At 44.2% G+C, this 72089-nt stretch overlaps 3 protein-coding genes and 1 pseudogene across 3 annotated transcripts; all 4 read right to left on the bottom strand.

The window, feature by feature from the left end:
* Positions 1–7076: 7076 nt before the first annotated feature.
* On the bottom strand, positions 7077–12534 carry MAGEB1 (MAGE family member B1). The gene is made up of 2 exons (XM_061410499.1): positions 12371–12534; positions 7077–8626 (listed from the first exon to the last, which is right to left on the bottom strand). The coding sequence occupies exon 2, from the start codon at positions 8566–8568 to the stop codon at positions 7555–7557; it is 1014 nt and encodes a 337-aa protein (XP_061266483.1). The 5' UTR covers positions 8569–8626; positions 12371–12534; the 3' UTR covers positions 7077–7554.
* A 4526-nt stretch (positions 12535–17060) lies between these two features.
* On the bottom strand, positions 17061–19105 carry LOC133243519 (polyhomeotic-like protein 2). The gene has a single exon (XM_061410501.1). It carries the CDS (start codon positions 18958–18960, stop codon positions 18082–18084), a length of 879 nt encoding a protein of 292 aa, XP_061266485.1. The 5' UTR covers positions 18961–19105; the 3' UTR covers positions 17061–18081.
* Positions 19106–20533: 1428 nt separating this feature from the next.
* Positions 20534–21878, bottom strand: LOC133242876 (melanoma-associated antigen B3-like; annotated as a pseudogene).
* A 25383-nt stretch (positions 21879–47261) lies between these two features.
* LOC133243520 (melanoma-associated antigen B2-like) lies at positions 47262–51363 on the bottom strand. Its single transcript, XM_061410502.1, has 2 exons — positions 51265–51363; positions 47262–49016 (listed from the first exon to the last, which is right to left on the bottom strand). Exon 2 carries the CDS (start codon positions 48952–48954, stop codon positions 47749–47751), a length of 1206 nt encoding a protein of 401 aa, XP_061266486.1. The 5' UTR covers positions 48955–49016; positions 51265–51363; the 3' UTR covers positions 47262–47748.
* Between the last annotated feature and the right edge of the window lie 20726 nt (positions 51364–72089).

Below are 72089 nucleotides of genomic sequence, written 5' to 3' on the forward strand. Positions count from 1 at the left end.
AAATAAAAAAAAATAAAAAAAATAAAAAATATTGGCTGATCACTTAGAAAAGAAGGGCATTAGAAGCAGCAAACAGAAAGGAATGGATATAACTGTGAGAAACATAAAGCTAAACAACAAATGAGGGGACAAAGAAACTATGACTACCATGAAAATAATGAATAATTTCAAGATACTGTTGCTGGTTAATATCAGAGTTGTTAGCTCAGTTAATTAGGATGGAAATGGCAAGAGCTCCAAATAAGAGTATTGGCAATAGGTATGGACAGGATGAAGAAATATTTAGGAAGCATATTTGGTGGGACTTTTCCATTTGTGTATGGTGGTACATTTGAAAAGACCCTGATTCTGGGAAAGACTGAAGGTGGGAGGGGAAGGGGATGACAGAGGATGAGATGGTTGGGTGGCATCACCAATGTGATGGACATGAGTTTGAGTAGGCTTCAGAAGTTGGTGATGGACAGGGAAGCCTGGCATGCTGCAGTCCATGGGGTTGCAAAAAGTCGGACATGATTGAGTGACTGAACTGAACTGATGGTAGTATATTAGTTAGGGTTCTCCAAAGAAATAGACCAATAGACTATACACACACATGCACAGACACACACACATGTGTGTGTATAGTCAATTATACATACATATTTATATATATACAATTATATATAAACACAATTATACGTGTGTGTGTGTGTGTGTGTGTGTGTATATATATATATATATATATATATATATATGCATGTATAATTTTTATAAATTCCTTCAGGAAACTCAGTTCTTGTTCTTGGAGCCCTCAACTGATTGCATGGGGCCCAGTCACTATGGATGGTAATCTGCCTACAGATTTAACTATTAATCAGTCACATCTATGAAAGATCTTCACAGTGGATATCTAGACTGATACTTGACTAAACAACTGAGCACCGTAGCCTAGCTAAATGGCATACAAAATTAAAAGGTGGGAATGATAGGGAGGAATCTAGACTTGGAAATATGATGCTGCCACTAACTGGGACAAAGGAAACAGGAAGAGGAATGAGGTTTGGAAAACAATCATGTGTTTATACTTTTTCACATTGAGTTGGAAATACCCTTGAATCAATCAGAGCTGGATTTCTGTTTCAGGCTTTGTGGGTAGGTCAGAACTTGGGATAATAGATCTGGAAGTTAGCAGCAGATAGTTCATATAACTGGAGGAACAGAGGAAGTTACCTGGGGATAGTTGTAGGGAGAAAAAAAATAGTGGGCTAGATATGGTAACTTGGGGAACACTAGTTTCCCAAGAGGTGACATGGAAAAGGATAAGTCCATTGAGGAGTTGGAGAAAACAATAGATTGAGAGGTAGAAGAGCCAGGATAGGTCAGTGTCTTAAAAACTGTAGCAGAGACAGTGCTACGCTCACCAAACCCAATCCTATACTCTTTCTTCTTAGGCACATGGAAAGCCACAATTTTCAGACCCCTTGTTAACCAAGGATATATGACTAGCTTTAGCCAATGAAATGGGAGAAAAGTGATGGGTTTTGCTGAGTCAGAGAAAAGCCCTTTAAAGACTCCCTGGCCACTCTCCTCTGCTTCAATGAATAGGGAAGTCTCAGAGAAAATCTCCAAATGCCCCTCCCTACCCCATGCCCACTGAACATGTAGTGTTGTTGGGAAAGAAAGCTTTGTTGAGGTAAAACACTGAGATTTCAGGACTAATTTGACACTCCAACATAACCTTTTAATACTGTCCATGAGGTTCTTGAGGCAAGAATACTGAAGTGATTTGCCTTTCGCTTCTCCAATAAAAGCTGAAGCTCTAATACTTTGGACACCTAATGCAAAGAGCCAACTCATTGGAAAAGATCCTGATTCTGGGAAAGACTGAGAGGAGGAGGAGAAGCGGGTAACAGATGACAAAATGATTAGACAGAATCACTGACTCAATGGACACGAGTTTGAGCAAACTCCAGGAGATAGTGAAGGACAGGGAAGCCTGGCATCCTGCAGTCCATGGAGTTACAAAGAGTCAGACATGACTTAATGACTGAACAACAGCATAATCTAGCTTATCTTGACTAATGCAGAAGCCAAGGCTGTAGAATATTTTACAAAGGAGAGAATAGTCACAACAGTTTCGTATGCATCAGTGTTCTAAAAAGAGACCTTCCCACAGTTTCCCAAATGTGGAATTATTAAACCAGTAAATCCAAACAATTTAGGGGGTATATCAATCATAACTGTCAAACAGAAAATCTGCATTTTCTTTGGCTTTAGCTAACAAATGCGCTCATCAGATCAATAAAATGTACAATTAATTTAAATTGGAATTGGCATCACAACACATATATACATTACAGTGTACTATTCTTGTAGTCTGGCTTGATAGCTTGAGGTGATGTTATAAATTCTAATTATCCTTGCCTTAGTTCTCTATATTTTTCAAAAAGGGTTATCTTAATATCTCCCCTTAGTACAAGAGACCCCAACTTACAAACAACTTATTTTGTTTATATGTATATGGTTATGAAGTTGATTTTAGAGTTCTGGGTGCCCTTTCTCAAGTGGAAAGAAATGATAGAGGATATTTACCTTTCTAGGCTAGTTCTCATTGCCTATTTAACTTACAATATGGGCAGACTAGAAATACATATGATTCCAGGACATAATTATGACTTACATCATTGATTCTAATCAATGGGAAGCAAACTCAATGTCATTTTACATAATATACAACAATAGAGTCAAACAGGAAGCTGTGCCAGATATACATCATACTGGGTTGGCCAAAAATATTCATTTGGGTTTTTCCACACAGTTACAATATAATTATACAATTATGGAAAAACCTGAATGAAATTTTTGGCCAACCCAGTACTTGAAAAAAGATAATGCATATCCAAAAGTACCAAATTCCAAAACTATTTATTGATGTAAAATAGAGTAAGTCCATCTGGTTCAAGTGCACACATCTAATCATAAATTCTAAATATTTGTATAAATAAAAATTTAATTTGTTATGAAGCTAGTTATCATCACATAAAATGTTTCAGCTAGAAAAAATTGAGTTTAAAAACCACTTAAAGGAATTTCTCTGGTGGTCCAGTGGCTAAGACTCAGTGCTCCCAATGTAGAGGGCCCGGGTTTGATTCCTGATCAGGGAACTAGATCCCACATACTACAACTAAGAAGTGCAGTCAAATAAATAAATAAAGTAAATAAATAATTATTTCTAAAAATCACTTAAAAACTATTTCTAAAAATCACTTAAAAACTATCAAGTATACATGAAAACAATGCTATGATTATGCAGCATTTCCAATGTATTCCAGTCCTTCTTCCACATGTTACTCTCAAAAGAGGTCATCACAACCTCTTTTCTTCTCAAATTTATAAAAATTATATTAAGAGGTATCTTTTGATACCAAGGGCTTCCCTGATAGCTTAGTTGGTAAAGAATCTGCCCACAATGCAGGAGACCCCAGTTCGATTCCTGGGTTGGGAAGATCTGCTGGAGAAGGGATAGGCTACCCACTCCAGTGTTCTTGGGCTTCCCTTGTAGCTCAGCTGGTAAAGAATTCACCTGCAGTGTGGGAGACCTGGGCTCAATCCCTGGGTTGGGAAGATCCACTGGAGAAGGGAAAGGCTACCCATTCCAGTATTCTGGCCTGGAGAATTCCATGGACTGTATAGTCCATGGGGTCACAAAGAGTGGGGCACAACTGAGTGACTTTCACTTTTCGATACCAAACAATCCTTAAATTTCACTTAGTCCAAGATGTAGTCAAAGCTGAGTTCCTCAGTCCATCACAGCTTAGTTATTTTCTAATGACACAAAATAAAATCTGTTTAATTACCTCATTTATCCTATACAAGGTGCTTCTCAGGTGGCACCAGTGGTAAAGAATCCACCTGTCAGTGCAGGAGACATTAGAGACATGGGTTTGTTTGATCCCTGGGTCAGGAAGATCTCCTGGAGGAGGAAATGGCACTCCACTCCAATATTCTTGCCTGGGGAATCCCATAGACAGAGGAGCCTGGAGGGCTACAACTCATGGGGTTGCAGAGTTAGACACGACTGAGCATTTGAGCACATCCTATACAAATGGGGAATGAAGTGTTAAGGCTAATAAAGTTTTCTGATAACCATGGCTAATATTTAAACATTAACACTTTTTATTGACTTAATTAATATTAATCATCCTATAGTGCTTTAGGCACTACCAATGTGACAAATTCCCTCTCAGAAGGTTATTATTTCTACATTTTAAGTGTTAAGGTTATCTATAGGGCCCACATTCTTGCTGTATTAAATGTCAATTAATTCTTCAACATGCAAAATGAAATCTCAATGGAATGCTTTGATAATAAAATAATAGTTAACACATATATAAAATGTTTATGAATTCATGGGCACTACACTGACTACCTTACATGCAATTCTCAAAATATTTTGTAGTTAGGTATCATTCATGGAAATTTTACAGGTAAGAGGCACAAAGGGGTTAAGGAGGTTACCCAGGATCACACCACTAGTAAATGTTAGAGTTAGTTGCTCACTTGTGTCTGACTCTTTGTGACCCTATGGACTGGATCACGCCAGGCTCCTCTGTCCATGGAATTCTCCAGGCAAGAATACTGCAGTGGGTTGCCATTTCCTTCTCCAGGGAATCTTCCCAACCCAGGGATCGAACCAGGGTCTCCTGCATTGCAGGTGGATTCTTTACTATCTGAGCCACCTGGGTCTAAAAAAAAAAATAGTGATGTAATAATAGATGCACTTTCAGCTGAGCCACTGGGGAAGCCCAACAACCAGTAGTTTCTGTGCTAAATCAGACCCTAGTCACCAGCAGATTGGAAAACACCAAGAACGTGGTGGGGGCAGCCAGTGGGGATGAGGAAGTGTCCGAACCTCCCTGCCGGAAGTGACCCCTCATGGGGAAAGGGCAGCTGTGGTCCTGGTGTTTTGGGTGAGGAACCTGCAGAGAGTTGGGATGCTCTGAGTCAGGCAGGGTGGGGCATCTGACTGGTCCGTTCCTCTGCGAGCAGAGGCCACCGTCCAGAGGAGATTCAGAGAACAGCTGGCTGGAAGTCAGGTTCCAGTCTGGATACAAGGGCACAGGGCTCATCAGGGAAGACCCAGGGAAGGGCGCTGTCACTGGGAACAGACTGGGACTGGACACCCGTGCTGTGACCCAGGTGGTCAGTTCTCCAAGATCCCTGGGGTGAGGGGTGGAAGGATCCCAGGGAAACAAGCCCCCAGACAAGCCCTAAATGGGGTTTCATTCTCATTTTCACCTTCAGGCTGCTTTTAGTACTCTGGCTACAAGTTCTTCTTTCCTATTGCCTGAGAGACACCATGGAGCAGTGTGAAGAGAAATGAATAGACACAAAGTCAGCCTCAGACTGGGAGGACTGAAACAGTATGGACTCTAGAGCAATTCAGACCAGACTCTACACTCAGTTCTGTCACTTTATCAGCCTTGAGAATACTGCAAGTTGTGTCCTAAGGGAGTTTGATAAGCCTTGTCTTACAGAAGTATCGGGACATATGGAACATATAAAGCACGTCGCACTGCGGCTGGCAATGTTTAGGTATTTCATGCCTGGTAGTTATGATGATGATTATTTTCGTTGCATAAGAAACTACCCTCATCTATGGAAATTTTTCTTTATCCAGCAGAAGCTAGAGACTATGCAGTCTTCTAAACAAAGAAAGCTGAGTCAATCAAACTGCTGCTTAGCAAGTAATCATTGGGCTTCCCCGGGTGGCTCAGTGGTAAAGAATCCAGCTGCCAAGCAGGAGATGCGGGTTCAATCCCTGGGTTGTGAAGATCCCCTGGAGAAGGAAATGGCAACCCACTCTAGGATTCTTGCCTGGAAAGTTCCATGGACACAGGAGCCTGGTGGACTACAGACCATGGGGTGACAGAGAGTCAGACACAACTTAGCAACTAAACAAGTAATCCTAAGTAAATTTTCTCTATCTGAGAACATGTTATTGAATTTAGAGGCAAGTGTTTTACCAGGATGCAATGCAAAACCTTATAGAATTTGTGTCAAGGACCAGTAATTCCCCTACCTCCCAAAGCCCTCCCGACAAAACACCCCGATTTTCATGTATTTCACCACCACTAAAATCTAGCCCCGCTCAGGAGGTCTACTAGATTACACTCGAGATACCCTCATGTTTGGAGTGTGCTGGGGCTTCTTCCGTTCAGGGCCCAGAGTGCCAGTACGGTGACGTCTCAACATCCCATCACAAAGGAGAGAGTAATATGCATCAAACATCTGGTTTGTGGACCGTGTTCACCTGCACTGGGGCAGGAGCACTCGACACCTTCTGTTCTTTCCCCCAGGTGGCGATTCCCTCTGGTTGACTAACAATCTCAGGGTAACTGTTCAGGGAAGCTTCTCATTTCAGTCTCAGCCTCCCAAATCTGAGGCCCACCATCTGGGGATCTGGGCCCGGCTCACCATTATCACAGGTTCATCCAGCCCACCACGCAGCCAACTTAAAATGACCTCCCAGGAAGGAACAGGAAGACAACGAAGATGTATATTATGATTAGCTTTCCAGCCCCACCTTAGCCTCTCACAACTTAAAAGGTTGGGAGTGTTGGTCGAACGCAGTGAAATAGTTGCCTCAGACCTGACTAGGGGCTGGAGGGACTGCTAGACGTGACTTTGGAGCACACACTGGCCTTGGCAGGACTATAAACCCTGACTGCAGCTCGGGCTCTCTCGTCATCCTCTCTCAGAGCCTTTTCATAATCGGGTGGGAAGGCACTGGGGATGTTACCATTGACCTTGGCCAAAATACCAAACCTCAAAGTTTTGGTTTAAGAGAATAAAGGCTGAGAGAATTTATACCTCACTGCTCTCATCCCAACTCCCTCCCCAGCATCCTCCCTGATTTTTGTCACTTGTCTTAGATCATCACACCACCTTCCTTATGGAATCACTGCTCATATACACAAGACATCTACAGGCAGGTACAGGGTCCTTTATCTTTGCATCACCCCCACCAGCACAGAACCTTCTGAAGAGCAGATGCTCAAGTAAAGATGGGAATAAAGGAGCCACCAAGCAAGGAATGTATTCTTATTGTTTATTTTTATTGGCATTATTGAATACGCTAACAACATCTAAGTGTATTGCTAAGGGTACTACTGAATGTTATAGAGAGAGAGACAAAGGTGAATAACATAAATCAAAACTTGACTACAGCTTACTTCATTTTCATCTGTTTTAAAACCACAGCATTCTTTCACATTTCCAAGAAAATTCCTATTCCAAAGCTATGTTATCTTGTTGATGCAAGGATTTTTTGAATTACACTACAAACTCTTACTCTTAGATCTGACAGACAACAACAAAACTGTGATCCGTTTCATTCGTAAACTTGGATTCTGAATCTAAACAAACATTATAGGAAAACAAACATTTGAAAGGTAACAGGGTAAAACAGGAGCACAAAAAAGATGTATATTATGACCTTTCCAGCCACACTTTATCCTCTCACTACTAAAAAGGTTGGCAGTATTGGTCAAAGTGAAGAAGCTGCCTGAGACCTCACTGGGGGCTAGATGGATCGCTGAGTGGGACCGTGGAGTGGGCAGTGGCCTTGGCAGCACCACGAGCCTTGCTTGCAGATTTGGCTTTGGCTCTCTCTTCCTCTTCTCTCAAAGCCTCCTCATAATGGAACGGGAAAGCACTGGGGACGGTACTATTGATCTTGGCCACAAACTCCAGCACCTTCATCTTGCTGGTTTCAGCATGGGCTCTTGGGCCCCACAGGAACTCATAGCTCAGGGGATCGCTGTCAGGAATCTGACGATACACCAGGTACTTCTCCTGCACCAATTCTTCAGTGATGAACTTCCTGGGCTCCCCAAAGATTATGTGCATCTTTCCATCATAGATGCCCAGAGCATTCAGGAAGTCCCAGATCTCTGCCTCAGAGGCACAATTGCCATTCAGGAAGATCACACCCAGCAGAGGCATCAGAAGCCCATTCTTCAGCACCTCCAAGGTACTGCCCAGCACCCCATCTTTGGCGAGGCGCTCCTTGCTGACAAGGGTATAGGAGTAACCATTCGGCTTGATTTCCTTCAATTCAAGGCCAAACACCAGCTCTATGCGATCAGTGGCTTTCTTGAGGATTTCAGGGAACTGTGCCTTGAACGCTTTGTGGACAATCTTCAGCATATCTATCTTCTTAATGGGCTGTTTCAGCTTAAACTTCTGTAGCATGAAGTGAATCAACATTCCTGCCTTCTTGGCCAGAAGACCTAGAGGAGCAATCATGGCAGAGGTTGAGGCCTGGGAAGAATTTTTACGTTCCTTAACTTGGCGCCTGCCACGTGCTTTAGATCTTGGGCGTGAAGCCCCTGCAACAAGAGAGCTAGTGGCTGCAGCTCCCTGAGGCTTCTGGCCCGCACCGGCAGGGGGGGAGCCTGGGGGCGTACTCCCAGAAGTAGGGGTGGGGGTGGCAGCAGCCTGAGCATTCCCGAGATCCTTGGTCTCCATGCGTGCCTGGCGGCGTTTCTCACGTGCACGGCGCTTGCTCTTCTGCCCCCGAGGCATGACTATCAGCAGGCACAGCGGGCAGGGGAGCAGGCAGGAAAGTAGGTAATGCTGGAACCTGGAGAAGGGAAGATGAGTCGATGAGCTCCTTCAGCATGGAGGGAATAAGGCTGTTCTGCCTGTTTCCTTGAGAGCCCTACTCCAGGAACCACTGGCCTCTTGTTCTTGGTCAGCCTATCCCCTGAGAACCCCGTGTAAGAAGTGAGAGCGAGCCAGCCTCAGGCCACAGCCTGCCTGTGGCTGCCTCCAATGACAGAAGATCCTGGGAGTGGGGCCCTCTCTGGGTCCCTTCGTTCACACACACAACTGTCACATCAGCTCTTAGTGGGGCCGGGACCCCTGCCATGTGCCGCTTGAAAGGTGATGCCTCTAAGCTCCCTGGGACCCATGAGAAGGAACCAAGTCGTGGACACTGTAGGGGTGGAAGGCACTGGCAGTTCTGGGGGCCTGCTCTGTCCTGAACTCGGTTCTCCACCATTCAGGGTCCTCATCTTGTCAACACCAAGGGTGTGGGCCCTTCCCTCCTGCCTCTGGTGCTGCCCCTTCAGGTGAAGAACCTCATCTCCCTTAGAAATGACACAAAGAAATGAGGGGCCTCAGCGGAGGATCAGGCAAGACTCTAGTGTTCGTTTGATTAGCTGCAAGGGGGAGCGTGCTACCTTCAGTCCTCATTTGCAGTCCCCACTTTGACTCCTGGGAGGATCTGGGGGCTCCTTTCTCTCCTGGCTTGAGGACCTTTCCTCACAGCAAGGCCAACAGCTCCCTAAGATCGAATGGGGAAAGCCAGGGTGGCCTTACCTGGCCCTACCGCCCACGGTCTCTGGGGCCTGAAGAGCTGCAGCAGGAGATTGAGGCCCTGTAATGGGTGCTACTCATGCAAGGTCCCCAAATTTTACTCAGGGGAGAGTCTAAGACTCCTTCTTCTGCTGACTCATTAGACTAAGACGCTCACTTCCCTGTTAGCTGTGAGTGAGGCACACTTCTGCCTGCCATGTATGCCTGGGGGCACCAAGGAGTGACAGTGCGAGGAATTCTGGGAGTTTCCCACAGTCCTCAGCATCTTCTCTGTGAGTCCTAGCAAATGTTAGAAATTCTCCCTCTGCTGACCTGAGCACACTGAGGTTCCCAAGGTGAAATAAAGTGTGAGCCACCTCTAGTCACCCCTGTCCCTGACCTCCCTGGGATGGCAGCAGGGGCTGGACTCTGTGGGACTTCACTGTTCTGTCATCACTGGCCCCTTTCGTCCTCACTTGGATGTGATTTATGTTCCTCCCTTAGTCCACCCTGAGTTTTCTGGCCTCAGATCAAGGCCCACATCTCCCTGAGTTCCTGGGGCTGAAAGTGAGGAGTGACATCTGGCAATCTCTGCCTGAGGTGCCCCAGGGCAGACAGGGACTGGGACTTTGCAGGCCCCCACTGCTTTGGGTAGGTGCTCATCTAAGTCATCTCTCTGGGTCCTTACCGTGACTCTGTGACTCCTGGCAAGACCAGGAAATCTCTGTCTCTTCTTGAGATCTCTCTCCTCCTACTAAGGCCCCCATCTCCCTGAGACCCACTAGAAAGCAGTGACATTTTCCCGATCTCTAGCTACAGCTGTGTGTGGACTCCTCATGCGGACAGTCAGGAAGAGATTTTGCACTGCCCTCTGTTGTCGCGGGGTAGCTGGATGGTCCCTCAATTCTTAGGTCCTCTTCTGGGCTCCTGGTACTAGCTGCAAATGCTCCAGTGGCGGACCTGAACCCATACCCCCATCAACGAGGTTCCTCACCTCCCTGCGAGGCTCTGAGCAGAAGCAAGTGGGGGTCATCTGGTCCCCATGCCTGGGTCTCCCAGGTCTTAGAGGAGTAATGCGACTATATGGTTGACTTCCTTCTGGGTGGGGTTCTCGCATGTTCATTCAGTGTTACCACTGTGACTCCTTTTAGAAACTGGGCTTCCTCCCTATGTTGAATGAGGCTTCACCCATCAGACTCAAACCCTAATGTCCCTGAAACCATCCTTGGAGAAAATGAGAGGGCGTCTCTGCCTGAGAGCTCTAACCCGGCTTCCCAGGGTGACGGCAGAGGTGGCACTCTGTGTGGGCTCCTCTGTTCTGGGGGAGTCAGTTGTCTCCTTCCTCACATAGAATTGGTGCCTCAACATCTGTCATGGCCTAGAACTCCTCGTTTTCTGCTGACCCGGGCAAGCAGACCTGAAACCAAGGCCCTCATCTCCCTCAGACCCCACAGGCAGAAGTCAGGGGCACCAGAACTGGCCAGCTCTTCCCTGGGCCCCCTGGGGCTGACAGCTGAGGCGGCATCAGATGTGGCTCTCTCTACCATGTATGGATCTTCCCCTCGACTCCACATCCTTCCTGGGACTCTGCCTTCTGAAGACCTGAGCCCAAAACCCTGTGAAAGGTCTTCACCTTTCCCGGACCCAAGCTGACCGAGTGAGCCACATTCCACCAAAAATGATTTGGGGCTATGCTGCTAACCACAAGGGTAGCACTCTCGACCCCCACCCCCTGCCCCAGTTCTGGAGTCAGGGGCTCCCTCAGTCCTCACTCAGGATTATGGCCTCCAGTTTGGGTAGGGGTTGAGGTCTTCCCTCTGCTGACCCGAGTCTGCATGCCCCAGAGCAAAGCTCTCACCTCCCTGAGTGGCTAGAGGAGATGCTGGGGGCTCCATATCCAGCTACCTTGTTTGGGGATGCCCAGATCTGAGAGCGGGGCTGCTCCTTAGTGCAGCAATCCGCTTGGATGCCAGGCCTTCTGACTAGCTCTGAAGGTCCTAGCTTGACTCCTTCTAAGGCTGAGACTCCTCCCTATGCCTAATGGGGTTACCTTATCTATCATTCTATGTCTTTATTTATTTACCTTTCACACCCATTGCTTTTTATTATGTAACTGGTAGTTACATCTTAACCTTTCTCACCTATTTCTCTTCTCCCCCACACCCCTAACCCTAACCCCCATCAACCACCTGTTTTTTCTCTCTTGCTTCTACAATTGTTTCTGTGTTACAGATTCCTCACAGAAGTGAAATCATACAGTATTTCGTTTTTTCTGACTCATTTCACTTAACATACATAATACCCTCTAGGTCCATATCCTTTTATATAAAGGCCTTTCTCTACCTGAACGTCCCTTATCCACAACGCCCGCCAGCCCCCGCACACCATGCAAAAATGACGGGTTCTCTCAGCCTGAATTACTCTATGGTAATTTGGACCCCTATGGTAGGGGTCCAAACCTTCCCATTCTAATGCCCAATGAGCTGAGCAGGAGGGGATGTAATAATAACAGAAATAAAGTAAACAATGTAATGTGCTTGAAGCATCCTGAAACCATCCCTTTAGCCTACCCTACCCTACCCTCATGCCACCCCACCCTCCTTTGTCCACTGAATCACACCCCATCCCACACTGCACCCCACCCCATGCAAAAACTGTCTTCCAAGAAACCGGTACCCCGGTGCCAAAAAGATTGGGGGCCACTACTGCGCGGCACTGCAGCATTGGTGGCAGGAATGGCTTCTGTGCAGCCACCACTTTGGAAGGAGATAGCCCTGTGAGCACTGAAAGCCCCATCTTTTCACCTGTTGAGAGCAAATACCACTTCCAATGCATAAAGAGTCCATCCTCTTTCAACAAAGCCGCCCGAGCCGCCACCGACCCTCCACGTGGCAACAAGATGGCCCCTCGGCCCGCAACTCGGGAGAGGGCATGTTACACTGCAGATTGCAGGGATGGGATGCAGTTGGGTCACTTTTCTTACAGGGAGGGGTTGGAAAATTCACTTCAGCTACATTCAGGTCCTCACCTTGGCTCCGGACGAGTCCAGTACACAATCTCCGCTGAACAGACGCTGCAGCTACCAGTCGTGCTCCTCGCCTTGGAAGCGGAAAAGAGGGGCCTTGCATACGTTCATACGTGGGGTCTCCTAGGGGCGGGACAGGGGCAGGGGGCAGGGGCGGAGCGCTACGGAAACCCGGTAGCTCAATATTCATCCGTCCCTGGGTCCTCCTTGTGCAGTGTATCAGAGCCCAGGACACCTCCTTCTATGAACCCGAGTCCTCCAGCTCCCAAACGAAGCCCTCGCCTTCCCAAGTCCCTAGTGTCGGGAGTCAGGGTGCTGCTCTGAGCATCTCTGCTTGTCAGGAGGGGGCGCCACTCTGTGAGCCTCCCTCGTAGGGGGAGAGACCCTCTCACTAGCACTGATGGTCCTCACCTTAAGTCCGGTTATGGTCAAGATGCCCCCCTCTGCAGATCTGGGGTCTGATTCTGCTAGAGGAGGCCCTGTCCTCCTAAGATCACACAGGTTGAATGAGGGGACCACTCAGAAGTAGCTCTTCTGGGTCTCTCAGGGCTAAGAATTTACAGAAATCTGTTTGGCTCCCTCTCCAGGGGTCCTGTCTAACGCTCAGCATCGCATGTGAGGTCCTCCTTGGATTCAGGTCTGTCCCTCTGCGAAACAGGCTGATCCTATTAGACAAATGACTCACCTCGCTGAGACTTTCCAGACTGAAATCAACCTGACATCTGTGCCCAGTGCTTCCTGGGGACCACAGCATCAGCGATTTTCCAGGGCCTCCTTTTATAGTGTGTGCTACCATGCATTCACTTTCAGGTCCTCACATTGACTCATGACGAATCCTGTAACTCCACTCTCTGCTTTATGAAGCTGCTTGTCTTACATCAAGGTCCTAGTCTCCTGAGAATTCCAAGTGGGAAGTCAGTGTGATCCTCATGTGATCGTAGTCCATCAGGGCCTCTGAGAACAGACAGTGGGGATGCAACTCTAGTCCTTTCGGATTCCTTTTGCTCAACATACTACATCTACTACAACCTGGGTCTCTGCCTTCTACTGATCTAACATTCCTCTTCTTAGTCTTTGGATGACCACTATATTCAGCGGTGATTGTCTCCTCAGCCCTCCTTCATGGAGGTTCCCATATCAGCATCTGTCACTTGATTAAAGGCTTCCTGGGAAATGCATATTCCTACAGACATTGAACAGTTAACCTCTAGCAAATGTTGGAGAAAACAGGTCTTGGTCCCAAAAGTAATCTAAGATTAGGAACATGCAGCAGAAATCAAGGAACTCGGGAAAGATGTTATCCTGTCAGAGAAAAAGAGCTGATATATTCCTTCTCTTCAGCCAGATTAGGGTGTCTGCTTATTTGCTCAGTCATATCTGACACTTTACAACACCATGGACTGCAGCCTGCCAGGCTCCTGTGTTCATGGGGATTCTCCAGGCAAGAATACTGGAGTGGGTTGCCCTCCTTCAGGGGATCTCCCCAACCCAGTGATTGAACTCAGGTCTCCCGCATTGCAGGCAGATTCTTTACCATCTGAGCCACCAGATTTAGGGTAGTTTAAAAATCTTTACTTTCAGTACCCTCCTGTTGTTGGTCGAGTGGTTAAGACTCTGTGCTCCCAATACAGGGGGCCTGGGTTCAATCCCTGGTCAGGTAACTGGATCCCACATGTCACAACCAAGAGTTCATGTGCCACAACTAAAAATCTCTCATGCCACAACTAAAGAGCCTGCAGACATGTCAGCAAAGGTCCTGAGTGTCACAACTAAGACCCAGCACAGCCAAAGAATAAATTGAAAAAAATATTTTTAGTACAAATAATAAAATATTTACTTTCTACATAGAAGGATAGCACCAGATAATCTTGTAAGCCCTTGATCACTTGAGGGTGTCTGATTTTGCACATGCAGATTACCATATGGTTACTGAGCATTATCTATTTATCTCCTTTATTTATCACTCTTAATTATTTTGGTTATGTGTTATGTGGCAGTATTGATGGGAAAGGAGTTTGGGGGAGAGTGGATATGTGCATATGATGGCTGAGTACTTTCACTGTCCACCTGAAACTGTCACAATATTGTTAATTTACTATTCCTCAACACACACACACACACACACACACACACACACACACAAACTGTGTTTCCAGTGCAAGGGGTGTCAGTTCAAACCCTGGATAAGATCCCATGTGCCGCATAGCAAATCAATCGATCAACAAAAGATCATCAAAGAAAAAAGTGATGGGGATCCATGAAAGAAATAATTGATAAGCTAGATTCCATTCCCTTTAAACCTCTGCTCTGTAAAAATACACCATCAAGAGAACAAGATGAGCCATAGTCTGGGAGAAAATATTTTCAAAGGATACATCTGATGAAAGCTCTAATCTAAAATATACAATGAATTCTTAAAATTCATAAGAAGAAAACTAACATCTAATAAAAAATGGACGAAAGATATGAATAGATACCTCACCAAGGAAGATACAGAGATGGCAAACAAGCATATGGAAAGATGCTCCACATCATATACCATTATGGAACTGCAAATTAAGAAAACAAGCAGATACCATGACATGCCTTTCAGAATGGCCAGCATTCAAAGGACTGAAAACACCAAATGCTGGTAAGGATGTGAATCAACAAGAACTCTCATTCCTTGGTGGTGGTGATGCAAAATGGTAGAGCCACTTTGGAAGACTGTTTGCAAGTTTCTTAGTAAACTATACATATTCAACACTGCTGGTAGGAATGTAAATTGGTACAGCCAGTATGGAAAACAGTATAGGGGTTCGTCAAAAAATCAAAGATAACACATAATACTTTCCGCAATTCCACTACTATCCACAGGAACTGAAATCAGGACCTTGAAGAGAGCTCTGCACTCCCATGTTCACTGCAGCACTACTCACAATAGTCATGACAGGGAAGTTGCCTACCTGTCCAGTGACAGATGAATGGATAAATAAGTAAAATATACATACAATGGAATATCATTCAGCCTTAAAAAGAAGCTAACCTCTCTAGTCATGACAGCGTGGATAAATCTAGAGGACATTATGGTACAGTGAAATAAGCCAGACACAGAAGGACAAATACTGCATGTCCTTTACATGAGGAATCTAAAATGGTCTAAGTCAAAGAAACAGACAGTAGAGTGGTGGTTGCCAGGGGCTATGGGAGGGTGAATGAGAAGGAACTGTAGATTTAAAAAATATTCACAACCTAAAAGCTGACAGTTATGCCCAGAGAGGAAAGAGTGTACCATTCTATCGGATTCTGGGCGTCATCCCACCTCAGGGGAGTGTCACCCTGATTTTTTTTTTTTATATCAGGGTAGGTATTATTCTGTTTTGCTTCAGTTACATACATCTCAGTACATATGTGAGAGTGGGGAACAAACTGTCAGTCACGATCAAAAGTTTTGCAAAATTCTATGTAAGGCATGAATATCAGGAGCGAATATATGTTGAAGGAAGCACCCTTCAGACTGAGTCCTTCCACCCAGAGTGAAGAGACGGCAGGAGTGTGTTTACCTGTGTCAGTCAGCCCTGCAGATCCACCCTATCCTCTTTCAGGAGTTTCAGCTCCCTCTCCCACCTCACATACAAGGACAGACTCTGGCTGGGCCTGGCTTTGTCCTCCAGAAAGCGAAAGTCGAGGTCCAGCATGGACTCGCCAAGCTGCACGGGCCACAGTGGCCCACTCCCCTGCCCTGGAGTGGGGTGGGCAATATGGGGGTCTTCCTGGGGGACCCTCCCCACTCCCCCTCAGCCCAGGGTCCCATGATGGCCCCTGTCTGGCTAGCCATTCCCGACCTTCTGTAGACCAGACCTCCCAAGTCCTAGCTCCATCCTGTGGGTGGTCAACTAGTCAGTTGTTTGTTTCTCCTCTTCCTCCAGGAAGTAGTTACATCTTAAAGGTTTTCTGCAGTTGTCATCAAGATGTGGGTATTAGTTCTTAAAAGGTCCCTGCTAATCAGTCTCCCTGGGCCCCTCTGTTACAGACTAATTGAGTGTACAAGCAGCCTGTGTTTGGAAGGCCCCTTCTTTATTCGAGGCTCAGGCAATTGCCTCCTGAGGCAGAGACTCTCCTAACAGTTTGCTATTCCAGCATCCAAAGAATGCTCAGCTGTTGAGTGAGGCAGAGTTACCCCAAGGGCTGTGCTGGACATGGAGCCGCATGCACCACAGGTGCATGTGTGAGGGTGGGGAGCTCTGGGCTCTGCCTCCGGTGGGCCAGGTATTCCTGATGAACAGCGTCCTGTCTCCCCAACAGCAGTGTTTGGTTGAGGAGGCTCAGAGTTTAAGGGGCCCTGGACCCTTGCACTCCCAAGGAATACCCATGAAGAACAGGTGGGATCTGAACCGGGGCTGAGTGTGCCCTCAAATGATGCTGCAAAACGTGGAGGATATGCTGTCCAGTTAAGGTGGTCGTCCCCCTACCAGCCCAGGGACCTACCCTCTCCCTGCAGGTGAAAAGTAGCTCTTCAGGATCACAGAAAGGCATCCCGAGGGTAGAAAGGCACAGAAGGAATGGATTTTACAGATTTATTTTTAAAAAACCAAAAAGGTTAAAAAAGTCCTTCATTTCCAACCCTGCCTGGGGGTGTGAGTGGGGAATAGAACGAACTGAGAAGGGCACCTACCCTCCCCTGGGGTGAGTCCAACTCTTCCCTGGGAGCCTGCAGTGTGCAGGGCAGGTCAGTGGCCGGCCCTTGCCCTTCTTGCCCCACCTCCTCCATGGGCAGCTCACACTGCTGCCAGCAAGTTCCAGAGGCAAAGAAGTGTGGGAGCCGAGGCTGAAGGCTGCCTTCTTCACCTTGGCGGTCACTCCAGCTCTTCCGCCCTTGGACGTTCTCTGGGCCCCACCACTGGGCTCTCACGGTGGGTGGACAGGCAAGACCAGGAGGCACAGCTTGGCCCAGCCCACTGGCAGCTTCCTTAATGCCGTCTGTGACACAGCAGGGCAGTCGGGGCGGGGGGTGTCACAGTGCAAGAAAGGGCTGCAGAGACACCACGACAATCTGGAAAGGAAAATCTCCTGCTAACCTGCATCGCTTTCTGATCCTGCCTCTGCACCGAGGCAGCGCTTTTTCCTATTCCCCATCCTGAGGCTGAGTGGAGTCCAGGACGAAGCACTAAGTGGCTGTTTGTTACAAAACACCTGGAGATGCCGGGGGGGATCTCGGCCCGTCAGTCAGTCCAGGCTCCCACACAGTCACACACATAGCGTTAAGGTGGCTGTACTAGCAGGTGTGGCCAAAGCAGGCCCAGCTTCTCTCCCTCCACCTGCAGGGGTAAGGGGGGAGAACCCTTCTGGCGGCTTCAGTAACAGGCTGAAGTGGGAGAAGCTGGCAACGGAAGAGTGAGCTGGGCCCCGAGAAAGAAGAGGACGAAGGCAGGCGAGGGCTTCCGAAGCCTCTCTCCAGGCCCGACGGCTGCCCTGGGAAGTGACCCAACTCAGGTTGGAAGCCCTGACCACATACCCCCTGGAAAATGGGGGATAGAAAGAGAGGAAGAGAAGCGGGGCTAGAGTCGTGGGACTTTGGAAGAAGCCAGTGCATTCAAATATTTACAAGCATAAAGCCCCAACTTCTGTGCCACCTACCTCTCTGCCCCTCCCACAGAAAGAAAGGCCCCTGAGAGTCACCAAGGAGGTCCCGAGACCTCCTCCCCAGCCACGCCCCACAGCGAGGGCCCTTCCCTCTACCGGCCCTGTTCCTTGAGCATGCTGATGCTCGCGTAGATCTTGAGGGGGGGCCCCAGCTTGATGTTTATGGCACTCATCAGGTGGTCCTCCTTGAGCAGCAGTAGAGCTTGCCCATCGATCTCCTGGCCACAAAACTCCTCTGTGATTTCCTGGCAGCCTGGCAGAGAGCGGATGAATTCATAGACATCGTCCACGTTCCACTTGGTGGGCCCGCTTGACAGGAAGCGGTGTCCCATGCCCGCCAGGTCCTGCATGTGCATGTCAGGGAGCTCCAGGTCCCATGGGCCTTGTCGCCGGTGGGAGGTGGACGAGCTGGCTGAGATGGGGGACAAGGGTTCCTCATAGCTTGAGTTATCTGAGCAACGGCTGGAGTCTTCCTGGCTGTGTGTTAGCTGCAGGGCAGCGGTAACTGAAAGGGGTACAGTGCCTGTTGGCTGCTTCTTGGTATCCTTGGTAAGTGTCGGCAGATTGGCTTTGCTGGCCTGACAGCGGTTGTGGGTCATGGCTCCCACCTTCTGCAGCTTGCTCCGGTCTGAGTGGAAAAGCCCCACTCGTTTGGTGCACCCCACGTTGTACCTTTTTACACAAGCCATGGAACAGAAGTGATTGGGATGGTTGAACTTGGAGGCAAAGTCCACACAGCCACAGAGCTCGCACTTGAGTTTGAGTGGAGTACCCTCCTCTTTGGATTCTTGCAGATAGGGCTCCTCCATCTCTAAGTCAGTGGTGGTGTTATCGTCCTGCTGCGGAAGTTTCTCAGGCAAGAACCCGTGTGCATACTTCTTGAGATTCCCCACCAGCAGAGACAAGCGTCCCACCATTCTTGGGGCAGTGCCAGTGATGCTGGAGGCAGAGTTTCCGTTCCCTGAGGTCATGCCAGGGGTGCTAAGGTCGGTCAGTGCATGAACAATGCCCTGCCCTGTCTCTGTCCAGGGCCCGGCTGGGCCTGGCCGGGCGGGGACTACGCAACCCCTAGGCCAGCCGCCGCCTTGCGTGGGGTCCCTGGCCGGGCGGGCCGCCTCCTCTCCGCCGGGAGCCTCCGAGCCCGGGCCCAGGGCTGCCGCAGCGCGTTCGACCGCACCAGCCGAGCTGGCGTCCACAAAGTGTGGCAGGGGCGCGAGGCCAGGGTAGAAGTGCGAGTGGAGGCGGATTGCACGCGTGCGCATCGGGCGCTCTAGGGCTGCAGCCGCCACGGAGACCTCACCCTGATTTCTCAGAAACTCTGTGAATAGAAGGCAACATGCATAAAACATCTAATCTGCACATTGCTTGCCTGCACCGGAACAAGAGCTATAGGATACATTCCACGCCAGGTTCACCTGATTTCTGTCTGATTTACTCACAATCCCAAAGCACAGGGAGACCCAGAAAATCCTGCAAGTTTGGTTCCCAACCCCTGAAGGACAGTCAATATCACAATTGAGTCACAAGAAATTTTTGGTTTCCCAGTACTTTCATAAAACTTATGTTTACACTATATTGTAGGCTATTAAGTGGGCAATAGCATTATGCCTCAGAACAATATAGATATCTTAAATAGAAACACCTCTTTGCTAAAAGAAAAAAGATGCTAACCATTATCTGAGCCTTCACTGAGTCCATTATTTTTGCTGCTGAGGGTGTGAACATTGCAAGAGGTATCAAAACGTGACACACAGACATGAAGTGAGCAAACGATGTTGGAAACATGGAGCCGAAAGACTTGCTGGAAGCAAGGTTGACTAACACAAACTTTCAATTTGGTAAAGAAAAAGAACAAAGAAAAGAAAAGCAGTACCTGTGAAATACAATAAAGCAACGGGCAACAGAGTGAAGTGTGCCTGTAACTGTTAAGGGCAGTTTCCCATCCCAGGCTTTGTTTTTAAACTATACGGCCCACCATGTGAGAACCTGGTCCCTGGTCACGATTGCCACAGCCTCATCCAGCCCGCCATGCACACAACTTATAATTACTTCCCACTTAAGGACTTCTATTTTCCCAAGGCCCACCACTCCCTTGCATCAGGGAATTCACATTTGACTGCTGTCATGTCACCGTTTCCTTTGCATGACAGCTGCTTCTCGCCTCTGTAATTTTATGGTCAGTGGCTAGATCTTTTTCTCAGCTCTCCAAGTACTAGCATGGAGCCTACTATGAGCAGAGGCTCAGTTCATGTTTAGGGAATAAATGAGCCTGTGAGCATGAGGTTGAAATTATTAGAATTTAATTCTACATTTTGAATTAACCAAGTGTATACTGTTGTTTATAATTTTGTAAAACGCAGAGTACAAGGCATGAGGAATCCAAATACCATCTTACTTTTCCTATGTTTCTTGATCCCACATATTTTACTGCTTAACTTTTTCATATTTTCAAGGAAATAACATATTGCAATGCCATTTTGTCTTGAACTGGCTTACTAAATAAGATGGAAGCTTCCCCATTTGCTTTACATAACAGAAAAACTCTTATCCTTAAGACCAATAAAAGTGTGACTGATGTTATTCATACACTTAGATTATAAGCTAGGTAAGCTTTCATTTAGGAGCAGCATTAGAAAAGTAGAGAACTTAAAAACACAAGTTGATTTCTAAATTCCCCATACAGAACAGGAACACCAAGGTATTTTACACTATGAATCCTCGGTGACGTCCAGTCCTATACTACTTGGAACACTGACTACTCTCTTGAGCCACAAAGTGCAGAATTTGCCTCAGCTTCACTAGGTGTGGAAGGAACTGCTGGGGGAACACTGGGACATCCGCTAGCTTGGGCCCTCTCTTCCTCATCTTTCAAAGTCTCTTCATACCCAAAGTGGAAGGCACTGGAATCCAAGTGGTTAATCCTGGCCAGGAACTCCAGGACTCTCATCTTGCTTGCTTCAGCGTGTGCTCTCGGACCCCACAGGAGCTCATAGCATGCTGGATCACTGCCGGGCACTTGCTGATATTCCAAATACTTCAGCTGCACCAAATCTTGGGTGATGAGCTTCTTGGGCTCCCCAAATATGAAGTGCCTCTTCCCAGCATAGATATTCATCTTACCCAGGAAATCCCAGATGTCTTCCTCTGTGGTGCAGTTGCCCTTCATGAAGATCACATCCAGGAGATTCATCAGGAGACCGGTCTTGGAAAAACCCCTGCCATGGTGCAGGATCCCATTGTGGGGGAGATTCATCTTGCTGACAAGGACATAACAATGCTTGGCAGTGTTGTCTTTCTTCACGTCAATACCAAATACCACCTCTATCCTGTCAGAAGCACTTTTGAGGATCCTGAGGAATCAATTTTGGTACTTTTTATCGATGATCTTCAGCATATTTGCTTTCTTAATGGGCTTTTTCATCTTACACATGTGTAACAGGAACTGCACCAACAGACCTGTCTGCCTGGTTAGTGAGTGTTTTCCAGACCGCACATTGGAGAGAGGGGGTTGAGAGGAATTTCGCTTTTTCCGAATTTTCCCAAGGGCTCTTTTGGATGATCTTGTGGGAGAAACACCTGCAGGCACAGTGGTGGTGGCCAGGGCCCCCTGAGGACTCTTGAGATGGTTACAAACCTAGCACCGGACTTTCCCTTAGCATCAACCCCAGGACCAGGATTGGAGGAAGATGAGAGTGCTTCCATCCTGGTGGCAGTGACCTGAGCACCCCTCAGATCCTGGGTGCCATGCTGAGCCTGGCGGTGTTTCTCACAGGTGTGGAGCTTAGCCTTCTTACCCCGAGGCATGGTGACTGTGGTCAGGACAACAGGCAGGAGTGCAGGTAGAACAGCACGTGATCTGGGCAGAGAGGAGAGAGGATGAGAGGTTGTGAGTGCCCACGGCAGGGAGGCACCACTCGGCCTTTAAGAAGGCCCACTCTGCAGGTTTCCATGTGGGCACTGCTCTACAAACCCAGAGGACTCCTGATCTGATCACCCTGTCCTCTTGAAAACTCTGTCAAAATAATTGAGACTCAGGCTGCAGCCTGCCAGCCCTGCCGCCTGCTTCCTGGGGCTGAGGAGCAGTGGGCCAGTCCTTGAGGTTAACCCCCTCCATTCTGGAGGGTGGGGGTCCTCTCGGTTCATATTCAGGACAATCGTATCAACTTTTGGCAGATGCAGGGGCCCCTCCTCTGTGCGGCTCTAAGCTTATACCCCAGAGCCTGGTCCTCATCTTCCTGTGATACCTGAAGAAGTGAAGAGGTACCTCAGCCCAGTGTCCCTGGCAGGGGGCACCCACAGCAGTCAGCTCTAGGGAACTCTGTCCTGGGCTCACTGGGGTTTTCCGTCCTCTTTCAGGGTCTTTCCTTGGCTCTAGGTAGAGCCTGGGACACCGGTATCTGCTGCCCTGGTGTACCTCCTCTCAGACAAAGGCTCTCACCAATCCCATACCATCAGAAAGAAAGGAGAGTTCACATACACCTGACTTCCATGCCTGGGCTTCTCAGTGCTGTGCGGTGGGTGGGGGTGGGGGATGGTGCTCTCTATTGTTTTCCCTGTTCTAGGGTGAGAGCGATCAACATTGTTCTTTCAGGGCCCTCATGCTGACTCCTCTGAAGCCCTGGGCCTCCTCCCTTGGCAGAATTGAGGCCATTCACATATTCCAACATCCTCACATCTCTGAACTCTCCAGACAAAAGTGAGAAGACTCACTCAGCTTCACAGATAGATACGCTAGGTTTCCATTTGGAAAAGAGCCAAAATCTATGACAACTTACACTTAGAGTTGGTGTTCACTTTAGACCTCGTTCTGGTCTGGGTAGAACTCAGGACTCCTCCCACCAATAACCTGGGTCATTCAGCCTCAGAGCAAAGTCCTGAATTCCCCGAGTTCCTGGAGGGGCAAAGTCAGGATAAGACATACATGACTACCCTTCACTGGAGCCCCCTAGATATGTAGGCACTCTGCTTTGTGATACCACCCTTAAACGGGGAAGGCTCCCCAGTCAGTACTTAGGGTTCTCAATCCACTGCAGTTAGGACAGAGGTATCCTCCATCTGCAAGCAGGGGCTACTTCTGACCAAAGCCCTCCCATCCCTGAGACTTGCCCAGGCAGAACTCAGTTTGATGGCTCTGCCGGAGCTTCCCAGGGCTCACAGCAGCAGTGAAACTTAGTGCGGCCCTCTTGGTTATGGGCTGAGTGGCCCCTGCCTCAGTCCCAACTCAGTTTTCACCTCGACTCTGGACCAGTGCTGGGAATCCACCTTCTGCCGCCAGAGGCCTGACTGCCGGATAGAAGTCCTTACTTCCAGGAAACTGTAAAACGGAAGTCAGGATGACTCATTTCTGGCCATGATGCACAGGGTGTCAGATAGCTCAGGGACGCAGGGGCACAGGGGGACAGGGGCACGCGGGGGGTGGCGTGGGGAAAGCCGCGGAGCGTGTCCTATGGTCCTCATTTGGAGTCTCCATCTTCATGTCTATTAGAGTCTGACACTCCTCCCTTACCAGAACTCTGTCCACAAGCCTCCAAACATAGCTTCACCTCCTAGAGTTCAGCAGAGGAGAAGTCAGGGAATTGAGCGCATGGGTGCTGCTTTGTGTCACCATCTTTATTGCCAGTGCTGAGTTAGCACTCGGACCCCTCCCCATGGCTGGAGTTGGGGCCTAGGTTTCTATTATAGAATCAAGTAATCTCTTTGATGTTACACAATCTCTTAGACCAAGATTTACTGATAATTCAGCCTAACAGTGTTGTAGGAACCATCCCCTGCCGACCATAGAGGTGAGACTTGGTGGGTTTCGCTTTGTTACAGGAGGGGCAATGGCCCCATGAGTCCACATTCAGGTCCTCACCTTGCCTTCAGATCAGTCCTGGGAATCCACTCTCATTTAAACGAACACCCTGAACAACAATCAGAGCTCATTGCCACCAGCACGGAAGTTGGGGGGAGCCAATTCTGGTGATGACTACCCTGTGTGGGATCTCTGAGGGATGATGGCAGGGGCAGGGCTTTGTGGGGACTCCATCGTTCAGTGTTAAGTGGTCCCTGGGTCATCCCCTAGGGTCCTCCCTGTACCATCTGTCAGAGCCTGAGTCCCCTTACTCTATGGACTTGAGTCCTCCTGCCCCCAAACAAAGCCTTAGCCTCCCCAAATCCTTAGTGGGGAGTCAGGACGTGTCTCTGAGCATCTCTCCTTGACAGTGGCAGTGCCACTCTGTGAGCCTTCCTCCTTGGTGGGAGAGACCCTCTCATTAGCACCGATGGGCCTCACCTTCACTGTGGTGATGGCCAAGACACCCTCCTCTGCAGAACTGAGGTTTGATCCTGAGAGAAAAAGCCCTCCCCTCACTGAGACCAGACAGAAATGAAGAGGCTTCTCATCCTTATAACTCTGCCTGGAGCCTCTGGGGTTAGGAATAGGGGCAGGGGTCTGTATGTAAAGCCTCCTCATTTGTGGGTCTAGTGATACTTCTTTCTTCACTCAGGGACCTCACCATGGTCCTGGCCAGTCCTGGGACCTGACCCTCCAACCTGAGATTCTCCCTCTACTGAACTGAGGCCATTCTTCTTAGACTGAGACTTTGACCTCACAGAGAACTCTAAGACTTGTAATAGGGAATTACAAGTATCCTGTCTGCGTGTTCTAGGTTTGAGAACAAGTTTGGGCAGGTCTCTGAATGACCTATATTTTAGGGTGGTTGTCCCTCCAGTCCTCACTCCTGTGGGCCTTCATTTTGTCTATCTCTTGGAATAATAGGTTCCTGGGGAACACCACATCCCTGCAAAATCTTGAGCAGTGTCCCTAAAGCAAACCTTACAGTTTCATGTTCCAGACTTCATATGAGATGGGGAAAATGTCACAGAAGGCAGGGGGCAGGATGGGGTACGCTCCCAGAGAAAAATGTTGATCTCTCTGTTTCTGGAGGGTGCGGGATTTAGGATGGGGGGACACACGTACACCTGTGGCTTATTCATGTCAATATATGGCAAAAAACCACAATATTGTAAAGTAACTAATCTCCAATTAAATTAATTTAAAAGAAAAAAACAAAAAACTTAGCCAGAGTCAATCTCTTATGTGAATTGTTTTAATTGATTTATAGGCATACCTTTAAAAAATTGTACTTCACTTAACCATGCTTCACATATATTGTGTTTCATTACAAACTGAAAGTTTACAGTAACTGTGCATTGAACGTAACTATGGCATCATTTCCCCAAAATCGTGTGTTCACTTGGGGTCCCTGGGCCACATTTTGTAAATTTGTGAAATATTTTAAAATCTTCCCATATTTTATTCCTTATGGTGCTCTGACCAGGTCTCTGTTACTATTGTAGTTGTATTCTAATTTTAAATTAAGCTATGTACATTTTTTAGACATCTTCTAGTAAGTGTACAATAGGATTAACAACTTTTATAAGCACTGGGAATCCCCCAAATTCCTATGATTTACTTTATGGCAATATTCACTTTATTTCAGTGATCTAGAACCCAACCCCCCATATCTGAGATATGCGCACATTTCTAAAGGAAAGGAGCAGTCCAATATGGTTTTCTGCTCTTTTGATTGAAGTTCTCTGAAACTGCATAGAAAGACGATCTTATTGTCACTATCATCCATTTCTCCTCCTTATTGCTGTCATTTCCTGAGGTAGCCTTCAAGGCTTTGTGCCTGACGAAGTGTATTGGAATATATCCAGAGTCCTTACTTTTATCCCAAGATACTTTCGAGTGTTAAGGAACACAAGTTCTGCTTTAGGCCAAGAGGAGTATAACAGCGTCGGATCTAGAGGAATTCAGAGAGGGATCTAATTCCAGGCCTATCAGTCACTAGTGTTCCCCAGCAAGGGCTCACTGCCTGATGCACATAGAAGCCAATACTATGGAATGGGCTTTTGAGAGACAAACTTTATTTCAAGGTGGAGTGGCAAGAAGACATGAGGTAGGGCTCTCAAATCTGTCTCCTCAACCCAGAAACTGGGGTAAAATGAAAGGGTTTAGGGGAACTGCAAACTTGGAAACTATTTGGCTAGTCTTGAATTAGTTCATGTAAGCTATTCATGTTGCTAGAAGCCAGATTTTCCTTATTGAAGGACTTCATACAGTTCTCCCCTGGCAACATTCCTACTCTGAGAGTTCCACAGACTGAACCCTCTTGGTTCTGCAGTCATCCTGGAAACATAGGCTCCTTTTTGCACATGCACAGTGCTGCCTCTAAAAATAACTCAAGGTTTGATTAATCAGCAACCAGTTTTAAGAAGGCAAAATCACTTTAAACTGCTCAGTGTTTTATGTTTCAATCCCCCCATTTCTCTTTGTACATTCTTGAAGCTTGTGGGAAATCATCCTCAATTTGGTTGATGGTTCTCAAATTGTATAAAAAGTGATAATCCCAGGTCCAAGATTTTTGTACCAACAGGACTGGAATGTTACATAAGCATTGACAAGGTTGGATTAATTGGTATTTAAGAAAGGTGATTATCAGAGGCTTTGCTTCCTTCACATGTCTCTTTATAGGCTATTGCTTTAAATTTGGAGTTTTAGTGCCTGGATGGAATTTATTACTATTAGGTCAGCTGTCTTGGCTCTTCCTGGCCACTCATCAGTCCTAACTGAGCTCTGCAGTCGACTGACTGATTTCTTCCACTCTAGTGCTCAAAATAGTTTACATCTTGACCAGCAGAGAGCCTGGACCAACTGTCTTTAACCAATGCTTGCTGCCTCTTGCCAGCCTTCATGGATTGCAGCCAACATCAACCAGCACTCTTATTAGGAAATTGAGGTCTCCGGATGACACAGAAATGTCGGCTTCCCCTGGAAAACCCTTGCATTCATGGGAGTTGTAGGAAAGCCATCAGGACTTATCTATCTTGGCTCAGAGCACTTTGTTACTTTAAGAAGAAAAAGGGGCAAACTAGAGGCATCTCTCCTTAAGTTAGGACCCAATTCCATCTCCTAGTTTGGTTTCTGGGAAGAGTTGGCTGTATGAATTCCCTGGAAAGCCACTGAGAAGAATGGACAGTCTCAAGGTGACCAATTTGGATTTGAGGGTTCACTTAAAGAACCCTGAAAAGTTTTCCTTTAGAGGTGGCTGTCATACCATAGCTTGAGAGTCACATGTGCTACCCAACTTCTAAGGAATTTGTCCAGTTCCATGACTGGAGCCCATTTGGTCAGAGGCTCCTAATATTTCCACCCCGCCATGTGCTGAGGACGAGCTTGTCTACTGAAGACAGGCCCATGGAATGTCAGGCTCTGTCTCACTCTCCACCTTGAAAATCTTACCTAGTGAGGAGGAGGGTGAAAGAGTTATTGCATCACATTGAAGAAAGTGAAAGAGGAAGCTGTCTTAGACTCAGGCAGAGCTGACTTTCAGAGGGCAACTCAGGAGAACACATGTTAAAACACTGATTTCTGCACTTCCTTTCTGAGCATGCTGAGGTTTAATCTTTCTGGTAGATGACCAAATCATTTTACCCCTCCAGCAGAGACTACAGACATGCGAATCTAGATGTCTGGGCAATTTCCAGGGGGAATACATTCACCGCAAGTCCTCTATGTAGCCCATGGCCTTTAGCACCACAACCAATGGCTATTTCTCCTGGTAACATTTGATTTTTAACATAACACACACACACACACACACACACACACAAAAGCAATTCAATTCTAACTCCCTGCTATTCTGGCTGATACAAAAGAGGACTAGACTTTTTAGTGAGGAAACACCAGAATGTGTCCAATTGTATAAAATTCCTCTAACACGGGCTCATGGTATGTTCTTCTGTGGGGGGAGAATTTTCCTGCATTACATTCCCTCATTTTACCTTTATGGTCACACCACAAGGTAATCAGGGCTGGTTTCATTAAGAATACACTTGTGTGAAATTCAAAGGATCATAGGAGACTACTACAAACAACTATATGCAAATAAAATGGAGAACCTAGAGGAAATGGACAGATTCTTAGAGGTACAACCTTCCAAGATTGAACAAGGAAGAAACAGAGAATGTGAAGAGACCAATGACAAGTACTGTAAAACAGTGATTTAAAATTTTCCAATAAAAAGCCCAGGACCAGACAGTTTCACAGGTGAATCTATCAAACAGTTAGAGAAGAGTTAATGCCTGTCCATCTCAAACTCTTCCAAAAAATTGCAGAGGAAGGAACACTCCAAAGGTCATTCTATGAGGCCACCATCACCCTGATAGCAAAACCAGGCAGAGAAACACACACACAAAGAAAATGACAGGCCAGTATCACTGAAGAACATAAATTCAAAAATATTGAATAAAATACTAGCAAACCAAAAAAGAAAGTCTCTTCAATAAGTGGTGCTCTGGAAACTGGACAGCTACATGGAAAAGAATCAAATTAGAATAATCTCTAACACCATACACAAAAATAAACTCAGAATGGATCAAAGATCAAAATGTAAGGTCAGACACTATAAAACTCTCAGAGGAGAACCTAGGCAGAACACTCTTTGACAAGTTACAGAAGTACTTTTTAAAAATTATTTTTATTGAAGGATAAATTCTTTACAGAATTTTGTTGTTTTCTGTCAAACATCAACATGAATCAGCCATAGGTATACATATATCCCCTCCCTTTTGAACCTCCCTCCTATCTCATTCCCCATTCCACCCCTCTAGGTTGATACAGAGCCCCTGTTGAGTTTCCTGAGCCATGCAGCAAATTCTCATTGGCTGTCTATTTTGCATATGGTAATATAAATTTCCATGTTGCACTTTCCATACATCTCACCCTCCCCTCCCGTCTACCCATGTCCATAAGTCTATTCTCTATGTCTGTTTCTCCATTGCTGCCCTGTAAATAAATTCTTCCATGCCATTTTTCTAGATTCCATATATGTGCATTAGAATATGATATTTATCTTTCTCTTTCTGACTCACTTCATTCTGTATAATAGGTTCTAGGTTCATCCACCTCATCAGAACTGACTCAAATGCGTTCCTTTTTATGGCTGAGTAATATTCCATCGTGTATATGTACCACTACTTTTTTTATCCATTCATCTGTTGACAGACATCTAGGTTGCTTCCATGTTCTAGCTATTGTAAATAGTGCTGCAATGAACAATGGGATACATGTGTCTTTTTCAATTTTGGTTTCCTCAGGGTATATGCCAAGGAGTGGGATTTCTGGGTCATATGGTGGTTTTATTCCTAGTTTTTCAAGGAATCTTCATATCATCTTCCATAGTGGCTGTATCAATTTACATTCCTACCAACAGTGCAGGAACATTCCCTTTTCTCCACACCCTCTCCAGCATTTATTGTTTGTAGACTTTGATGATGGCCATTCTGACTGGTGTGAGAAGATATCTAATTGTGGTTTTGATTTGCATTTCTCTAATAATGAGCGATGTTTAGCATCTTTTCAGGTGTTTATTAGCGATCTGTATGTCTTCTTTGGAGAAATGTCTGTTTAGCTCTATTTGCCACTTTTTGATTGGGTTGCTTGTTTTCCTGGCATTGAGTTGTATGAGCTGCTTGTTCAGTTCAGTTCAGTCCAGTCACTCAGTGTATCTGACTCTTTGCGACCCATGGACTGCAGCACGCCAGGCCCCCCTATTCATCGCCAACTCCTAGAGCTTACTCAAACTCATGTCCATTGAGTCGGTGATGCCATCCAGCCATTTCATCCTCTGTCGTCCCCTTCTCCTCCTGCCCTCAAGCTTTCCCAGCATCAGGGTCTTTTCAAGTGAGTCAGCTCTTTGCATCAGGGGGCCAAAGTATTGGAGTTTCGGCTTCAGCATCAGTCCTTCCAATGAATATTCAGGACTGATTTCCTTGAGGATGGGCTGGTTCGATCTCCTTGCAGTCCAAGGGACTCTCAAGAGTCTTCTCCAATACCACAGTCCAAAAGCATCCATTTTTCATCGCTCAGCTTTCTTTATAGTTCAACTCTCACATCCATACATGACTACTGGAAAAAACATAGCTTTGACTAGATGGACCTTTGTTGACAAAGTAATGTCTCTGCTTTTTAATATGCTGACAATGGCACCCCACTCCAGTACTCTTGCCTGGAAAAATCCCATGGACGGAGGAGCCTGGTAGGCTGCAGTCCATGGTGTCGCAAAGAATCGGACACGACTGCGTGGCTTCACTTTCACTTTTCACTTTCATGCATTGGAGAAGGAAATGGCAACCCACTCCAGTGTACTTGCCTGGAGAATCCCAGGGACGGGGGAGCCTGGTGGGCTGCCGTCTATGGGGTTGCAGAGTCGGACACAACTGAAGCGACTTAGCAGCAGCAGCAGCAGCAACAGCAGGTTGGTCATAACTTTTCTTCCAAGGAGCAAGCATCTTTTAATTTCATGGCTGAAGTCACCATCCTCAGTGATTTTGGAGCACCCCGAAAATAAAGTCTGTGACTGTTTCTACTGTTTCCCCATCTAGCTGCCATAAAGTGATGGGACCAGATTCCATGATCTTAGTTTTCTGAATGTTGAGTTTTAAGCCAAATTTTTCACTCTCCTCTTTCACTTTCATCAAGGGGCTCTTTACTTCTTTACTTTCTGTCATAAGGGTGGTGTCAACTACATATGAGATTATTGATATTACTCTCAGCAATCTTGATTCCAGCTTGTGCTTCATCTAGCCCAGCATTTCTCATGAGGTACTCTGCATATAAATTAAATAAGCAGGGTGACAATATACAGCCTTGACATGCTCCTTTCCCTATTTGGAGCTGCTTGTATATTTTGGAAATTAATCCTTTGTCAGTTGTTACATTTGCTTTTATTTTCTCCTTTTCTGAAGGTTGTCTTTTCACCTTGCTTATAGTTTCCTTTGCTGTGCAAAAGCTTTTAACTTTAATCAGGTCCCACTTATTTACTTTTGTTTTTATTTCCATTACTCTAGGAGGTGGGTCATAGAGGATCTTGCTTTGATTTATGTCTTTGAGTGTTCTGCCTATGTTTTCCTCTAAGAGTTTTATAGTTTCTGGTCTGACGTTTAGGTCTTTAATCCATTTTGAGTTTATCTTTGTGTATGGTGTTAGGAAGTGTTCTAATTTCATTCTTTTATACATAGCTGTCCAGTTTTCCCAGCACCATTTATTGAAGAGACTCTCTTTGCTCCATTGTATATTCTTGCCTTCTTTGTCAACAATAAGGTACCCATAGGTGCATGGGTTTATTTCTGGGCTTTCTATTTTGTTCCATTGGTGTATATTTGTGTTTTTTTTTTTTTTTTGCCAGTACCATACTGTCTTGATGATTGTAGCTTTGTAGTATAATTTGAAGTCAGGAAGGTTGATTCCTCCAGCTCCATTCTTCATTCTCAAGACTGCTTTAGCTAGTCAGGGTCTTTTGTGTTTCCATATGAATTGTGAAATGTTTTGTTCTAGTTCTGTGAAAAATGCCATTGGCGAATTGATTGGGATCACATTGAATCTGTAGATGGCATTTGGTAGTATCGTCATTTTCATAATATTGATTCTTCCTACCCAGGAACATGGAATATCTCTCCATCTGTTTATGTCATCTTTGATTTCTTTCATCAGTCTCTTATGATTTTCTGCATAAAGTTCTTTTGTCTCATTAGGTAAGTTTATTCCTAGATATTTAACTTTTTTTGTTGCAATGGTGAATGGGATTGATTACTTCATTTCTCTCTCTGATTTTTATTGCTAGTATATAGAAATGAAAGTGATTTCTGTGTATTGATTTTGTATCCTGAAACTTTGCTAAATTCACTGATTAGTACTAGTAATTTTCTGATACTATCTTTAGGTTTTTCTATGTACAGTATCATGCAAACAGTGAGAGCTTTACTTCTTAGTTTCTGATCTGGATTCCTTTTATTTCTTTTTCTTCTCTGATTGCTGCAGCTAGGACTTCCAGAACTAAGTTGAATAACAGTGGTGAAAACAGACACCCTTGTCTTGTTCCTGATCTTACAGGGAATGCTTTTAGTTTTTTAACATTGAGAATAATGTTTACTGTAGGCTTATAATATATGGCCTTTACTATGTTGAGGTAGGTTCCTTCTATGTCCATTTTTTGAAGAGTTTTAATTATAAATGGGTGCTGAATTTTGTCAGAGGCTTTTTCTGCATCTATTGAGATTATTATATGGTTTTTATCTTTCAATTTGTTAATATGGTGTGTCACATTGATTGATTTGCATATATTGAAGAATCCTTGCATTCCTGGAATAAACCCAACTTGATCATGCTGTATGAGTTTTTTGATGTGTTGCTGAATCCTGTTTGCTAAAATTTTGTTCTGGATTTTTGGATCTATGTTCATCAGTGATATTGGCCTGCAGTTTTCTTTTTTTGTGTTGTCTTTGTCTGGTCTTGGTATCAGGGTGATGGTGGCCTAGTAGAATGAGTTTGGAAGCGTTCCTCCCTCTGCAAGTTTTTGAAAGAGTTTTGGAAGGATAGGCTCTTCTCTAAATGTTTGATAGAATTCTCCTGTGAATCCATCTGCTCCTGGGCTTTTGTTTTTTTGGGAGATTTTTGATCACAGCTTCAATGTCACTGCTTGCAATTACAAGCAGTGTAATTGTAAATTACATAAATTCTATTTCTTCCTGGTTCAGTCTTGGAATATTGAACTTATCTAAGAATCTGTCCATTTCTTCCAGGTTATTCATTTTATTGCCATATGCTGCTACTGCTGCTGCTAAGTCCCTTCAGTTGTGTCCGACTCTGTGCGACACCAAAGATGGAAGCCCACCAGGCTCCCCTGTCCCTGGGATTCTCCAGGCAAGAATACTGGAGTGGGTTGCCATTTCCTTCTCCAATGCATGAAAGTGAAAAGTGAAAGGGAAGTTGCTCAGTTGTGTCCGACTCTTAGCGACCCCATGGACTACAGCCTACCAGGCTCCTCCATCCATGGGATTTTCCAGGCAAGAGTACTGGAGTGGGGTGCCATTGCCTTCTCTGTTATTGCCATATAGTTGTTCATAATAGTCTCTCATAATCCTTTGTATTTCTGCATTGTGTGTTGTAACATCGCCTTTTTCATGACTAATTTTGTTGATTTGGTTCTTCTCTCTCTTGTTCTTCATGAGTCTGGCTAAAGGTTTGTCAATTTTGTTTATATTCTCAAATAATCAGCTTTTAGTTTTACTAATCTTTACTATTGTTTCTTTCTTTTTATTTCTGCTTTATCTTTATGATTTCCTTCCTTCTACTAAGTTTTGGGGGGTTTTGTTCTTCTTTTTCCAGTTGTTTTAGGTGTAAAGTTTGGTTGTCTATTTGATGTTTTTCTTGTTTCTCGATGTAGGATTGTATTGCTATAAACTTCCCTCTTAGAACTGCTTTTGCTGCATCCCATAGGTTTTGAGTTGTCGTGTTTTCATTGTCATTTGTTTCTTGAAATTTTTTTATTTCTCTTTTGCTTTCTTTAGTAACCTGTTGGATATTCAGAAACGTGTTGTTTAATCTCCATATGTTTGTGTTTCTTACAGTTTTTTTCTTGTAATTGATATCAAGTCTCACAGCATTGTGGTCAAAGAAGATGCCTGATATGATTTCAGTTTTCTTAAATTTACTGAGGTTTGATTTGTGACCCACGATGTGGGCTATCCTGGAGAATGTTCCATGTGCACTTGAGAAGAAGGTGTATTCTTCTGCATTTGGATGGAATGTCCTGACGATGTCAATGAGATCCATCTCATTGAATTTATCATTTAAGACTTGTGCTTCCTTATTAATTTTCTGTTGATAATCTGTCCATTGGTGTGAGTGGGGTGTTAAAGTCTCCTACTATTATTGTGTTACTGTCAATTTCTCCTTTTATGTCTGTTAGTGTTTGTCTTATGTATTGTGGTGCTCCTATGTTGGGTGCATAGATATTTACAATTGTTATGTCTTCCTCTTGGATTGATCCCTTGATCATTATGTAGTGTCCTTTCTTATCTCTTGTAATGTTTATTTTAAGGTCTATTTTGTCTGATATGAGGATTGCTACTCCAGCTTTCTTTTGCTTCCAGCTGGCACGGAATATACTTTTCCATTTTCTCACTTTCAGTCTATATGTGTCTTTAGGTCTGAAGTGGGTTTCTTGTAGACAGCATATATATGGGTCTTGTTTTTGTATCCATTCAGCCAGTCTGTGTCTTTTGGTTGGAGCCTTTAATCCATTTATATTTAAAGTAATTATTGATATATGTGCTCCTATTGCCATTTTCTTAATTGTTTGGGTGTGATTTTGTAGATCTTTTTCTTCTGCTGTATTTCTTGACTATATAAGTCCTTTTAACATTTGATGTAAATCTGGTTTGGTGATACTGAATTCTCTTAACTTTTGCTTGTCTGAAAAGATTTTTATTTCTCCATCAATTTTGAATGAGATCCTTGCCAGGTACAGTAATCTTGGTTGTAGATCTTTCCTTTCAGTACTTTAAATATATCTTGCCATTCCCTTCTGGCCTGCAGAGTTTCTCCTGAAAGATCAGCTGTTAAGAAAATGAGGTTTCCCTTGTATGTTACTTGTTGCTTCTCCTTTGGTGCTTTTAATATTCTTTGTGTTTAGTCTTTATTAGTTTGATTAGTATGTGTCTTGTCATGTTTCCCCTTGAGTTTATCCTGTATGGGACTCTCTGTGCCTCTTGGACTTCATTGACTATTTCCTTTTCCATGCTGGGGAAATTTTCAAATATAATCTCTTGAAAAATTTTCTCATACTCTTTCTTTCTCTCTTCTTCTTCTGACACCCCTATAATTGGTGTGTTTGATATTGTCTCAGAGGTCTCTGAGACTATCCTCAGTTCCTTTCATTCTTTTACTTTATTCTGCTCTTCAGAAGTTATTTCCACCATTTTGTCTTCCAGCTCACTGATTCGTTCTTCTGCTTCAGATATTCTGCTCTTGTTTCCTTCTAGATTATCTTTTACTTAGTAATTGTGCTGTTTGTCTCTGTATTTTTTTTTCTTTAATTCTTCTAGGTCTTTGTTAATTGACTGTTGCATTTTCTGCATTTTGTTTTCAAGGTTTTTGATCATCTTTACTCTCATTATTCTGAATTCTTTTTCAGGTAGTTTGACTATTTCCTCTTCATTTATTTGGACTTCTGAGTTTCTAATTTGTTCCTTCATTTGTGTAGTATTTATCTGCCTTTTTTTTTTTTTAACTTATTGTGTTTGAGGTCTCCTTTTCCCAGGCTTCTAAGGTTGAATTCTTTCTTCCTTTTGGTTTCTGCCCTCCCTCCTAAGGTTGGTCCAGTGGTTTGTGTAATCTTTATTTAGGGTGAGATTTTGTTTTTTGTTTGTTTGTTAGTTTTTCCTCTGATGGGCAAGGCTGAGTGAGGTTGTTAATCCTGTCTGCTGATGATTGGGTTTGTATTTGTTTTGTTTGTTCTTTAGATGAGGCATCCTGCTCAGGGTGCTACTGGTGGTTGGGTGATGCTGGGTCTTCATGCGTTTTTCTTTGTCTGAGTTCTCAGTATTTGATACTCCCTAGGGTTAGTTCTCTGGTAGTCTAGGGTCTTGGAGTCAGTGTTCCCACTCCAAAGGCTCAGGGCTTGATCTTTGGTCAGAAACGAAGATTCCACAAGTGGTTTGTTATAGCATTTAGTGAGATTAAAAGAAATACCCCAAAACAAGAAACCAAAGATGAACCCCAGACAAATGGTTGTTAGAAAATCAGGAAAAGAATAATTAAAATAATGGAATATACATATATACACCCATGAGCAAAGTCAAAATATTCCAACAAAAATAAAGTAGGATGTATTTGATCTGGTGAACATAGGAAATCAAAAATTATATTTACCAGTTAATAACAGAAGTAACTAAAGCACAAAGTGGAAAACAAAACTAAAGCAAGGTGCCAAGTGGGGAATAAAGTGCTGAAAACAAAACTAACAAATATTTTGAGAGGAAAGAAAGAAAAGAAAGAAAGAATAGATATGCAAAGTTAAACAGAGGTAGAAGAAGAAGGTTTATATAAAAATCAACTGCAAGGGGAAAATAACAGTAGGAAAAGCAAACAATGGAATAAATGTAGAAAAATATAATAGGTTTTTAAAAATTAAAAGTATAAAAAAAGAGAAAAGAAAAAAATGGAAGAAGAAAGAAAAAAGGAAAAAAAGGAAAACTCCACAGAACTACAAAAGCCCAATGTAGATGCAGAGGTTTATAACAATAAAAAGTTTGACTGAATATCCATAAATACATATATACCCATAAGCAAAATCAAAAGTCTAATGAAAATAAAGTACAGTAGATTGACCTGGCAAACAAAGGAAACCAAAAATTATGCCTAGCAGAACAAAACTAACTAAAGCACAACTGGAAAACAAAACTAAAGCAAGGTGCCAACTGGGGAATTAAAGCAATGAAAATAAAATTAACATACGTTGAAAGGAAAGAAAGAAAGAATAGATATGCAAAGTTAAATAGAGGTAGATAAAGAAGATGTATATACATTAAAGATTAACTGCAAGGGGGAAAGAACAGTAGGAAAACAAACAAAGAAATAAATTTAGAAAAAATAATAGGTTTAAAAAAGTAAAAATTAAAATTAAAAAGAGAGAAAAGAAAAAAAATAAGGAAAACTCCCCATAACCACAAAGGCCCAATGTAGAGGCAGGGGTTTATAACAACAATAAAAAATGTGACTGTGAAAAGAAAAAAAAAAGAAGCTCAAAACCTCAATTAGATTTCATTGTGCCACTAAAATCGACAACTACAACAGTGGGGGGGCACGGGGGAGGAAGAAGAAGAAAAAAAATCCAAAAGAATCTACAGAATAAGTCAAAAAATAAGAATAATGAATGTTTTCTTGAGTCACTGCTGTCAGAGTCCTTTCCCTCGCTGGGAGCCACAGTCCACCTCACCTCCCTAGGATGCCCTCCAACACTGTGCTGGTCTCTGGACCTGCTGTGGGGGCAGCTCAGATTCTAATCTGGTCCTACTACTCTGTGTTCTTGCCTCCAATGTCCACAGCTATCAGAACTAGTGCATTTTCTTTTGTGGGAGCTCTCAATGACCTTCTATATATTTCATAGACACAGAGTCTGCCTAGTTGATTGTGTGGATTTCATCTGCAGCTTGTACAGCTGGTGGGAGGGTTTTGGGTCTTCTTCCTTAGTCACACTGCCCCTGGGTTTCAATTGTGGTTTTATTTCCACCTCTGCATGTGGGTCATCCACTGGGGTTTACTCCTTAGGCTGCCCTACAGGACTTGGGTTTGCTCCTGCGAAGGCCAGGTGTGGAGGTGGTACAGCTGCTTGGGTCGCAGGGGTTCTGGCAGCACCAGGTACTCAGGGGAGTTGGTGGCTAGGGCAGCAGGAAATATAGTGCTCTAGAGGGGTATGGCAACCAGTATTGGCCAATACACTCCAGTGTCCTTGCCTGGAGAGCCCCCCTCCCTGACAGAGAAGCCTGGCACGCCACAGTCTACAGGGTTGCAAGAGTCTGACACTACCAAAGCCATCCTGCACGCAGACGCAAGATTTTTTTGGCCTGTGGCAGCTCTGCCCCAGTGAGATTTGAGTGTGAAGGTGGTGCAGCTGCTTGGTTTGCAGGGACCCTGGCGGTGCCAAGTCCCTGGGACACGGACTGCCTCTGCCGCAGCAATTATGGCCCTATCAGTCTTTTTTCGAGTCTCTTGTAGCTGGCTATCACAAGGACTCTTTGGCCAGTCTTTCTCCATAGCTCCGCCCGTTCAGGCACTTAAGAGGGCGCCATTGCCTGGGGTCCTTCTCTGTTGTTCAGGGCATCAGTCACTTCAAGGAGCACCCTGGGTGGGGTCCTATTCTGTAGTTCAGAGCATCAAGTGTTTTATGTGCCAGCCTCTCTACTGTTCAGGTGCCAATGCCGGCATGTGAGGGGAGAGAGGCTATGGTGATGGGTCCACCTCCTACACATGACTCAGCAGTATCGCCTTGCTTCCATGGCTACCTGGCTTACCTCCACAGGCATTTCCCACCACAGTTTCCTCCCTCACATCCCCTTGATCCATCTCCCTATGGTCAACAGCAGCCCTCGTCCTGAGATTGCTCCACAATCCCTAAGCTCCCAGCTGCTGCACCTTCCAGGGGATCTATGACCCTGTCCGGGGTATATATGGCTGCTACAAGGACTGTCTGATTCTCATTCATTTAGGCTGCCACAGATCAGCTGTTTCACTCTCAGCCTTAACTGTTTCTCCTCTGACTCAGACAATTGTCCTGACTTGGGTATCAGACCCCTGCTTCAGTTCCCCTACCCACCAAAAGGAGGTCCTGTCCTACTAACACTCCTGTTTTTCCTTCTAGTTCCTTTGTCCTACCAAGTTTTGCATGGGTCTATATATTCTTTTCCACTGGTCAGGTACTCCTATCTGCTCTCAGCTGGTGTTCTGCATGCATTTCTGTGTCTGAAGGTGTATTCCTGATATATCTGTGGAGAGAGATATACTCCATGTCCACCTACTCCTCTGCCATCTTGTTCTCTCCAGCAGTAATTTTTTTTTTTAGCAATATGGTTTCTGATTCACCTTCTAGAGTAATGAAAATAAAAACAAACAGGTGACATCTAATTAAAGTTAAAAGCTTCCATACAGCAAAAGAAACCATAAAGAAAAAGACAATTCACAGAATGAGAGGAAATATTTGCAAATAAAGCAAACAACAAGGGATTAATCTCCAAAATATATAAAAGGCTCATACACTCTACGTCAAATAAACAATCCAAACAAAAATTGGCAGAGGATATAAATAAAGACACCTTCAAAGAAGACATACTGATATCCAAAGAGCACATGAAAAGATCCTCAACATCACTAATTATCAGATAAATGCAAATCAAAACTGCAATGAGGTATCACCTCACACCAGCCAGAATCGTCATCATCCCCAAATCTGCAAACAATGCATGATGGAGAGAGTGTGAAAAAAAGGGAACTCTCTTGCACTGTCGGTGGGAATGAAAATTGATACAGTCACTATGGAGAATATTATGGAAGCTTCTTGAAAAAACTAAAAATAGAGTTACCATATGATCCAGCAATTCCACTACTGGCACATATCCAGAGAAAACCATGATTCATAAATGTATATGCACTTCAATCTTCATTGCACCACTATTTATATTAGCCAAGGTATGGAAGTAACCCAAATGTCCATCAACAGAGGAAAGAATAAAGCAGATGTGGTACATATATAAAGTGAAATACTACTCACTCATAAAAACGAATTAAATAATGCCATGTACAGCAACATGGCAGAGAAGGCAATGGCACCCCACTCCAGTACTCTTGCCTGGAAAATCCCATGGATGGAGGAGCCTGGTAGGCTGCAGTCCATGGGGTCTCGAAGAGTCAGACACGACTGAGCGACTTCACTTTGACTTTTCACTTTCCTGCATTGGAGAAAGAAATGACAACCTACTCCAGTGTTCTTGCCTGGAGAATCCCAGGAATGGGGGAACCTGGTGGGCTGCCGTCTATGGGGTCGCACAGAGTCAGACACGACTGAAGTGACTTAGCAGCAGCAGCAGCAACATGGATGGACCTAGGGAACGTCATACTAAGTAAAGTAAGAGAGAGAAAGACAAATATCATATGATATCACTTATGTGTAGAATCTAATTTTTTTAAAAATGACACAAATAAACTTATTTACAAAAGAGAAACAGACTTCTGGATATCGAAAACAAGCTTATGGTTACCATTGGAGAAATGTTGGGGGAAGGATACATTAGGAGCTTGAGATAAACATACACAACTGTCGTGTCTGACTCTTTTTGATTCCATGGACTGTAGTTCAACAGGATCTTCTGTCCATGAAATTTTCCAGGCCAGAATACTGGAGTGAGTTGCCATTTCCCGCTCTAGGGGATCTTCCCGACCCAGGGATTGAACCCACTTCTCTTGTGTCTCCACCATTGACAGTGGATTCTTTACCTCTGTACTACCTGGGAAGCCCACATACACAATTACTATGTATAACAGTGATAACCAAAAACAACCTGCTGTATAGCACAGGGAACACTACTCAATATTCTGTAGTAACCTGAATCTAAAAGTGAATGAATATATATGTATCTATAACTGAATCACTTTATTATACACCTGAAACTAACACAACATTGTAAATCAAGTATACTCCAATAAAATAAAACAGAAAAATAATATTACCATAATATCTAGCAATTCCCTGCCTGGGAATATATCCAGAGAAAATTATAATTTGAAAAAATGTACAAGCACCCCAATGTTCACTGCAGCATTATTTACAATATCCAAGACATGAAAGCAACCTAAATGTCCATCAACAGAGGAAGAGATAAATATGTGGTCCAGAAATACAAAGGAATATTACTTAGCCATAAAAAAGAATGAAAGAATGCCATTCCCAGCAACATGGATGGATCTAGGGATTGTCATACTAAGTGAAGTAAGTCAGACAAAGACAAATATATCCCTCATATGTGTAATCTAATTTTAAAAAGTGATAAAATGTACTTATTTACAAAACAGAAAGAGTTACAGATATTGAAAACAATCTTACAGTTACTAAAGGGGAAGTATAGTGAGGGAGGCATAAAACAGGAGCTTGGGATGAATTTACACACAGCATTATGTATAAAATAGATAATCAATAAGGACCTCCTGCACAGCACAGGAAACTCTAATATTCTGTGACTACCTATATGAGAAAAGAAACTGAAAATTAATGAATGTATATATATGTATAACTGAATCACTTTGCTATACACCTGAAACTAATACAACATTGTAAAACAACTGTACTCCAGTAAATTTTCAAAAATAGACTATCTGGGCATGCATCTAACAAAAACCATAATTTGAATAGGAACAAGCACCCCCATATTCCTTGCAGCACTGTTTACAATAGCCAAGACATGGAAACAACCTACAGGTCTATCAACAGATGAAAAAGATGTGATACATAAATACAATGGAAGAATACTCAGCCATAGAAAAGAATGAAAGAATGCCATTTTCAGCAACATGGATGGACCTAGAGATTGTCAGACTAAGTCAGACAAAGACAAATACCGTAGTATATTGCTCATAGGTACAATCGAATTTTTTAAAATGACACAAATGGACTTATTTACAAAACAGAAACAGACTCACACAGTTTGAAAACAGACTGATGGTTACCAAAGGAGAACTTTGTGCGGAGGGATACATTAGAAGCTTAAGATGAACATACACACACAACCAATATAGAAAATAGATAACTGAACAGGACCTCCTATATTCAATATTCTGTAATAGCCTATATGGGAAAAGAATCTGGAAAAGATTGAATGTAAGTATAACTGAATCACTTTGCCATGCACCTGAAACTAACAAAAGACTCTAAATCAACAATCTCCAATAATTTTTCTTTTTTTTGAAAGGAATATACATCTGTAACAATACCTCTGGGCAATCACCTAAGGCATGGGTGAAAAACTGTCACCTCCATAAAGCAAGGTTTCTAGTCCAAGAGCAAGGTGTTTTATCTCCTGATTCAGAGAACCCTCACTCATATAAGATTTCATAAAGTTTTGCCACAGTGATCCAATAGCCAACGCCTATTAGGCAATCCCAACACATATAACAGTCAGACATAGACAACATAGGCAAGCAAATCTAAAGGCCTGAGACCTTATCCCAATGTTCAGAACTCTAAACCAATCCTTTGAGTACCTCAGCAGATTTAATCTTTTGCATTGTCCTCTTGGGGTGGGTCTCTAACCCACAGTTGTTGCCTTGGATTCTAACCATACAGAAGAAAATCCCCTAGGTGGGACTTTAACCCACAGTGTTGTTGTCGTTCCTCAGTTGCTCTCTCATGTCTGACTCTGTGCCACCCTATGGACTGCAGCATGCCAGGCTTCCCTGTCCTTCACTATCTTCTGGGATTTGCTCAAATTCATGTCCACTGAGTTGGTGATGAGATCCAACCATCTCATCCTGTCTAACCCACAGTCCTGATGAGATTATTAGACCACAGACACATTTTAACTACATTTAGCACATTTAGCTACCGGGACATTATAATGAGTTTACTCACCCCAAAGATGTCTGCTCTAGGAGCTGTTTCTTTTCTTAAAAGTAAAAGTATCCCGAGGATCCTGGTGTGCCATGGTGAGAAAGCAGGAACCCGGAAGGTGACTCTCTAGACAAAACTCAATCGAGGTGGACATTCAGGGTGGGTGCTGAGAACCCACAGTCTGCCAGGGGCTACAGTACCTCAGAAAGATGGTCACAAGTCCTAAATCTCAACTGGGCTGTTCTAACTCACTGAACATGGGTTCACTGACAGATGTGCACAGAAGCCAATACTTATGGCAAGAACTTTAGAGAAAAGAGCTTTACTGCAAGGCCAACTAATGAAGGAGGCAAGGTATCAAATCTCTCTTCAATCCAGGAGCCTGGGTGCAATCTAAGGGGTCACGGGAATTTCTAACTTGGACGCTAATTGGCTAGTCTTCAATTAGTCCCTTTCAGCTACTCAGGTTACAGGAAGCCAGGTTTTCCTTATTGAAGGCTTTATCACTTTGTAAATGGCCCTCGGGGCAACAGTTCTCTTCTCTGAGTTATGCATACTGAAGAGCTTGGCTCTGTGGTCATCCTGAGGTCATGTGTTTCTTCTTGGACACATGCAGTTCCTTCTTTGTAAAATGACTTAAGGTGTGATTAATCAACAATCTATTTGAGGTCAAACCAGTTTAAGCTGGTCAATTTTTTCACATGCTGTTTCACTAGGCCCCTGAACTCCAGCACATTACCCAAACTCCAAGACAAAGAAAATCACAGTGAACTAAATGTTGCCTAGCAAGGACAATCATGTAACATTCACACCAGAGGATGTGACATAGAATGTGCTTGAGGTAGAATCTTTCCCAGTTGGAAACAACTCAGAGTTCTTAGAATTTTTGTCATTGACCAGGATCTTCCCTCCCAGATACCTGTTCATCTAAATAACGAGTATTTCCACATACTAAAGTACCAACAAGAAATTTAGAACTTGCCTAGAATTTGCCCAATTACACACAAGATAAAATAATCGACTAGGTCCTTAAGGAGAGGTCTCTGGCTCCCTCAACCCAGGGTAAAGGTCACCAGTCCAGGAGACTGTGGATTCTCTCAGGCCCTCCATCTGAGGATCTGGCTGTGCTCACCATTCCCACTGTCTCTCTACCCACCAGGCAACCTCCCTTGAAATGACCTCTCGCTGAAGGTTCTGCATTTTCCTAAGGCTCCAAAGCGAGACAGTGTATTAAAAAATGAAGACATCCGTTTGCCGACAAAGGTCCCTATAGTCAAAGCTATGGTTTTCCCAGTAGTCATGTATGGATGTGAGAGTTGGACCATAAAGAAGACTGAGTGCTGAAAAACTGATGTTTTCAAACTGTGGTCTTAGAGAAGACTCTTGAGAGTCTCTTGGACAGCAAGGAGATAAAGCCAGTCCATCCTAAAGGAAATCAACCCTGAATATTTATTGGAAGGACTGATGCTGAATCTGACTCCAATACTCCGGCCACTTGATGCGAAGAGCGGACTCATTGGAAAAGACCCTGACGCTAGGAATGAAAGATTGAGGGCAGGAGGAGAAGGGGGCAGCAGAAGGAAAGATGGTTGGATGGCATCACTGACTCAATGGACATGAGTCTGAGAAAACTCTTGGAGACAGTGAAGGGCAGGGAAGCCTTGTGAGCTGCAGTCCATGGGGTCACAAAGAATCAGACACAACTGAGTGACTGAGGATGCACACACACACACAACACTCCATGATATGTATATATCATATATCTATCCATTGATACATCAACGGACACTTGGGCTGCTTCCCTGTATCGGTTAATGTGAATAATGCTGCAATGAATATGGGAATGAAAGTATCTCTTGGAGAGTCTAATTTTAATTTCTTTGGATTAAAACCCAGAAGTGGGCTTGCTGAATCATATGGTAATTCAATTTTTAATTTTTTGAGGAACCTCAATACTGTTTTCCACAATGGTTGCACACATTGACATTCTCACTAACATTATAAAAGAGTTCTCTAAATGCTTGCACTTAATCATCTTCCTCTGTCCTGGAGAGGGAGCAAGACAATCAACTTTTCAAATGATTGTTGTGGTAAAACCACTTAACATCAGATCTACTCACTTAAATATCTCTTTTTTCCTCTCTTCAATGTCACATTTAGTTTGGCATTATTATCATTATTGCTCTGGCTATGTATTACAATATAATAGTTGGACCTGAGAGTCCCTCTTAATGCTTCATACATTTCACAGTAATGAGAATAAAAAGGGAATTAAGAGCACAAGGTCAGAGGAGGCTTCCAGGAGTGAGAGGGTGAGCTTTAGACCAACTCAAATCAAGGGCCTATGGCCATCCCTGTCACTTAAACAGCCATGGAAAAGTTTGTCACATCATTAAACTCTCTGAGAGCGCCTCGGGCTCTTTAACTGTGAAGGGAGTTTGACAAGCCCTGTCTCGAAGGACTGCTGGCATGTGGTGGTAACTGTAAACCATCTGCCACAGTGCCTGGGAGGCACCATACCCCATCCCTTCTCAGGACTGGTGGCTATACTTTCCAACGAAGATCTCACCTCCCTTAGGCCTGATATAGGGCTTCCCTGATGGCTCAGCAGGAAAGGATCTGCCTGTGATACAGGAGCTGCAGGAGACGCAGACTCAGTCTCTGGGTCAGGAAGATACCCTGGAGGAGGAAACGGCAACCCAGCCTAGAATTCTTCCTTGGAATATCCCATGGACAAAGGAGCCTGGTGGCCTACAGTCCATGGAGTCACAAAAGAGTCAGACATAACTTAGCAATTCAACAAGAAGAAGGCCTGGTATAAAGAAGTGAGGGAGAGCCTTGCCTGACAGTCTTCTCCTGAGCTTTCTAGAACTGACATCAAAAGGGAGGGCATGGCTCTCCTTTGTTCCCTCTATTCAGGGGTGAGTAGACCCCTCAGTCTCCACTCGGGCTTCACAATCTGACTTCTGGTGGGGCCTGGGGAATCCCCTCCTTCTTGACCTGAGGCCTATCTCCTCATAGTAAGCCCGATACCTCCCTGTGAACCTGGAGGAGGAAATAAGAATGGCCTTATCTAGCCACCCCTACCCATAGTCTCACAAGAATGAAAGCTATGGCAAGCTCCTTGGGAATGACAGACGGTTCCTCTCAGGGTTCCAAATCGGTGTCCCAAATTTGACTCTCAGCCAAGCCCAAGACTCCCCCTTCTGTTGACACCACCATCAGACCAAACCCTGACTTTCCTGCTACTCCTCGGTCAGAGCTGAAGGGCCCCTTGGCCTGGTAAATCTGCCTGAGGTCTTCTAGGCTGGGAGTAGGGAAAATACTGTGTGGCCATCCTGGTATTTGTGTTCCCACGTTCTTTGCTGTCCTCACTGTCTTGGAAAGAACCTGGAAATATTCCCCAACTGGAAACATTCCCTGACTTGCCTTAAAGCTTCTCCACCCAGGCCAATAGTTCCCTGATCCCTGAGGAAGAAGAGGAGTTTGCCTCATAGGGCCACCACAGGCCATGGTCTTCTGAGGCTAACAGGAGTGGAAGGAATATGTTCTGCCCCAACTGTTTTGAGGCGAGTGGTCTTTTCAAGAATTCAGGGTCCTTACCTTGACTTCTGGCACAACATGGAAATCATTCTTCTGCTGAGCTTCGGCTGGTCCCTTTGATCAGGATGAGGTTCCTTACCTCCATGTGATCCTCTGGGAGGAAGTGAGTAGGACTCACCATGTCACCAGGCCTAAGTGGCACAGTCTCAGGCCTGACAACAGGGACAGTGCCCTCTGTAGCCCCCTTTTTTCTGGGAGGGATCCTTTGCTGTCGGTCAGTATCATCAGTTGACTCCTGTTAGGAACGGGGTACCCTTCCTCAGCTGATACAGCCTCCCTCCAATAGCAGAAGGACTTTAAGGCCCTGAAGCCATTTGCCTTCAGAAACTAAGGAATAAACCTAGTCTGAAAGCCCTGCCTGTTCCCTCCCAGGGCCCATTACATTTGCAGGACTTTCTAAGGATTTATCTGTAATGGGGTAGTTGGTTGCCACACTCTTCATACAGGACTGTACACATGTCATGCCTGGGATTTCCACTCTCTGATGAAGAGCCAGCCTATAAACCAAGGTCATCTTCTTGAAACCCTCCAGGCAGAAGTCACGGGGCCCTTGAGCTGGCCAGCACTTCCCTATGCCTCCCAGGGCTAACTGGAGAGGAGGGACTAAGTGTAGCCCTGTCGGCTGTGGATTGAGGGGCTTCATGTCCACACTCTGGGTCCTCACTTTGACTCTGCACCCTTCCTGGGGCTCTATTCTCTGCAGATTCCCAATGTCCCCGCCTCCCCAGGACCTGAGTTGAGAGTGTTAACCACAGCAGCCCAGATAGTTCTGGACTTCATGGGCTTGCCAATGAGGACGGGTCTTAACAGGATCCTTCTGTTCTGGATGGGTCTTTCCATCACCCTCATTCAGGATAATCACCATTTCTGCAAGATTGATTCTCTTTACCAACCTCAGAACTCTGCGCTGAGACCAAGTTTCTTAGGTCTCTGAGAAGCCTAAAGAATAAGTGAGGCTATGCTAAGGCTAATAGGCTAAGCCTGCTGCTGCTGCTAAGTTGCTTCAGTCATGTCCGACTCTGTGCGACCCCATAGACGGGAGTCTACAAGGCTTCCCCGTCCCTAGGATTCTCCAGACAAGAACACTGGAGTGGGTAAAGTAGTGTAGAGCAGGAGTCTATTGCCAGTTGTCATTTACCAGCCTTATGTATTTCAGCATAAGACCAAACTCTATGAGTCTTGGGCTCTCCCCTGTGAAGTAAGTTTGATAAGCCCTTTCGTGTCAGATTGGTGGTATATAAGTATTTATGGAAAGCTTATGTCATGGCGTCTGTCTCTATTGAGACATTAGGAGCAATAGCAGTTATTACTATGATTATCTTGACCTCAGATGCTACATCAGCTGGATTTTTTTTCAATATATGAGATGTCAGAAACTATGCAGTGTTCCAAGTGGGGGAAAAAAAAGACCCAACCTCCCAAATCAGCCAAAATTCCGCTTAGGAATGAAACCAAAGTAATATGTTCTCTCCAAGCCCTCTTTACCCGCTTCTTTCTTGTTCTTCCTGAAGTAGAGAGTATCTCAGCCTCTTCCATAGAATGACAGCATCTCTGAGAAACTATAATGAGTGGACAGAGGTTAGGACTTTTTTTGACTAAACATCACCAGTACAAGCATGAAGACTTCTTAAGAGCAGATTCTCAATATTTGTGTAAAAGAAGAGCCATGAATAAATCATTTGCTATAATTTATATCTCAAACATTCTTGAAAACCATAAACCATAAGCAGAGGCAAGTATGTGTCTTTTACATTTACAAAAAGGGAGACTAAACATAGAGTAAAGCCATCCAAAAACTGAAGAAATTTCAGCTATCTCCCTAACAATGTATCAATGTTCTGAGCCTCTATTAGCGTGGCATCTTTCACATCTCTAAGGACAGTCTCATCCTAAAGTGATGTTATTCTCATCCTGGATCACAAAAGTGATGTGAGGATTTACAATATTTATTTGAGAACACAAAATTCTTACTCCTAAATTTGACAAACAGCAAAGTGTGTGTGACCCATGTTATTCATATACTTATATCATGAATCTAAATGACTTTTCTGTTGAAAAATTTTAATAACTGAAAACTGGGGGAAATAAAGTCAACAAGTTATTGATGCATACCAGGAACACAGGTTGACCGGCTTGTCCAGCCACAAAGTGAACAACGGGCTTCAGATCACACTAGGGGCGAGATGAGCGGCTGGATGTGGCCCTGGGGCGTGCAGTGGCCAAAGCAGAAGGGCCAGCACTGGTTGAGGCAGCAGTGCCAGGCCTGGTTGAGGCAGAAGAGCAAGCAGCGGCTGAGGCAGCAGTGCCAGGCCTGGCCAAAGCAGAAGGGCCAGCAGCGGCTGAGGCGGCAGTGCCAGGCCTGGTTGAGGCAGAAGTGCCAGCCCTGGCTTCACTTCTGGCTCCGGTGGTCTCTACTTCCTCTCTCCAAGCCTCCTCATATTGCAGCAGGAAGGCAGGATGGACTGAATCCTTGACCTTGGCCAAAAACTGCAGGACTTTCGTCTTGCTCGTTTCTGTGAGCGCTTTAGGACCCCAGAGGAACTCATAGCGAGGGGGATCGCTGCCAGGCACCTGGCGGTACTCCAGGTACTCATCCCGCACCAGATCTTCTGTGATGAGCTTCCTGGGCTCTCCAAAGATGAAGTGACTTCTTCCATCATAGATGCCCAGCATATTCAGGAACTTCCAGATCTTCTCCTCAGGGGCGTGGTTGCCATTCAGGTAGATGACACCCAGCAGAGGCATCAGAAGACCATTCTTCGGCAGCCCCAAGTCACCTCTCATAGACTCACTGTCGCTGAGATCTAGGTTGCTCACCAGGGTATAGCAGTGACCGTTGGGCCTGACTTCCTTCAGCACCAGGCCAAACACCATCTCCATGCGCTCGGAGGCCCTTCTAAGGATCTCAGGGTATTGTTCCTTGTACCTTCTATTGATTTCCTTCAAAATTTCGGACCTCTTAATGAGCTCCCTCATCTTATACTTATACAGCATGTACGGCACCAATAGCTCTGCCTTCCTGGTCAGAATATCTGTGTGAGAGCTCACAGCAGCAGCTGAGGCCTGGGAGGAATTTTCACCTTCCTGAACTTGGCCCTCAGCACCTACTCCAGATCTTGAGCGTGCTGCGCCACTGACACCAGATCTTTTGCGTATAGCACCTGCAGCAGCACTGGTGGTGCCGTGGGCTCCCTGAGGCCCCTTCGGGGTGCCAGCAGCAGACGAGCTTGAGGGAGCACTCTCTGAATCAGGAAGGGAGGAGGAGGTGGTCTCTTCTCCCCCAGAGGTGGTAGCCTGATCATGAAGACCCTGGGTCTCAGTTTGGGTCTGGCGACGTTTCTCACGAGCACGGTGCTTACTCTTCTGCCCACGGGGCATGATGGCTGTGGGCAGGGACCGCAGGCAGGAGTCTGGGCCAAGAGACAGGTGATTGGGGGCACCTGGAGGATGGAGAATGAGGTGACATGAGCACCTTAAAACAGGGAGACTCTACCTTGGCTTAATCAAAGGCCGCCTCTGCAGGTGTCCTTGAGCACACTGCTCTAGGAACCCACAAGGCTCCTGTTTTCCTGCTCAGCCTGGCCCCTGAGAATCCCAGAGGAAGAATAGTGGCCTAACTTTTTCTCTGCGTCCTCTCAGCCCTGCTTTGGATTTACTCAGGTGCCAGCACTGGGGTTTTCTAAGTTCTACTTCAGTATTATCACGTCAAGTCCTGGTGGAGCCTTGGCATCCTTCCCTCTGCTACTCTGATGTAGACACTTTAGACCTCCCCATGATCCAGAGGTAAGGGAAGGGATGCCTCAGTTGACCTCCCTGCCAGGAGATAGACATCCAGTGCTGAGAGCTCATTAGGGTCTTTTCTATCCTGAGTTCACTGGGATCATCATTCAGGGTCCTTACCTTGGCTCCTTAAAACGTTGGGCACCATTATCCATTTGCAGACTGGTGTCTGCACCTTCAGACTAGACATTTCCCCTCCTGTAGACTTCGTATAAAACAACAAAGAAGGTGCTCAGCCTCACAGCCCTTCCCTGAGATTTCCTGGGCTGAAATCCGAGGGTGGGATGGATGCACTGAGTCCTCACTCAGGTTCCTCAATTGGGCTCCTGGTAGAGAAGCTCAACTTTCTCCTGAAGTAAAGACTGCTTGATAGTAAAAGCCAATGACTCCGTGTCCCAAAATCAGGAAGTGAAGATGACCTTATCTCACCAAACACGGTCTCCTGAGAACAAAATCTGGTGCAGGCAGGTTGATATCCCTGTGGACCCTCACAAGATCCCAATTCAAGGGCTAAAATATTTTTTTGCTTCTGGTTTCTCCTATATGTCTTTTTGAAAATAAATTTATTTTTTACAATATTAATTTATAATAGTGTACCAGTTTCTGCCACAAATCAATATGAATCAGCCATAGATATAGCTATGTCTCCTCCATTTTGAAACTCCCTCCACGTCAAACCCCTCTTAAGCTGTCAGAGCACTGGCTTTGAGCTCCCTGGTCATAAAACTAATTCCCACTGGTTATCTATTTTCCATATGGTAATGTGTACGTTTTCAATGTTACTCTCTCAATCTGCCCCTCCCTCTCCTTCCCCCACTGTGTCCACGAGTCTATTCTCTATGTCGGCATCTCCAGGCTGCCCTGCAAATAGGTTCATCAGTACCATCTTTCTGGATTCCATACATATGCATTAATATATGATATTGGCTTTCCACTTTATGAATTAATTCACTCTGCTTAAAAAAACTAGGAATAAAACTACCACATGAGCCAACAATCCCACTAGTGGGCGTATACCCTGAGGAAATGGTAATGGAAAAAGACACTTGTACTTGTCTTCACTGCAGAATTATTTTCAATAGCCAGGACACAGAAGCAACCAAGCTCTACATTTGACTCATGACAGGGTCTAAGGTTTCTCCCTCTGCTGACCACTCCATTCAGACCAAGACCCTTACTTCCCCATTAGCCCGTACTGGGGACCGACATTATCCTTGAGGTCTCCCAGGGATGACGACAGGGAGATGTGGTCCGAATAACGTGGTGTGGAACATCCACAGCCCCCAAGGTTCTCACCATCCACCAGGACACCTGAAACCCTCCCTTGCCAACCTGAGGCTGCCCCCACTGACCTGGTCTCTCACTTCCCTGAGATGTCCCAGAAGTGTCATGTCAAAACACCCAATTCTCCCAGCCCTCAAAATAGGACTGGCACTTTCTGTGACTCTATTTCTTATGGGAGGAGCCCCCATCCTCACTCAGCATCACAGCCATTAATACTGTTGTGGACTAGGTCCCTTTTGTTGAACTAGATCTATTCCATTACAGCAGGGCTCTCACTTCCCCAAAACCACCTCCAGTGGACACCCGGGGGCACCACAGTTGGCCAGCTCTACCCGGGGCCTCCTAGAGCCCAGTACATGGGGGCCGTTCAGTGTGGTCCCCTTGGCGGTGTCGAAGTCTGCTCATCAACCCTCAGGGCCCTCATCTAGGTCCTAGAGCTCCTCCGAGGGTAGAATCCGGACCTACCCCTGCAGACCAATGCCATAGCTTTCGACACTCTAAACACATTCGGCCAATAGCTCTGAGGGACTCATAAGAGCCATATCACAGGGGTGGGATGTGGATGGGTCACTTTTATTACTGGGAGGGTTGGGAAAGTCCCTTCAGCTACATTCAGGTCCTCACCTTGGTTCCAGACGAGTACTGGACACTAAGTCTCTGCCATACGGTTGCCGTGGCTACCCGTTGAACCGCTCGCTTTCAAAGCGGAAGTGGAGGGAGCTGCGTAAGGTCCTACGTGGGATCTCCCAGGGATGACGGCAGGGGCAGTATGCTACGGAAACCCAAGTAGCTCAATATTCATCCGTCCTTGGGTCCTCCTTGTGCAGTGTATCGGAGCCCAAGATGCCTGCTCCTATGAACTCGTGTCTTCCAGCTCCCAAACAGCGCCCTCGCCTTCCCAAGTCCCTAGTGGTGGGAGGCCAGCTCTGCTCTGAGCATCTCTGCTTGTCAGGTGGGTTGCCACTCTGTGAGCCTCCTTCGTTGGGGGAGAGATCCTCTCACTAGCACTGATGGTCCTCACCTTAAGTCTGGTTATGGTCAAGACACTCCGATCTACAGATCTGGGTTCTGATCTGGCTAGAGGAGACTCAGCCCTCCCTAAGATCACACAGGTTGAATGAGTGGCTCCCTCTGCAGGGGTCCTCAGTAACACTCAGCATTGCATGTGAGGTCCTCTTTGGATTCAGGTCCCTCGCTCTGCGAAACTGCAGCTGACTATATTAGACAGAGGTCTCACCTCGCTAAGACTTTCGAGGTAGAAATCAACCTGACATCTGTGCCCAGAGCTTCCTGGGGACCACAGCATCAGTGATTTTCCAGGGCCTCCTTTTATAGGGTGTGCTACTGTGAGTCCACTTTCAGGTCCTCACATTGACACATGACGAATCCTGTAACTCCACTCTCTGTTTTATGAAGCTTCTTGTCTTACATCACAGTCCTAGTCTCCTGAGAATTCCAAGTTGGAAGTCAGGATGATATTCAGGTGATCCTAGTCCATCAGGGCCTCTGAGAATAGACAGTGGGGATGCAATCTGAGTCCTTCTGATTCCTCTTGCTTAGCAGCCTCACTACATCTACCACAGCCTGGGACTGCTCCTTCTACTGATCTAAGATTCCTCTTAGTCTTTGGGTGACCACTATATCAAGGGGTGATTGTATCCTTAGTCCTCCTTCATGGAGGTTCCCATATCAGCTTCTGTCCCTCAATTAAAGGCTTCCTGGGGAATGCATATTCCTACAAACAGTGAGCAGTTACCCTCTAGCAAATCTTGGAGAAAATGGGTCTCAGTCCCCAAAGTGATATAAGATTAGGAAAATGCAGCAGAAATTAAGGAACTCAGGACAGATGTTATGATGTCAAAGAGATAGAGGTGATATATTCCTGCTCTTCAGCCAGATTTAGGGTGTGTGCTTAATCACTCAGTCATGTCTCACTCTTTGTGACCCCATGTACTGTAGCTCACCAGGCTCCTCTGTCCATGCAGATTCTCCAGGCAAGAATACTGAAGTGTGTTACATGCCCTCCACCAGGGATTGTGCCCAACCCAGAGATCGAACCCAGGTCTCCCGCATTGCAGGCGCATTCGGTACCATCTGAGTCACCAGATTTAGGGTTAGTTCTAAAACATTTATTCTCGGCACCTCCCTGTTGGTCCAGTGGTTATGCGCTCCCAATGCAGGGGTCCTTGGTTTGATTCCTAGTCATGTAACTTGATCCCACATGCCACAACTAAAAATCTCACATCCAACAACTAAGAGTTTACGTGCCACAACTAAAATCTCACATTCCACAACTAAAGAGCCTGCATGTGGCAACAAAGATTCCGAGTGTCACAACTAAGACCCAGAGCAGTCAAAAAATAAATAGAAATAACTATTTTTAATTAAAACAAATAAAATTACTTTCTACATAGAAGGATAGTGCCAGATAATCTTGTAAGCCCTCAATACCTTGAGGGTGTTTGAATTTGCACATGCAGGTGATCATAGGCTAACTGACCATTACCCCCTTCTCTCCTTTATCACAGCTCTTAATTATTTTGGTGTTTGTATTGCATTAGCTATGTATTCCATCCCAGTGTTTTCGCCACAGAGTCCTTCTTTCTGTCACTCAAGATACATGTTTGAGTGCTAGAAGACAGTGAATTAATTGACTCATGAGCACCTCAGGCCGGGACAAGTGGAAGGGTACATGCTGTGGACAAATCAGACCAGTGCTCTAGTCCCAGCTCTGTCTCTTATCAGTTGTGAGGACTTGGGTCCATCCCCAAATTTGGGGAGCCTCAGGTGAAGTGGCTTTTGTAGGGCTAGTGACATGTAGCTAAAGCACCTGGCACACGGCCTGGACCACACTGAAACTTTACACAATATATGTTTTTACTATGAGTATGATTAGTTTCATCCTGGAGGATACCACCGACCCTGAGGAATCTTTTAAATCCAGGAGATGTCAGAGAATCTGTGGCATTCTTGGACATGAAACACCAAATCAGTCCAAAATGCTGTTTAGAAAGAATCTTTCATTTCCACTACTAGATTGTATTTTGAGTGTGGGGGTACTTTTTTAACTGAAAGAAATTCAAAGAATCTAAATTTGATTCTGAGACTAATTCTGTCTTCCTTCCCGGCTGCTCTTTCATCTGAACAACTCCTAGAGACTTCCTTAGTGGTCCAGGGGTTAAGACTCTGCACTCCCAATGCAGGAGGCCTGGGTTCCACTGCTGATCAGAGGACTAGGTCCCACAGACAACAGCTTCGCCACAAGTAATAGTTCACAAGCCACAACTAAAGATCCTATATGCCACAACTGAAACATTCCTCATGCTGCAACTAAAGAACTCTCAGGCTGCAAGGAAGATCAAGGATCCTTCGTGCCAAAGATAAGACCAAGCATAGCCAAATAAATAAGTAACTAAATAAAATAAGCCCCTATCTTCATCAATTTCACCATCACCTAAAATAGGTGATGGTGATAAAATAGATAAAATAGATAAATAGATAAAATAGATAAATAGATAAAGTAGATAAAATAGACTCACCTCACAGACTTTGGTGGAATTATCAACAGAGCCAAAAACGCTGAATGGAATGCCCTTTCAATAAAATGAGCTCTGTTTCCATGACTCACAGAAAAGAGTGTCAGCCCACTAGCTTTTGAGTTTCTGGTTTCATTCTACTACTACTTTTATTTCACAGAATCTCCTTGGAGATGATGTGCATGAGACATCTAGGTTGTGCACTGTGTTCACGGGCACTGGGACAGGAGCACAGGGCACATTCCATCCCCTCCCCAGGGGGGATTTCTCTCTGGTCTACTCGTGTTGCTGTTTAGTCACTCGGTCATGTCAGACCCTTTTCTACCCCATGAACTGAACAGATCGTTCTGTCCGTGGGATTCTCCAGGCAAGAATACTGGATTGGGTAGCCATTTCCTCCTCCAGGGGCAGCTTCCTGACCCAGGGATTGAACCCATGTCTCCTGCATTGGCAGGCAGGTTCTCTACCACTGAGCCACCTGGGAAGCCCCATAATTCCAAAGCAATTGTTCAGGGTAGTTTTCCATTCCAGGCTTAAGTCTCTCAACTTTGAGACCCGCCATCTGAGGGTCTGACCCCTATTCAGTGTTTCCACAGCCTCCCTGGTGGGTTTGCCCTGTAGCCTAACTTAAAACTACCTTCCACTTCCAGACTTTTATTGTCCTAAAGTCTCCAAGTGCCTTGCCTCAGTGTATTTACACTAGACTCCTCATGAGGAAGCCCTCAATCCCCTCACCTCCTTACACCTCATTTTTATTGGGCCCCTAGATCTCAGTTCACCAGCTACTTTATATGAATGCTGCTCTTAGACTCTAGAATTCTATAAGAAGGGCTTGAGTTTATTTTTCTTAGCATCCCCAAAACCACCCAGAAGCCTTCCAAAGAGCAGATGCCAAATTGGTATTTGAACAATTACAGTGCAAGTGTGCAAGAAAGCAATTTTACTGGGATTTCACTTCTCCCACATTCTTAAATAAGCAAAGCCAATCCAGGTAAATAAACTTCAATTTTACAAAGAAAGACTAAAACACATAAAACAAGTGAAAAAGTGAATACCTCTTAAGATTTTTTTCTGTATTTGATAATGACACAGACTTCAGTGTGGAAAAATTTCCATTTTCCCAAAAATTCCATATTCCAATATCATGTTATCTTTTTCTGAATAACAAGAAATGATTCAAGGATTTCAGTCTGTGCTATGTAATACGAAATTTCTTATTTTTCAACTTGATACGCTGTAGTACATGTGGGAGCTGTGCCATTAGTATACTTGGACTCTGAAGCTAAACACATCTTTAATTAAAGGGAACAACATTTAAAAACAGAGAAAAGAAAAACCTCCAATTTGTGCATATTGTATAGGAACACAAATACGTTATATGCTGAATTTCTACCCAACGTGGCCCTCCGCTACTGGGAAGATTGCCTGCTTTCTTGAAATGTAATGTGAAGTATCTGCTCAGACTTCACTAGGGGTAGGAGGAAATTTGGACATGCTCTGGAAAGTGCACTGGCCCTGGCACCATAGGAGCCCTGGCTGCAGCTCTGGCTCTGGCTCTGTCTTCTTCAGCTCTCAAAGCCTCTTCATACCAGAATGGGAAGGCACTGCCCTTGGTATCATCGACATTAGCCCCAAACTCCCACGTTCTTTTATATATCTATATCTATCATGGAAGCACTCCATATTAGTTTACAAAATTGTACTCATTCCTTTTTATAGCTTTGTAGTACTCCACTCTGTGGATATATCATGTTCCCTCAATTAACATGTGCATAGGCATTTACATATTTTCATATGGTTGTGCATGTCTCTTCAGAGTTAATTTCTGAAAACACTGAATTACTGGCTCAAATGTAAAAGCACATTTAATTTTCTGACATTACCAAATTGTATGTACGCTCTAATCTCATTCTTTGACATGTAGCTCTGAAAGAATGAGATCAGTATATTCTCTAACACTATATACAAAAGTAAACTGAAAAGGGATTAAAGACCTAGCTATAAGAGTGGAAACCATAAAACTCTTAGAAGATAATATGAGCAGAACACCCTTTGACATAAATCATAACAATAGTTTTTTGGATCTGTCTCCTAAAACTAGGGAAATAAAAGCAAATTAAAGTTAAAAGATTTGCACAGCAAAGGAAACTATCAACAATAGGAAAAGCCAACCTAGTATATGGTAGAAAATATTTGCTATCATAGGAGCAAATAAGGATTTAATATCCAAAATATATAAACAGTTGATATAACAGTTTAAAACAGAGTGAAGTAAGCCAGAAGGAAAAACACCAATACAGTATAATAACGCATATATATGGAATTTAGAAAGATGGTAACAATAACCCTGTGTACGAGACAGCAAAAGAGACACTGATGTATAGAACAGTCTTATGGACTCTATGGGAGAGGGAAAGGGTGGGAAGATTTGGGAGAATGGCACTGAAACATGTAAAATATCATGTATGAAACGAGATGCCAGTCCAGGTTCGATGCACGATACTGGATGCTTGGGGCTAGTGCACTGGGACGACCCAGGGGGATGGTATGGGGAGGGAGGAGGGAGGAGGGTTCAGGATGGGGAATGCATGTATACGTGTGGCAGATTCATTTTGATATTTGGCAAAACTAATACAATTATGTAAAGTTTAAAAACAAAATAAAATTAAAAAAATAAATAAAATTAGAAGAGTAAAAAAAAAAAAAGAAAATCAAGTAAAAGATGGGCAGAAGACTTAAATACACATTTTTCTAAAGAAGACATACAGCTGGTAAGAGGCACATGAAAAGATGTTCAACATCATTGTTAATCGTCATATGAATGCAAATTTAAACCACAATGAGTTATTATCTTATGCCTATCAGAAGGGCTATCATCCAAAAGGAACAGAAGTAACAAATGTTGGTGAGCATGTGGACAAGATCTGTACACTGTTGGTGGGAATGTCAATTGGTGCAGCCACCATGGATAACAGTAAGGAGGATCCTCAAAATCTAAAAACATAACTAACACATGACCCAGCATTCCCACTCCAGGGTGTATATCAGAAAAAAAAAAAAAAGAACCCACTAATTTGGATGGTCTCCATCAGGTACTCGATGCTTGCCTGAGTCTAAGGGTTTCCACTGCTCGTCTCCCCTTCCCTTCCAGCCTCATCTACTCTCTGCCAGTGACCCCACTCCAGTCCAACCTCCGTGTTTATTAAGAAGGCACCTGTGACTGGCAGAGCCAGTGTGAGATGAAGAGATAGTCCTTCCCAGCCACCAGATAATCAGGAATTTTGGCTGGACCTTTGAGCACACTGAGACAGTGAGGAGTCAGACAAAAAGCACAGACTGTGGTGCTGAAATGGATTAATAAGGAACTTAGTGATGTGGCCAGTGACCCTCTAGCACAATATTCTACAGGTCCAGTTGGGGATGATACATTTCATGGGCAAATCACAGTTACGAAAAAGAATGGCAGACCATATTGAGGCAGTGTATTCTCTGTGACAATTCATTTCCCTAAAGACTACCTGTTCATACTACCTAAGGGTGCATTTGCAACAGAATTTATCATCCAGACATGAACACTAATGGCAACACTCGGTTTGCTACTCTAAGATCACTGTGGTCTCTTGCTTTCATGATTTCTAAATTTCCGGTATCCATTTGTTCACTGCTATGTGATCAGAACCCAGATGATAGCCTCCCCAGTGCCAGAGGCTGCATAGATGTATAAAACAGAAATAAGTACAAAAGAATTTTTCAGAAATGTACTCAGAAGTATGCCATGTGATGCTACCTTAAAGTCAGAATAACCTGCATTAAAGCTTGAATAAACTTTCAGTTCAGTTCAGTCGCTCAGTCATGTCCAACTCTTTGCGACCCCATGAATTGCAGCACGCCAGGCCTCCCTCTCCATCACCAACTCCCGCAGTTCACTCAAACTCACATCCATCGAGTCGGTGATGCCATCCAGCCATCTCATCCTCTGTCCTCCCCTTCTCCTCCTGCCCCCAATCCCTCCCAGCATCAGAGTCTTTTCCAATGAATCAACTCTTCACATGAGGTGGCCAAAGTACTGGAGTTTCTGCTTTAGCATCACTCCTTCCAAAGAAATCCCAGGGCTGATCTCCTTTAGAATGGACTGGTTGGATCTCCTTGTAGTCCAAGGGACTCTCAAGAGTCTTCTCCAACAACACAGTTCAAAAGCATCAGTTCTTTGGCGCTCAACTTACTTTAAATTACTGCTACAAATGAAAAAAAAAAAAAACCCACTAATTTGAAAAGATCCACACACACACAATGGAATATTACTCAGTCATAAAAAAGAATGAACTTTTGCCATTTTCAAGAACATGGATTGATTGGAAGGCATTATGTTAACTGAAATATGTGAGAGAGAGGAAGACAAATGCTGTATAATACCATTTATATGGAGAATTAAAAAATAAAACAGACTAGGGAGATGAAGCAGACTCACAGATACAGAGAACAAGCTAGCAGTGGTTACCAGGGGAGAGCAGCAAGGGGGAGGGTAAGGGCAGGGATAGAAGATTAAGAGGTGCAAACTCATATGTATAAAATAGATAAGCTACAAGGGTATATTGCAAAACAAAGGGGATATAGCCAATATTTTATAATAACTATAAATGGAACATCACATTTATAAATTGTGAATCACTTTGTTGTGTCCCTGAAACAAAATATTGTACATCAACTATGATAATAAAGTGAAAGTGTTAGTTTCTCAGTCTTGTTCAACTCTTTTTGACCCTAAGGACGGTAGCCGGCCAGGCTCCTCTATCGATGGAATTCTCCAAGTAAGAATTACCCACTGGAGTGGGTAACCATTCCCTTCTCCAGGAGATCTTCCTGACTAAGTGATCAAACCCAGGTCTCCTACATTGCAGGCAGATTCTTTGCCATCTGAGCCACCAGGGAAGCCCACAACAACTATAGCTCGCTTTAAAAACATATATATTCTCTCATGAACTTTCAATTATACAAGACAGTATTATTAACTATGCACTTCCCTGGTGGCGCAGTGGTAAAGAATCTGCCTGTAGACGCAGGAGATGCGGGTTCAATTGCTGGGTCGGGAAGATGCCCTAGAGGAGGACACGGCAACTCAATCCAGTATTCTTGCATGGAAAATTCCAAACACAGAGGAGGCTGGCAAGCTACAATCCATGGGGTTGCAGAGAGTAGGAAACCACTTGGCGACTTAACAACAACAATTAACTACAGTCACCATGCTGTACATTATATCCCTGCTGCTGCTGCTGCTGCTACATCGCTTCAGTTGTGTCCGACTCTGTGCAACCCCATAGACAGCAGCCCACCAGGCTCCCCTGTCCCTGGGATTCTCCAGGCAAGAACACTAGGGCTTCTTTATTTTGTAAGTGAAAGTTGTGAATGTTTATGCTATTTGGTCATTTATACCCATTTCATCCATCCTCCAACCCCCTCTTGTGGCAACTGCCAATCTGCAACATGATGGACCTAGAGATCATCATACTGACTGAAGTGAGACAGACAGAGGAGGAGAAATATTATATGACATATCTTAGATGTATAATTTAAGAAGAGATGATACAAATGAATTTAACTACAAAACAGAAAAACTTACAGTTTCAGAGAACAAATTTATGGTTGCCGCTGGGGAAGGATGTGGGACAGGGATAGTTAGGGGATTTCTGATGGACATGTACACACTGCTATATTTAAAATGGATAAGCAACAAGGATGTACCATATAACACAGGGAACTCTGCTTAGTATTATGTGGCAGTACTGATGGAAGTTTGGGGGAGAGTGGATACGTGTATATGTATGGCTGAGTCCCTTCACTGTTCACCTGAAAACTGCCACAATAGTGTTAATTTGCTATACCTCAACACAAAATAAAAAAGCTAAAATTTTACAAACACTGTGCCTCCAGTGCAAGGGCTGTGAGTTCAACCCTGGTTGGGGAATTAAGTTCCCATGTGCCACACAGCAAACCAATCAACAAAATATCATCACAGAAAAAAGTGATGGGGATTCATGAAAGAAATAATTGATAAGCTACATTTCATTCCCTTTAAACTTCTGCTCTATAAAAATACACCAAGAGAACAAGAAGATGAGCCATAGTCTGGGAGAAAATATTTGCAAAAGACATATCTGATGAAGGCTCTAATCTAAAATACACAAAGAACTCTTAATATTAATAAGAAGAAAACTAACATCTAATAAAAAATGGACAAAAGATAGGAATAGATACCTTGCCCAGGAAGATACAGAGATGCCAAACAAGCATATGGAAAGATGCTCCACATCATATACCATTAGGGAACTGCAAATTAAACAAAATAAGCAGATACCACGACATGCCTTTCAGAATGGCCAGCATTCAAAGACTGACAACACCAAATGCTGGTAAGGACGTGAATCAACAAAAACTCTCATTCCTCGGTGGTGGTGATGCAAAATGGTAGAGCCACTTTGGAAGACAGTTTGCAAGTTTCTTAGTAAACTATACATATTCAACACTGCTGGTACGAATATAAATTGGTACAGCCAATTGCAGGGAAAACAGTGTAGCAGTTCCCCCCAAAATCGAAAATAACTCATAATACTTTCCACAATTCCAGTACTATCCAAAGGAACTGAAATCAGGACCTCGAAGAGAGCTCTGCACTCCCATGTTCATTGCAGCACTACTCACAATGGCCAAGATAGGGAAGCAGCCTAGGTGTCCAGTGACAGATGAATGGATAAAGAAGATGCAAAATACACATATAATGGAACATCATTCAGCCTTAAAAAGAAGCTAACATCTCCAGTTATGACAGCGTGCATAAACCTAGAAGACCTTCTGCTACAGTGAAATAAGCCAGACACAGAAGGACAAATACTGCATGTCATTTATATGAAGAATCTAAAATGGTCAAAGTCACAAAAACAGAGTAGAGCGGTGGTTGCCATGGTCTATGGGAAGGTGAATGAGAAGGAACTATAGACTTAAAAAACATTCACAACCTATGCATGAGACAGGGTGCTCAGGGCTGGTGCACTGGGATGACCCTGAGAGATGGGATGGGGAGGGAGGTGGGAGGGGGTCAGGAAAGGGAACAATGTACACCCATGGCTGATTCATGTCAATGTATGGCAAAAGCCACTACAATATTGTAAAGTAATTAGCCTCCAATTAAAATAAATAAATTAGAAGGAAAAAAAAAAACATTCACAGCCTAAAAGCTGACAGGTATGTTCTCTTTGGTACAGACGTTTAGGACTTCAAGCCAGGAGGCAGCGTCTCGAGTAACCCTGAGAGAACTGCTCCAAAGAAGGGAGGGGAGGAGCCAGGTTACATAGAAGTTTTGCAACAAAGGGCAGGTAGTCTGAATATCAAAAGATTAAGATAAATGAAGGAAAACCAGATAACCCTGGTTAAGGAATTTAGCACTTTTCCATATATGGAAAGATGCAAGAATCGGGGCTCACTGAAATCATTCCTTTGATATGAACTTCACATATCTGGGGCCCGTATCCTGTATTTTTACATCCTGTGTTCCCTCAGGGTTCACCATCCGTGGTGGCTGCAACTGTCGATAACTGACAGTGTTTATTCACTGATACAGCAGGCAGCATTCCAATTCTCAGTATTCATCAAACGTTACAAAGTTTAATTTTATAAAATGAATAAGTTCTAGGGATCTACTATATAATACAGAGCTTATAGTTAAAAATACTATATTGTACATTCTCTAAGAGGTCAAATCTTATGGTAAGTATTCTTATCCCAGACACAAAACATAAAGTGTGAGAAGGCATCTGTCAAAATGGCCATCATCAAAAAGTCTATAAACAATAAATGCTGGAGAGGGTGTGGAGAAAAGGGAACTCTCTTGCATTGTTGGTGGGAATGTACATTGATACAGCCTCTATGGAGAAGAGTTTCCTTAAAAATTAGGAATAAAATTACCACATGACCCAACCATCCCACTACTGGGCATAAAACCTTAGGAAACCATAACTGAATAAGACACATGTACTCTAATGTTCATTGCAGCACTATTTACAACAGATAGGCCACAGAAGCAACCCAGATGTCCATCGCTGAATGGATAAAGAAGCTCTGGTTTCTATATACAATGAAGTACTACTCAGCCATAAAAAGACCATATTTGAGTGAGTTCCAATGTAGTGGGTGAACCTAGGGCCTATTATACAGAGTGAAGAAAGTCAGAAAGAGAAATATAAACATCGTATCCTGACACATACATGGAATCTAGGAGACAGCATTGATGAATGTATTTGCAGGGCAGGATGGAGATGCAGACATAGAGGACAGACTTGGTGACACAGGGGTGGACGAGAGGGAGGGACAAACCGAGAGTAATACTGAAACATACACATCACCATATGGAACATCGACAGCAAATGGGGATTTGCTGTGTGATGCAGGGAGCTCAAACTGGTGCTCTGTGAAAACCTAGACGGGTGGGAAGGAGTGGGAGGTGGGGGGATGTTCAAGGGGGAGGGGACATATGTATATCTATGGCCGATTCATGTTGGTGTATGGCAGAAACCAACACAATATTGTAAAGCAACTATACTCCGATTAAAAAGAAACTTAAAAAAGGATGAGAGGGAAATTTTGGAGGTAATGGATATGTTTATGGCATAAACTGTGGTGGTCATTTCACAGGAGTACACTTACTCCAAACTCATCAATAAATAAATCAGAAAAATACTGGTTAGCAAGGAAAACTAGCATATCCCAGTTAAGAGTATGCCACTGAAGGTCACCATGAGGTAGACATCCTCAGTGGATGTAACAGAAAGCGCCAAAATGTTTCAAGGGCCGAAAAGTTACCTATCTCTCACTTGCCCTTTTTCATAAACCACTCCCACTTTCATTCATTTAACCACCCACAAGTGTCTATTCCTTCCCTATTGTTTGCCACATTACAGTCAAGATAACTTGATTTCAATTATTATTATTTTTTAGTGGTGTGGGCTCTGGCTCTCCCACCCCGAGGGCAGAGTGTGCCAGTCCAGCGGCTTCAAGGCATCATCCCACCTCAGGGGAGTGCCACCCTGACTTCTGGGAAACTCCACACACAATAGACAACATGAATAAACCATCTAATCTCCACAGGGTTTCCCTGTACTGGAATAAGAGCACAGGACACATTCCATGCCAGCTTCACATGATGTCTCTCTGATTTACTCACAATCCCAAAGCACAGGCAGACTCAGACAATACTGCAGGTTTGGGTCTCAACCCCCAAAGGAAAGTCCATATCATAATTGAGTCATATGAAATTTTTGGTTTCTCAGTGCTTTCATAAAATTTATGTTTATACTATATTATTGGTTATTAAGTGGGCAATAGCATTGTGCCTCAGAACAATATAGATGTCTTAAATAGAAACACCTCTTTGCTAAAAGAAAAAAGATGCTAACTATTATGTAAGCCTTCACTGAGTCCTTCATTTTTGCTGCTGAGGGTGTGAACATTGCAAGAGGTATCAAAACGTGACACACAGACATGAAGTGAGCAAACGATGTTGGAAACATGGAGCCAAAAGTCTTGCCGGAAGCAAGGTTGACTGACACAAACTTTTAATTTGGTAAAGAAAAAGAACAAAGAAAAGAAAAGCAGTACCTGTGAAATACAATAACACAACGTGCAACAGAGTGAAGTGTGCCTGTAACTGTTAAGGGCAGTTTCCCATCCCAGGCTTTGTCTTTAAACTATGCGGCCCATCATGTGAGAACCTGGTCCCTCGTCATGATTACGACAGCCTCGTCCAGCCCACCATGCACTCAACTTATAATTACTTCCCACCGGAAGACTTATACTTTCCTGAGGCCCACCACTCCCTTGCATCAGGGAATTCACATTTGACTGCTGTCATGTCACCATTTCCTTTACATGACAGCTGCTTCTCAACTATAATTTTATGGTGAGTGGCTAGATCTTTTTTCTCAGCTCTCCAATTACTAGCATGGAGTCTTCTATGAGCAGAGGCTCAATTACTGTTTAGGGAATAAGTGAGCCTGTGAGCATGAGGATGAATTTCTTAGAATGTAATTTTACAGTTTTGAATTAACGAAGCATGCATGGTCACTTATAATTTTGTAAAACACAGACTAAAAAGATGAGGAAACAAAATACCATCCACCTTACTTACCCTCTATTTCTTGATCCCACATATTGCCCTGCTTAGTGTTTTCATATTGTCAAGGAAATAACATATTGAAATGCCAGGTTATCTTGCACCAGCTTACTAAATAAGATGGAAGCTTTCCCATTTGTTTTACACAACAGAAAAACTCTTATCCTTAAGACTGATAAACAACAGTAAGTATGACTCATGCCATTCATACACTTAAGATTATAAGCTTTCATTGAGGAGCAACCTTTGAAAAGTAGCAAGAACATAAAAACACAGATTTATCTCTAAGTTCCTCATACAGAACAGAAACCCCAAGGAATTATACACTGTGCACCCTCTGGGATGCCCCCTTTTATACTACTTATAGAACACTGAATGCTATCTTCAGTCACAAAGTACGGAATTTGGCTCAGCTTCATTAAGTGTGGGAAGAATTGCTGGAGGAACACTGGGACATCTGCTGGCTTGGACCCTCTCTTCCTCACCTCTCAAAGCTGTGATACCCAGGATGTCCGATAGCTGACAGAAGGGGTGGGCTTGGTGGGGGGCGGGGAGAAGCCTGGCGGGGTGTTCTACAGTCCTCATTCAGAGTCCCCATCTTCATATCTCTCAGAATCTGACACTCCTCCCTTTCCCGAACTGTGTCCACAAGCCTCCAAACAAAGTTTCACCTTTTAGAGTTAGGCAGGGAAGAAGTCCGGGAATTGAGTGCATGGGTGCTGCTTTGTGTCACCATCTTTACTGCCCCATGCCTCGTTCGCACTCGGCACTCTCCCTGTGACTGGAGTTCGGGCCTAGGTTAATGGCACCCCACTCCAGTACTCTTGCTTTGAAAATCCCATGGACGGAGGAGCCTGGAAGGCTGCAGTCCATAGGGTCGCTGAGGGTCGGACACGACTGAGCAACTTCACTTTCACTTTTCACTCTCATGCATTGGAAAAGGAAATGGCAACCCACTACAGTGTTCTTGCCGGGAGAATCCCAGGGACGGGGGAGCCTGGTGGCCTGCCATCTATGGGGTTGCACAGAGTCCGACATGAGGGAAGTGACTTAGTAGTAGTAGTAGTTCCTTCATGTACAGAATCAAGTAATCGCTTATCTTACAGAATGTCTTAGATCAAGATATACGGAAGAAATCCGCCTAAGAGAGTGGTAGGAACCGTCCCCTGCCGATCACAGAGATGAGACTTTGGGAGTTATCTTTGTTACAGGACGGGGGAATGGTCCCTTGAGTCCACATTCAGGTCCTCACCTTGCCTTCAGATCAGTCCTGGGAATCCACTCTTAGCCACACGAACACGCTGAACATCAGTCCGAGCTCTTTGCCACCAGCACGGAAGTTTTGCACAGACACTTCTGGCTATGGCTGCCCTGTGCACGGTCTCTGAGGGATGATGGAAGGGGCAGGGCTCTGTGGGGACCCCGTTGTTCAGTGTTCAGTGGTCCCTGGGTCATCCCTTAGGGTCCTCACCATGCTGTCTGTCAGGCCCGGAACCATTCGCACTACGGACTTGAGTCCTCCTGCCCCCAAACTAAGCCCTCACCTCTCGAAGTCCCTAGTGGGGAATCAGGGAGCTTCTCTGTGCATCTCTCCTTGACAGGGGCAGCGCCACTCCGTGAGACTTCCTCCTTGGTGGGAGAGACCCTCTCAGCACTGATGGTCCTCATCTTCCCGGTGGTGATGGCCAAGATGCCACCCTCCTAAGAACTGGGGTTCCATCCATTTCCTCGCTAAGACCAGACAGAAATGAAGAAGCTTCTCATCCCTATAACTCTGCCTGGAGCCTCTGGGGTTAGGAACAGGGGCAGGGGTCTATAAAGCCTCCTCATTTGTGGGTCTAATGATACTTCTTTCTTCACTCAGGGACCTCACCATGGTCCTGGCCAGTCCTGGAACCTGACCCTCCAACCTGAGATTCTCCCTCTACTGAACTGAGGCCATTCTTCTTAGACAGACTTTGACCTCACAGAGAACTACAAAGCTTATAAGACGGAATGTCCTGTCTGGGCATTTTAGGCCTGAGAGCAAGTTTGGGTAGGTCTCTGAATGACCTGTATTTTATGGTGGTTTTCTCTCCAGTCCTCACTTATGGGGGCCCAAATTTTGTCTCTCTCTCTCGGATTAAAAGATTCCTGGGGAATACCACATCCCAGCAAACTCTTGAGCAGTGTCCCTAATGCAAACCTTACAGTTTCATATCCCAGACTTGACCTGAGATGGAGAAAATAACACAGAAGGCAGGGGGCAGAATGAGGTGTGCTCCCAGAGAAAAATGCTGCTCCATCCTTTTCAAAAGCCAGAGTCAGTCTCTTTTCATGACTTTTTAAAATTGATTGACAGGCATACTTTTCAAACATTGTATTGCATATAATCATGCATCACAAATACTGTGTTTCGTTACAAAGTGAAAGTTTATGGTAACCATGCATTGAACATGTCTATGGCATCATTTTCCCAAATCATGTATTCACTTGGGGCCTGTTCCACATATTGTTAATTCTTTAAATATTTTAAACTCTTTCCTTATTTTATTTCTTATGGTGCTCTGATCAGTTGTCTTTGTTACTATTGTAACACATTTGTAATTAAGCTATGTGCATTTTTTAGACATCTTCTAGTAAGTGTACAATAGGATTAACAACTTTTATAAGCACTGGGAATCCCCCAAATTCCTAATGATTTACTCTATGGCCATTTTACCTTTACTGCAGTGATCTAGAACCCAAGTCACCATATCTGAGATATGAGTACAATTCTAAAGGAAAAAAGCCATCTAAGATGGTTTTGTGCTATTCTGATTGAGGTTATCGGACACTGCACAGAGAGACGAACTTACTGTCCCTATCATCTGTTTCTCTTCTTTATTCCTGTCATTTATTGATGTAGCCTTCAAGGCTTTGTGACTAAAGAAGTGTATTGGAATATATCCAGAGTCCTTGCTTTTATCCCAAGATACTTTGGAGTGTTAAGGAACACAAGTTCTGCTTTAGGCCAAGAGGAGTAGAACAGCGTTGGATCTAGAGGAATTCAGAGAGGAATCTAATTCCAGGCCTATCAGTCACTAGTGTTCCCCAGCAAGGGCTCACTGCCTGATGCACCTAGAAGCCAATATTATGGAATGGGCTTTTGAGAGACAAACTTTAATCCAAGGTGGAGTAGCAAAAAGACAGGAAGTTGGGCTCTCAAATCTGTCTCCTAAATCCAGAGTTTGAGGTAAAATGAAAGGGTTTAGGGGAACTGCAACCTTGGAACCTAATTGGCTAGTCTTGAATTCGTTTATGTAAGCTATTCACGCTGCTAGAAGCCCGATTTTCCGTATTGAAGGACTTCATACAGTTCTCCCCTGGCAACATTCCTACTCTGAGAGTTCCACAGACTGAACCCTCTTGGTTCTGCAGTCATCCTGGAAACATAGGCTCCTTTTTGGCACATGCATAGTGCTGCCTCTAAAAATAACTCAAGGTTTGATTAATCAACAACCTGTTTTAAGGAGGCAAAACCACTTTAAACTGGTCAATGCTTTATGCTTCAATCCCCCCATTTCTCTTTGTACATTCTTCAAGCTTGTGGGAAATCATCCTCAATTTGGTTAATGAGCCTCAAATTCTGTAGAAAATGATAATCCCAGGTCCCAGAGTTTTGTACCACCAGGACTGGAGTGTTACATAAGCACTGACAAGGTTGGATTAATTGGTATTTAAGAAAAGTGATTATCAGAAGCTTTGTTTCCTTCACATGTCTCTTTTCAGGCTATTGCTTGAAGTTTGGCATTTTGCTGCCTGGATGGAATTTATTACTATTGGGTCATCTGTCTTGGCTCTTCCTGGCCACTCCTCAGCCCAAACTGAGCTCTGCAGTTGACTGACCAATTTCTTCCACTGTAGTGCTGAAAATAGTTTACCTTTTGGCCAGCAGAGCCTGGACCAACTGTCTTTAACCAATGCTTGCTGCCTCTTCCCAGCCTTCATGGATTTAAGCTGACGTCAACCAGCACTCTTATCAGGAACTTGAGGTCTCCCTGGAAAGCCCTTGCATTCGTGGGAGCTGTACGAAAGCCTTCAGCGCTTCTCTATCTGTGGCTCAGAGCGCTTTGTTCCTCTCTAGGAAGAAAATGGGCAAACTTGAGGCATCTCCCCTTAATTTAGGACCCAATTCCATCTCCTAGTTTGGTTTCTGGAAAGTGTTGGCTGTATGAGTTCCCTAAAGAAACCACTGAGAAAAATGGACAGTCTCAAGGTGACCAGCTTGGATCTGAGGGTTCACTTAAAGAACCCTGAAAAGTTTTCCATTATTATATGTGGTTGTCAAACTGTAGCTTGAAAGGCACACGTGCTACCCAGCTTCCAAGGAATCTGTCCCACCAGTTCCAAGACTGGAGCCCATTTGGTCACAGGCTCCTAGTATTTCTGCCCCGCCATGTGCTGAGGGCATGCTTGTCTACTGAGGAGGGTCCTATAGAAGTTCAGGCTCTGTCTCAGTCTCCACGGAGAAAAACTTACCTAGTGAGTAGGAGGCTGAGACAGTGATTGCATCCCATTGAAGAAAGTGAAAGAGGAAGCTGTCTTAGCCTCAGGCAGAGCTGATTTTCAGACACACACATTCAAACTCCAATTTCCTCACTTCCTTTCTGAGCATGCTGGGGTTTAATCTTTCTGGTAGAGGACCTAAATACTTTACCTCTCCAGCAGAGATCACCGACAAGCAAATCTAGATGTCTGGGCAATTTCCAGGGGAAATACATTCACTCCAAGGCCTCTATGTAGCCCATGGCCTTTAAGACCACAACCAATGGCAATTTTTCCTGGTCAAATTTCATTTTTAACATCACACATGTCCAAATATATAAAAGTAGTTCAGTACTACCTCCCTGCTATTCTGGCTGATACAGAATAGGACTAGACTTTTTAGTGAGGAAACACCAGAATGTGCCCTATTGCATGAAATTATTAGCCGGATTAGGGTGCATTCTTCTGTGTGTCGGGGGAGACTTTTCCTGCTTTATACTCCCTCATCTTACATTTATGCTCACACCACAACAAGGTAATCAGGGCTGGTTTCATTAAGAATACACTCGTGTGGAACTCCAAGTATCATAAGAGACTACTACAAACAACTATATGCAAATAAAATGGACAATCTAGAAGAAAAGCACAGATTCTTAGAGAGGTACAGCCTTTCGAGACTAAACAAGGAAGAAATAGAGAACGTGAGTAGACGGATCACAAGTACTGAAAGAGTGATTTAAAATTTTCCAATAACATGTCCAGGACCAGGTGGCTTCTCGTGTAATTCTATCAACCTCCTCCAAAAAGAATTACAGAGGGAGGAACACTCCTAAGCTCATTCTATGAGGCCACCATCACCCTGAGAGCAAAACCAGACAGAGAAGCATGCACAAAAACAAAAGAAAAAGAAAAGAAAATGACAGGCCAATATCACTGAAGAACACAGATGGAAAAATCCTGAACAAAATACTAGCGAACCAAAAAAGACAGTCTCTTCAATAAGTGGTGCCTTGAAAACTGGACAGTTACATGTAAAATAATGAAATTAGAACATTCTATAACACCATACAAAAAATAAACTCAAAATGGATCAAAGACCGAAATGTAAACCCAGATTCTATAAAACCCTCAGAGGAAAACCTAGGCAGAACACTGTTTGACATAAGTTGCAGCAATATTTTTTTGTTTTAGTAAAATGGTTTTTGATTCACCTCCTGGAGTAATGAAAATAAAAACAAACACAAACAGGTGACCTTTAATTAAAGTCAAAAGCTTCCACACAGCAAAAGAAACCAAAAACAAAAAGACAACTCACAGAATCAGAGGAAATATTGGCAAACAAAGCAAACAACAGCACAATAATCTCCAAAATATATAATAGCTCATGCACCTCTGTGTCAAATAAACAATCCCATAAAAATTAGCCAGAGTGTATAAACAAACATTCCCTCAAAGAAGACGTACAGATGACCAAAAGCATATGAAAAGATGCTCAACATCAAAATTATCAGAAAAATGCAAATGAAAAGTACAATGAGGTATCACCTCACACCAGCCAGAATGGTCATCATCCCCAAATCTGCAAACAACAAATGATGGAGTGTGGAAAAAAGGGAACACTGCTGCACTCTCAGTGGGAATGAAAATTGACACAGTCACTATGGAGAACATTATGGAAGTTCCTTGAAAAACGAAAAATAGAGTTACCATATGATTTACCAATCCCACTCCTGGTACATATCCAGAGAAAACCATGATTCATAAATATACATGCACTCCAATCTTCACTGCAGCACTATTTACATTAGCGAAGATATGGAAGTAACCTCAGTGTCTATCAACAGAGGAATGAATAAAGCAAATGTCGTACATATATACAATGGAATATTACTCAGCCATAAAAAGAATTAATTAATGACATGTGCAGCAACATGGATGGACCTAGGGAATGTCATACTAAGTAAAGTAAGACAGAGAAAGACAAATAGCATATGTTATCACTCCGAAGTGGAATCTAATTTTTAAAAAATGACACAAATGAACTTGCTTCCCTGGTGGCTCAGCTAGTAACGAATCTACCTGCAATGTGGGAGACCTGGATTTGATCCCTGGGTTGGGAAGACCCCCTGGAGAAGGGAACGGCTACCCACTCCAGTATCCTGGCCTGGAGAATTCCATGGACTGTATAGGCCATGGGGTCACAAAGAGTCGGATAAGACAGCGACTTTCATTTCACTTCACAAATAAACTCATTTACAAAATAGAAACTGACTTATGGATATCAAAAACAAGCTTATGATTACCACTGGAGAAATGTTGGGGGAGGGATACTTTAGGAGCCTGAGATAAACATACACGACTGTTGTGTCTGACTCTTCGTGACTCCATGGACTGTAGTCCACCAGGACCCTCCATCCATGGAATTTTCCAGGTCAGAATACTGGAGTGAGTTGCTATTTCCTGCTCTAGGGGATCTTCCTGACCCAGGGACTGAACCCACTTCTCTTGTGTCTCCTGCATTGGCAGGTGATTCTTTACCACTGTGCCACTTGGGAAGCCCACATCTACAACTAAGATATATATATATAATAGCAATAACCCCAAAGTGCCTACTGTATAACACAGGGAACTCTACTCAATAATCTGTAGTAATCTCTATGACAAAAGAATCTGAAAATGAGTGAATATGTGTATGTATAACTGAATCACCTGAAACTAACACAACATTTTAAATAAATTATACTCAAAAAAACACAATAGAAAAATAATACTACCATAATATCCAGCAATCTGACTCCTGAGCATATATCCTGAGAAAATCATAATTCGAAAATGGAACAATCACCCCAATGTAAATTGCAGCAATATTTACAATACCCAAGACATGGGAGCAAACTAAATGTCCATCAACAGAGGAGTAGATAAACATGTGGTCCAGAAATACAAAGGAATATTACTCAGCCATAGGAAAGAATGCCATTTGCAGCAACATGGATGGACCTAGGGACTGTCATACTAAGTGAAGTAAGTTAAAGACAAATATATCCTTCATATGTGGAATCTAATTTTAAAAAGTGATAAAATGAACTTAATACAAAACAGAAAACTTACGGATCCTGAAAACGAACTTATGGATACTAAAGGGGAAATGTAGTGAGGGAAGGAAAAATCAGGAGCTTGGGATCAACGTACACACACCCCTATATATACAATATATAACCAATAAGGACCTCCTGCATAGCACAGGG

The sequence above is a fragment of the Bos javanicus genome, chromosome X (genome assembly GCF_032452875.1).
Source record: "Bos javanicus breed banteng chromosome X, ARS-OSU_banteng_1.0, whole genome shotgun sequence".
Classification (NCBI taxonomy): Eukaryota; Metazoa; Chordata; class Mammalia; order Artiodactyla; family Bovidae; genus Bos; species Bos javanicus.

Bases quoted from the DNA above. Each gene is read 5' to 3' on its own strand.
- MAGEB1 (XM_061410499.1), bottom strand. From the start codon at position 8,568: ATGCCTCGGGGGCAGAAGAGCAAGCGCCGTGCACGTGAGAAACGCCGC.
- LOC133243519 (XM_061410501.1), bottom strand. From the start codon at position 18,960: ATGACCTCAGGGAACGGAAACTCTGCCTCCAGCATCACTGGCACTGCC.
- LOC133243520 (XM_061410502.1), bottom strand. From the start codon at position 48,954: ATGCCCCGTGGGCAGAAGAGTAAGCACCGTGCTCGTGAGAAACGTCGC.